Source organism: Pelophylax lessonae (genome assembly GCF_965119305.1).
Source record: "Pelophylax lessonae genome assembly, chromosome: 1".
Classification (NCBI taxonomy): Eukaryota; Metazoa; Chordata; class Amphibia; order Anura; family Ranidae; genus Pelophylax; species Pelophylax lessonae.
The window spans coordinates 29,683,910-29,750,456 of NC_138768.1; the positions used below are offsets into that span (position 1 = coordinate 29,683,910).

General features: G+C 42.2%; 1 protein-coding gene across 1 annotated transcript; it reads right to left on the reverse strand.

Moving 5' to 3' along the window:
- Positions 1–31,270: 31,270 nt before the first annotated feature.
- On the reverse strand, positions 31,271–60,713 carry LOC309567069 (vomeronasal type-2 receptor 26-like; the record flags this gene model as incomplete). Its single annotated transcript, XM_082272391.1, has 3 exons — positions 31,271–32,181; positions 50,148–50,271; positions 60,531–60,713. 3 exons carry the CDS (start codon positions 60,711–60,713, stop codon positions 31,271–31,273), a joined length of 1,218 nt encoding a protein of 405 aa, XP_082128517.1.
- Positions 60,714–66,547: the final 5,834 nt, after the last annotated feature.

Sequence of the window (66,547 nt, forward strand, 5' to 3'; positions counted from 1 at the left end):
GTGAAGACTCTCCTTTTTCACAGATCTTTGCTTATTAACCATAAATAAATACACTGCTATATTCAGAGCAGTATAAATATTCTGACATAAGTACGAGCGCGAGATATTTATTATTAAATATTCTTACAAGTCCATAGGTCCAAAATAGTGCTTGAATCCCACCACCTTCCAAGCTATTCCCTTACGAGACGGATGTAGTAAGAGTGCAAACCAAACTCTTCCCAAATCTCCCCTCTGCAGTGCAAATTAGTGCTAAAATAAGCTGTGTGAACACCCAGCAAACTTGGCCTCTTACCAGATAGCACACAGTAGTGGGCTTGGGTTCATTCCCTGAATGGTATCTCTCTCACAGCATGAATCGATAGACCCGGGATGACTTGATGGAAAATCCTGCTGCCTCATACACTCCCTTATGATGGCAGTCTCAAGATGATACCCATAAAAAATAGATGACGAGCAATAGTGCATTACCTCAATTAAAACTTTAATGAATAAAGAAGTGCACTTACATGATCCAAATATTCTAGAGCAGTCTGCAATAACTTGATGAGAGCCGCGGCCACCTGCAGTGCGGACCGGGGATTTAGTGTGTGACGGCGCGGCGCCTCCTCTATGACGCGTTTCCTTCAAAAGAGCTTCCACTGAAACAGGAGGGTGCCGGCGCCCTCACTTCCGTCAATTATATGCACAATGAAAGCCTACCACCTCCGGTGTCCGCAATCAAAAACCGGATAGGAAAAAGGATTTCAATTACATTAAAATTCAATATAGCGATAAAAAGTACATTCAGAAGGGGTCACCAACCAAATGACTCAATGAAATTCACTAATATATAGTGATATGTTTATTCAAAAAATATATGAAAATATATATACTTTATATGGACTGCTAACTGACAGGAAATTAAACTTTTAATAAGATATTCCTTTCCCGTAACTGTTGAAGTAAACTTCTTAGTCCTGACAGTTTGCGCTGTCTTGCAGACCTTACAGTTTCTGCATGGGAAGCAGCTAGCAGTCTATATAAAGTATATATATTTTCATATATTTTTTGAATAAACATATCACTATATATTAGTGAATTTCATTGAGTCATTTGGTTGGTGACCCCTTCTGAATGTACTTTTTTCGCTATATTGAATTTTAATGTCATTGAAATCCTTTTTCATATCCGGTTTTTGATTGCGGACACCGGAGGTGGTAGGCTTTCATTGTGCATATAATTTACGGAAGTGACGGCGCCGGCACCCTCCTGTTTCATTCAAAGCTCTTTTGAAGGAAACGCATCATAGAGGAGGCGCCGCACCATCATACACTACATCCGCGGTCCGCACTGCAGGGGGCCTCGGCTCTCATCAAGTTATTGCAGACTGCTCTAGAATATTTGGATCATGTAAGTGCACTTCTTTATTCATTAAAGTTTTAATTGAGGTAATGCACTGTTGCTCGTCATCTATTTTTTATGGGTATCATCTTAAAACTGCCATCATAAGGGAGTGTATGAGGCAGCAGGATTTTCCATCAAGTCATCCCGGGTCTATCGATTCATGCTGTGAGAGAGATACCATTCAGGGAATGAAGACAAGTCCAATACTGTGTGATATCTGGTAAGAGGCCAAGTTTGCTGGGTGTTCACACAGCTTATTTCAGTACTTATTTGCACTGCACAGGGGAGATTTGGGTAGAGTTTGGTTTGCACTCTTACTACATCCGTCTGGTAAGGGAATAGCTTGGAAGGTGATGGGATTCAAGCACTATTTTGGACCTATGGACCTTCACATTTTTGCTTTGAAACACAATGATTCACTGTTGATTTGAAGAATTGTTTCTTATGGACTTTGGGAGTTTTATGAGTTTTTTCTGTCACTATTTGTCATTGATGTCAAATAGTTTGAATCACTCCATCACTATTATTGTGTTTGTTTTGTAAACACCTATAATTACCATTTACTTTAGCGCACCTTAAACCATTTTACACATTCATTTTTTCCAATTGAATAATTGGATCTTTGGTAGCAGCTTTAATCACCATTAGCGCACCTCTACTTCATTTATCCCCTTAGGATCGCCTGCTGGCTTAACTTTTTCCAGCTTTTCCACCTAAGCCTTATTTTATGAGCAGACTGAAATTTCTCGTTTCATCCACAAGGTGTCGCTGTTGTCTTTGCTATATCTTGCTTGTATGTTCCCTGACATTTTTTACCTTACAGGACTTCTGGTAATAAACTGCATTCCATGCCTATCTTGCTGCCTACACCTGTTGATCTTTTGCTTTTGAACTCTGCACGATTGGACTTCACTTTCAGGCTCAAGTTACCATTTGTTCTCAGGAGCCGTGAATTACCTCATACACTATTAGTGCTGTTATGCATTGTTTGTGGAGCCGCTTGCCACCACTTATGATTGATACACTAATTTACTGTTTCTGGGTTATTCCTTTGGAATAGTTTAGATACATTGGGTGTGACCGTTGCTGTTTGTGCCCCTCCTACCGACCCCTACAGGGTGCCCTCTTCCGTTCTTTTTTAGGGTGAATGACGGCCCCCATATACTTCTTCCATCCCAGTACGCTAGGGTGGTTGGTTTATCTTATAGTGTTCTCCTCTAACTTGCAGGGATAATCTTTCTCCCGTCTCTGCTTTTTCGATTCTTTCCTCTCCCTTTTCCTTTCCTCACCTGGTTTTCTGATTTCTCTTCTTCTCCTTTTTCTCCTTCATCTGCCTTGGGACCTTATCTGTTCTTGTACTCCGCACATGACTCATAACATCTAGTGATCACAAGGGCACAGTGTTCTGGTTTTAACACACCTTAGCCAAGGCTTATAAACCAGCTGGATCTAATGTAACTGTACTCTCTCATAATAACCAGGGACTGAATATTCCCGAAAAAAGAGCATCGTTACTCAGGGAATTGAAGAAAGCTAGACCACATTTTGTGTTTTTACAGGAAACACATTTTAAGAATAATCAGATTCCTAAATGATGCTCCTCATATTTCACAGAAGTTTTCCATTCCACAACCCCATTGCTAAAGCCAAGGGGGTCTCTATTTTGATCAGCAAATCTACCAAGACCCACTTGGCTGACCCGGATGGGCGGTACATCTTCGTCAGGGGCACATATGCGGGAGTCCCCACCACCCTGGGGAACGTGTACTTTCCAAATCGCTCACATGCCTCTTTTTGACAGAAAATGATACACCTCCTATCTGGTTTTGCCAAAGGCAGGATTATCCTAGGGGGTGACTTTAATATTCCACTTCAACTCTTACAGGACACCTCTAATGGCAGATCTTGTATAAAATTTGGACAATCAAACGTATTAAGCTGATGTTACAATCTCTCACGTTAGTTGATACCTGGCGAGCATTGTACCCAGACGGTAGGGATTTTACCCACTTCTCTGCACTTCATAACAGCTATGCTCGCATAGATTACCTATTCATTTTCCAAAGAGACTTGACAAACATTACATCCGCGTCCATAGGGACACAAGTATTGTCTGATCATGCCCCAGTATCCCTTAACCTGCAGGCCCGTCGAACCCCGTCGGTCTTTAATTGGAGACTGAATGCCACCTTACTCGCTGATCCCACTTCTCGCGCGTGTATTGCAACACACATACAGACTTACTTCCTCTGCAACAACATCCCTGATGTGACCGCAATGACACTGTGGGAAGCCCACAAAAGTGTCATCCGTGGCGAGCTTATAAAACTTGGGGTCCAGCGTAATAAAGAGAGGGAGTTGATCATTCAAAACCTTGTGTCAGCCATTGCTGATTTGGAAAATCTACATAAGGAATCCCTTTCCCAACATTCTGCTGCTTTACTATTAGACGAGCGTAAGGAATTGCAACAACTCTTAGAGGCCAAAGCTAAATGCGTCTTGTTCCTCCGCAGAGGGGTGTAGTATGAATATGGAGACAAGAGCAGTAGATTCTTGGACAGGGCGCTGAAATCCTTCCAATCCTCCTCTCATATTGCAGGTATTATGTCTAAATCGGGTAAGCTAGAGGCCGCAGCGGACAAAATCACAGAGCAATTCCATAGTTATTACTCAGCTCTATACAATATACCCCCTCAGCATAGGCCTCGAGGCTCACACGATGATAGAGCCTCCATCATTACCTCATACCTTAAACGGAGCCAACTGCCTGAACTTCCTATCTCGGATATTCAGCAACTAGACCAACTCATTTCTGAACCTGAGGTTTCCTCGGGCCATGAAACCCAACAAAAGTCCAGGCCCAGACGGTTATACCTCACATCATTATAAACTCTATCAAGACCTACTTCTGACCCCATTAACCAAGGCTTTCTAACTGACCCGGCTAACTCATCCCAGAACTTTTTACAGGCTCATATCACTGTTATACCTAAGCCAGGCAAACCTACTACAGAGTGTGACAATTACAGGTCAATATCTCTTTTAAATCTGGACTGAAAACTCCTTGCAAAAATAATAGCCAACAGACTTAGGCCCTTGCTTTGTAAACTTATCTCACCAGACCAAGCAGGCTTTAAGCCGGGCCGAGAGGCGAAGGACAATGTGATCAAGACCCTAAACCTGGTACATCATACCCATCAGCGAAAGATCAAGGTCCTTCTTTTCACTGATGCGGAGAAGGCCTTCGATCGAGTAGCTTGGGACTTTCTAATGGCCACTTGTACTCATGTTGGTTTCCCACCTAAACTAATGGGGTGGATTGCCTCTCTCTATAGGTGCCCCTCTGCTACTTATAAGGTCAACCATCTCTTTTCGGAGTCAGTTTCAATATCTAACAGGATGCGGCAAGGATGCCCGCTGTACCCATTGTTATTTATATTGATTCTTGAACAGTTCCTGCGGACAATCCGAGCCGACGACTCTATTTTGGGCATGGCGGTGGATGGTTCGGCATCACTTCCGAGATTGCTACATCTTTTCCATACTTTGCCGATACAAATCCCTAATAGCTTCTTAAAAAAACTCAGATCTATCCAGTTACGTTTTGTGTGGGCTCACAAGCAACCGAGAATACAACATAGTCTAATAACCAGACATAAAAGTTCGGGGGGGGGGGGGGGTATGCCTGATTTTCAACAATATTATTTTGCGTCCCATTTGAATAGGATCATTGACTGGCATTGCCATGCCCCTAACAAGGCCTGGGTAGACCTAGAGTCTAATCTAGGAGGTTTCCCTCTTTGGTTCCTTCCATGGATCCCCTGGTCCTCCTGTTCCCCAGGGATAAAAACACACCCTTTAATTAGCGCCACACTGAAAATCTTTCATAACCTGCATACAACCCATCACATCTCTAGTACTCCGGGCCCCCTCACTCCTGTGATGCACAACCCGGACCTCCCCCCTGGTATGACAGCTTCCAGGATTACTGCCACGGACAGTAAACACACTTTGGCGACTTTTTCCATAATGGCTCCTTTATCTCCTATGATGCCATTACTCCTAACAAGAAAGGGGTCCCCCTTCCCTTTTGGACATACAAAAAGCTCCACCATTACCTCACAGACGGCTCATGGAAAACTGCTTGTTCTAGACAATTAACTGACTTTGAACACATATGTCTTGCTCAACTGCCCCATCAGAAAGCTACCTCCTCCTCTTATGCATTATTGTCGACTGACGCACAGACATCACTAGACACTCATAAGATGAAATGGGAAACTGCATTGAATATCTCTATTTCTGATCATCAATGGACGAACGCCTGCAATCAGCACACGTTTACAGGAAACTGCTTACAAGCTTCTCATACACCGGTACCTCACACCTGATAGGCTCCACAGTTGGTTTCCCCAAGTTCCCAATACATGCTGGAGATGTGGCCAGTCTCCAGGCACATTATTCCACATCTGGTGGCAATGCCCCCTGATTGCTGGCTTTTGGACCCAAATCTGTACCCTGATCTGTGAGATTACCGGCACCTCCTTATCGCTTACTCCTGAGTGCTGCCTACTGCATATTACTGATCTCCAACCACACTCTTATAGGAAATCATTAGTACGCTTTTTCCTCAATGCAGCCAGATCTCTGATTCCCAGACATTGGAAGTCGACATGTCCCCCGACAATTAAGGATTGGTTGCTAGCAGTGAACAAAATATACAATATGGAAGAACTGATTGCGGTAGCTACTGATAGGCTCACAAACCTACACAAACTGTGGTCTCCCTGGCATGTCTTCCGTTACTCTTCTTGATATGATAATTTAACTGACTCTTTCTGTGCCCTTGATTGTGATTGTGATTGTAATTGTGATCATGATCGTACTCGAGCCTCATAAGATAGGAGTCTTTTGTGTATGATGGTCTTACCTCAAGGTACCTGCATATTTTTATTTCCTTTTTTGATCTCTAGGGTTTTGCCCTTAACTACCTCTACCCTGACTCTAGAATTTAAGTTCAGTATTATACTCTCTACCTAACTACTATTGCTTTTCCCATTGCTCTCTAACTTTCATTGGTTTGATACCAACCTTTGAATGTTACCTCTACAATGTTTCTTTAATATGCCTATATTTTACCAAATATAGCCTTTCTTCGGATACCAAATTGCTCTTTGCTTTATATATAAGCTTGCATTTGATGTTCTGTTTATTGCATATGTCACTACTTCCTACTACTATGCCTTATACACAGTGAAGTTCTATGATTAGCCTTGTTTACCAGCTGACATTCAGGGCATTTGGTCATCTGCAATAACTATATTGAGATTGTAAGTGTATTTGTATATTTGGTCATGCATTTTGATGTTAAACTGCTGTTCCTGTTCCTATTTTCTTTCTTTTTTCAATAAACTTTGATTGCAAAAAAAAAAAGAAATCTCTTCCTGCCTAAAACATGTTCCGTGCCCTCCCTACACTGCATCTGCGCGAGCAGCCTTTATGTAGTGTGGGGCGTGTACTTGGCCCCTGAGCAATGATTGGCTACAGGCAGCCTGTCTTTAGTCCAATCATGGCAGAGATCATTTGATTGGCCAAAGAATGAGGTCAGGGCGCATGCTTGGTCAATCACATAACGTGCTGCACGCACTGCGCACGTGCAGTGCATTATGGGAATCTCAAATTTCCCGCGAAGAAGCACATTTGTTTGTCATTCGACTAACGATCGAACGACCGATGTTCGAGTCGAAGTTAGCTTTGACTCGAACTCGAAGCTCATCCCTACTCAATAGAACACAAAAATGAAAGCCCGTGTAGTGTAAAAGCTCAGTATAATTTTATTAAACAAATAATATCTACCTACATGGTCTTTAAAACTGGTGCTCCTATAGTCCAAAGATAAGCAGGAAGTCAGGGATAGACTGCTTTCAACTGACTCTCAGAAGTTTTGCAATGATGCTAAGTCCCGCCCTATGCATTTTGTCACTCTGACGTCATCTGGAGCTGCAATATCGCCAGAGCTTAGGAGAAGTAGAAGAGTGAGGGAGGTAATATGAGAGTACAATTTATATATGGGGACATGCCTCAACATCCTGGGGGTTTTATTAGTATGTGGGATTAGAATTAAAAGGAGGTTATGAGTGCAGTAGGGAGAGAGCCTGCAAATGTGAAAAGGAGAGGTAAAGAGCTCATGTTTGAGAGAGGAAGGAGACCTGAATTCAAATTTAGGTCACTTACAGTCTGGTGAAAAGAGGTCTACACCTATCTTATTCTGATGAAAATGTGCTCAATACCTTCTATGTCAGTTGCTAAAGAAAAGATTGTAAATAGATATCAGTGCGTTGGTCTGGAATACCGTGTTTCATATAATTGCAAGCATGGTGGATTTTCCGAAAGTTGATCATTTGCACATAGATTCTAATGGCTAAAAATAAATGGCCAAATATTAGCATATACAATTTAATTTCACAATACTCTGATTTCTGTACAAATGATGAATGGCATTGGAGCACAATTACATTGCTTACCTCAATAACCATGTCTGCACTGTACAAGAATACATTTTATTGACTACTCTGTAGATGACTCCTAAACATTGATATCTAAGTAAAATATTAATATAAAAATAGACGTATGATACTGTATGTGTGAATACATAAGCAGATCCTTCTTTAAATGTACCTCAGAAGTTCTTATAAAAAAGTAGAACTCTCATGTATTTTGCTGATGATTAAATTACATTATAGTGCTCATTAGTGATGAGCCGAACACCCCCCGGTCTGGTTCCCACCAGAACACCACAAACAGATGATAAGTTTGTTCGAACAAACTAACCCCATTGAAGTCTATGGGACTCGAACCTTGAAAATCAAACGACATAATTTTAAAGGCTTAAATGCAAGTTATTGCCCCAAAAAAAGTGTATGGGGGTCCCGGTCCTGACCTGGGGAACATGTAGCAATAAAAAAAAGGTTTTTAAAAACAATCATTTTTAAAGGAGCACTAAGGCTTAAAGTGAAACTATAAAAATGAAAAATTTGTGCCTGGGGGGTCCCCTGAATGTGCCTGTAAAGTAGTGCATCTCTATAATGTATTTAGTCTGCTGCAGCAATACTGACATTTCTAAAGGAAAAAATGTCATATACAAATATATATACAAATTTCAAATCGCATGTACTTGTCATACGGGTACAAAAAAATTGGGCCTTGTTTGCTGGTGGTGCCTGAACACCGTAACCCCTCGCAGTTACTCTTGCTGGGCGCAGGAACGGGCCCTGCTGCTAAAAAATCCATACAAATTTAAAATCGTATGTACTTGTCATACAGGTGCCAAAAATTGAGCCTTTGCTATTGGTGGTGCCTGAACACCATAACCAAGCCCTCACAGTTTCTCTTGCTGGGTGCAGGAACGGGACCTGCTGGTAAGAAATCCATACAAATTTGAAATTGCATGTTCTATACAAGTGCCAAAAATTGGGCCTTTGCCGTAGGTGGTTCCTGAACACTGTAACCAAGGCCTTGCAGTTACTCTTGCTGGAAGCAGGAATGGGACCTGCTGGTAAGAATTCCATACAAATTTGAAATTGCATGTGCTATATAAGTGCCAAGAATTTGGCCTTTGCCGTAGGTCGTGCCTGAACACTGTAGCCAAGGCCTCGCAGTTACTCTTGCTGGGAGCAGGAACGGGACCTGCTGGTAAGAATTCCATAAAATGTTGAAATTGCATTTGCTATACAAGTGCCAAAAATTGGGCCTTTGCCGTAGGTGGTGCCTGAACACGGTAACCAAAGCCTCGCAGTTACTCTTGCTGGGAGCAGGAACTGGACCTGCTGGTAAGAATTTCATACAAATTTGAAATTGCATGTGCTATACAGGTGCCAAAAATTAGGCCTTTGATGTTGTTGGTGCCTGAACACCGTAAACCCTCACAGTTAGCAGGGCAAAGGGACAGGGCCTGCTGTTAAAAATGACATACGATATTTAAATTGTATGCACCTGTCATACAAGTGCAGAAAAATTAGGCCTTGGGGGTTGGTAGTGACCTAAACCAAAAGCATTGTTGGAAGCTAGCAGAATCAAGGTAGAGGAATAGGATAAGCAGCATATGCAGTCTTCAAGGGATGGCAGTCCCCTAGCAAATTCAATCAGTTACATCAGCATCAGGGGCCTGATAGCTCTTGTTGATCCAGGACTGGTTCATTTTGATAAAAGTCAGCTGGTCAACAAAGTGTGTGGACAGATGCACTCTTTTGTCCGTCACAAAACCTGCAGCAGCACTGAACGTCTGTTCGGAAAGCACGCTGGAAGCAGGACAGGCCAGTAGCTCCATTGCATATTGAGCAAGTTCTGACCCAGTAAGCCAGTGGATGCGCAGCTGAAAAGGTCTCCAAGTCTCGCATAGATAATCATGCACCATATGACGGAGACGCTGCCAATGGTTGCTTAAACCCAACAGCCCTGGGTGCTGCTGAGGACAAAAGAACTATTTAAAGGCATCAGTCAGCTGGCCGCCTTCTCCACCGCTCCTCCTTTGGCTGAACGATGCCTCAGAAACACATCCGGAGAATGTTGACCTCCCAGTGTCCTGAAAGGCGGTACACAAATTTTTTTTCAAGGCCTCCTCAAGATGTTTCATCCTCTGCTTCCACTGCAAAGGCAAAATGAGCTCTGCAGCTTTACCCTTGTAAAGTGGCTCAAGAAGGGTTGCCAACCAGTAAGTATCCCTCTCCTCGGGTCCTTTCGCAGGCTTTGCAGAATCAGGGAGCCCAGGCAACGTAAGTTGGAGGAGACAAACAATTTAGCCAAGCGCTCACTCCGAAGGGGAAGACTGGCGTGCTGTTCTCCTCAGGCAGGGAACTCCAACATGGGTACATAAAAGAAAAGAGAAAGGAGGCGCAAACACCTAGTGCATTACCGGTGGTCACTGTTTATAAAAAAAATTAATAAAATGCCAAATGCATACTCACAGACATGAAGATAATAAAACCGTGTTTCAAGAATCCACCATACATGAACTGGAACATGTCCTTGAAGATAGGACTTCTGAGTCAAGATCCCTTCCTCAGAGCTTGACTCCCGTAACGCGTCAGAGGTCCTATCTACAAGGACATGTTCCAGTTCATGTATGGTGGATTCTTGTAACACGATTTTATTATCTTCATGTCTGTGAGTATGCATTTGGCATTTTATTAAAAAATTTATAAACAGTGACCACGGGTAATGCACTAGGTGTTTGCAACTCCTTTCTCTTTTATTTTACGTAAATTGGAAGAGGCCTAAGATTCTGAGTCCTCTGGGTCACTAAGGATGACATTGTCAGCAGGAGCAACCTCTCCCCAACCACGTACAACTCCTGTGGTTTCTGAGGAATAAAGCCATCCCTTGAAGACTGCTGTATGCTATCCTCTTCCTCTACATCCATGCTGCTGAAATCCTCATCCTCCTCCTCCTGTGTGTTTTGTGGCCCTGCAGAAATGATATCTGCATAAAGAGTGCCTTGTGTGGAAAGGAAGTCCTCCTCTTCCTGCCTCTGTTCTGCCTCAAGTGCCCTGTCTATGATTCCACGCAGCGTGTGCTCCAGCAGGTAGACTAGCAGGATAGTGTCACTGATGCATGCATCGTCCCGGCTCACCATCCTTGTGGCCTCCTCAAATGGTAACAGGATGATGCATACATCCTTAATCAAAAGCCACTGGTGTGTCGAAAAATAAAACAAGCTCCCCTGACCCTGTCCTTGTGCTATACTGACACAGGTATTAATTAATGGACCTCTCCTGCATGTGCAGCCGCTGCAGCATTGTCAACGTTAAGTTCCACCTGGTGGGCATGTCACAAATGAGGCGGTTGGTGGGCAGGTTAAATTCCCGTTGAATGTCACATAAGCGAGCACTGGCATAGACCGAATGGTGGAACTGGCCACAGACTTTCCTGGCCTGCCTCAGGAGATCTTGGAAGGCCGGGTATCTGCTCAAGAAACGCTGCACCACCAGATTCATAACATGTGCCAAGCATGGAACATGTGTCAAGTGTCCCTGTCGGAGGGCGGAGAGAAGGTTGGTGCCATTATCGCATACAACCATTCCTGGCTCAAGCTGTCATGACGTCAACAATCTCTGAGCCTGCCCCGGCAGAGCTGACAGAATCTCTGCACCGGTGTGATTCCTATCCTCTAGACAGACTAATTGAAGCACAGCATGGCATCTTTTAGCCTGACTGCTTCTGTAGCCCCTTGAACGCTTAGGGAGCACAGCTGCTGCAGAGGAGAATTGAGCAGAAGAGGACATGGAGGAGGAGGAGGAGGTGGTGGAGTAGCCAGATGTGGCAGAACCAGCACCAGCTTTTTGGAGGAGCGGTGGCAAAACAAGCTGCAACACCAAACCCTATCCTTCATCCTTCTTAGCTGCCAGCAGAGTTATCCAGTACACCATGAAATAAATGTAACGTCCCTGTCCATGCCTGATGGACCAAGAGTCAGCAGTAATGTGCACCTTCCTGCTGACCGCCGAGTCTACCAGATGAAAAGGCAGCAACTGTAATGTTAGCAATTTAGCCAAGCTAGCATTAAGACACCGAGCATGTGGATGGCTGGGACAGTATTTCTTTCTTCGGTTCAAATACTGGGGTAATGAAATTTGCCTGCTGCTCAAATCAAGCGGTGGTGTACTGCTAGTAGATTGAGTGCAAGTCTCTGTGCCACTCATTTCTATACCATCATCCCTCTCAATGCTGATATTTGAAAAGGCATGAGGTATAGGTGGGCTTGAGATTGCAGATGAGGAGCAAGGTGATGTATGCTTGTTTTCATCTGGTGCCTCTTTCAGGTGCTGTTGCCAACAGACTGCATGGCAGTTCGTCATATGCTTTGTCAAGCATGTGGCGCCCAAGCGGCTGGTGTCCTAGCCACGCTTCATCTGCTTTAGACAGATGTTGCAAACAGCAACGCTGCGGTCTACTGCACAGATGCTGAAAAAAGCCCACACTAGTGAACTTTATGGAGTCCGCGGGGATTTTGCAGCACCCTGCACTTATTGAGCTCTGTGCTGCGATGCAATAGTTTAGCTACTGCTATGGCGGCCCCTGGAGCACATCCTGCCTAGTTGGAGTTGTGCTTCCTCATCCTCCCCCCTCCTCCTCCTCCATCCTGTCAGGCACCCAAGTACAGTCAGTGACCTCATCATCTCCTCCCTCCTCGTCACTGAAGCAAACTTGGCAATATGCTTTAGCTGTGGCAATATGACTGCTGGTTTCTTGTCCATCATTGTCACCCCCTCTCTCTAGGCTCACATTATTCCCTTCATCAACCTGGGAACCAACATCACAGCTTTCAAATTGCTGCGCATCCTCCAGGAGCATGTTACTGACACTATGATCGAATAGTTCAGGTGACTCCTCCGTGCATGATGGTGGGGCGACTGAAGGAGTAGCTGTGGAGAAGGAGCCTGTGGAACGGGCCGCTTTTGCAGCTGCGGTGGAAGGCAACTACTGGAGCGTGGGTGTCAGAAGAAGAGGAGGATGAGGACGACTTATTGATCCACTCCACCAACTCTTCCACAGGTTGTGGATGAATAGCACAGGCAGCACCGTAAATAAAGGATGGGCGTGCCCCGCCTGCATAGGATGCACTATGTCGACTGTGACCACCACTTTTCACAATGGACACAGAGGCTGCTTGCCCTCTTTTGGTGGCCTGTGAGTATCGGCCCTGCTTGTCGGCCTTTCGGACATGATGTTGATACAGATCAATATAGGGTATACGCAACTGACCGATAGATACTCAATGACCTGATATGATGTAGTTGATAGCCCTATAGATGAGCTGTGGTGGTTATAGATGTACGCAAGTGACTGATTAACAATACTCTCACTGATATCTTATGTAATCTATAATCCTACAGATTGATGATCTGTGATGCTTATAGAATGTTCCACAACTGACCAATAAATACTCTGGCTGATATCTGAAGTGATCTTTAATCAAATAGGTCTGTGAATATTATGAAATGTTCCACAACTGAACAATGAATACTCTGACTGATAGCTGAAGTGATCTATAATCCTATAGGCCTGTGAATATTATGAAATGTTCCACAAGTGACCAATGAATACTCTGACTGATATCTGACGTGATCTATAACCCTATAGATCTGTGAATATTGTAAAATGTTCCACAACTGACCAATGAATACTCTGAATGATATCTGAAGTGATCTATAATCAAATAGGTCTGTGAATATTATAGAATGTTCCACCACTGACAGATGAACAATACTCTGGCTGATATCGGATGTAAAGAAAAAAATCTCTCCCTACCTCACACACTTACCTCACACACGTCATTCGACGAATGATTGAACAAGCTCATCCCAAGTGCTCATAAGGAAATGTTATGTTGTTTATATAATAACTAATTTACTTTGCTAGATTGATTTTGAAGAAATATCCTATTTCAACACTTGGTTCTTCTCTGGATTCCAGAAAAACCTTTTATGTGGAACATGAAGAGAGTTAATCTTCTTGTTCTGTAATGAGGAATTTGGAAACTAGAGGTGTAGCAAGCTGATAAGTTGTTCCAGGAAACCAGGAATGAATGTCTCTTAACCACTTCAGCCCCAGAAGGTTTCACCTCCTTAATGACCAGGCCATTTTTTGCGATTCGGCACTGCGTTAGTTTAATGGAAAATTGTGCGGTCGTGGGACACTGTACCCAAGTGTCCTTTTTTCCCCCTCAAATAGAGCTTTCTTTTGTTGGTATTTGATTACCTCTGCGTTTTTTAGATTTTGCGCTATAAACAAAAAAAGAGCGACAATTTTGAAAAAAACAACATATTTTTTACTATACTCTGCTATAAAACATTCCCAATAATTTTTTTTTTTTTAAAAAACTATTTTTTTTTTCAGTTTAGGCAAATTTGTATTCTGCTACATATTTTTGGTAAAAAAAATCCCAAAAAGTGAATTTTAATTGGTTTGGGCAAAAGTTATAGCGTTTACAAACTACAGGATAGATTTTTGGACTTTTTATTTATTTTTTTTTTTTACTATTAATGGCCACGATCTGCGATTTTTGTGACATTGCAGTGGACAAATCGGACCCCTAACTGACATTTTTGACACTTTTTGGGGACCAGTGACACTAATACAGTAATCAGTGCTAAATAATATGCACCATTACTGTGTAAATGACACTGGCAGGGAAGGGGTTAATACTGGGGGTGATAAAAGGGGTTAAAGGTATGCCTAATATGCTTACTGACTGTGTGGGGGTGGGAGTTTTGTGAGAGGCACAGAGAGATCGCTGTTTCAGCTTAGCGCCACAGCACAGAGCTCCACAGGAGAAGGGTGCTTCAAACTCCCCCTCGGACTCCCAAAAATTCATTAGTGTGGGCATTTTCCAGCACATGTGCAGTAAACCACAGCGTTGCTATTTGCAACATCTGTCTGAAGCGGATCAAGTATGGCCAGAACACCATCCACTTGGGGATAGAGATTTTGCAAACCTAAAATTTGCCATTCGCGAACGGCGAACGCGAACCTCCGCAAATGTTCGCGAACGGGCGAACCGGGCAAACCGCCATAGACTTCAATAGGCAGGCGAATTTTAAAACCCACAGGGACTCTTTCTGGCCACAATAGTGATGGAAAAGTTGTTTCAAGGGGACTAACACCTGGACTGTGGCATGCCGGAGGGGGATCCATGGCCAAATTCCCATGGAAAATTACTTAGTTGACGCAGAGTCGGGTTTTAATCCATAAAGGGGATAAATCACCTAACATTCCTAAATTGTTTGGAATAACGTGCTTTAAAACATCCAGTGTGTGTATATGATCAGGTATGATGTTGTATCAATCAGTTAGTGTAAGGGTTACGCCCGCTTCACAGTTACAGACCAAACTCTGACAGACCAAACTCCCCGTTTAACACTCAGTCAGTCCATTTGCACAACCGCAAACTCACCATTTGCAGAAGGTTGGATACCAAGCTAGCCATGTCCCGTTCCTTGTCCTCACTGATGCCATTGAAGGTCTCTTCCTCCACCCAGCCATGTACAACACCAAGGGTCCCCGAAAGGTGACAACAAGCCCCCTGGGACGCCTGCTGTGGTTGGTCTTCCACCTCCTCAAATTTAAAGAGGTAGATATATTGCGCTCAACATGTGCCGTACATCAAAGTGCTTGTGCAAATATAAATAGTAAATATTATTTGTGGATATATGGGGTTAAAAAGTCTCTATAATAGCTTAATATCAAATAAAAAAGTCCATAAAGCAGCAACAATGAATCAATAAAAGTCCATGAAGCAGCGACAATAAATATGATAAAAGCAAAGACTTGATAGCAGTGTTAAAAGCCTCCACCTCCACACTTCCACCCAGTGTTCAAGCAAGGTACTTCTTACCAGAAGTATATGACCCCTTGATTATAGGGGGTCACATAGACATTTAGATCCAATCTATATACGATCCTCAGCTCCAAATTCCCATAGTCCTATGGTAAGCTCTCAGACCAAAAGCAGGATCTTGTTAGTGCATTTAGCAACCTATGATTTGGGACTGCGCCTGGAAGAGGCTGAACCCAGACGGATACCAATACAGTCGGCAGATATGGACTTCATCGCAACATCGCAGTCTTGTGGGTGTATATCTTGAGGACAAAATGGTTTCACCATTTTTTATATTCCACCTCCTCAAAGCCACCTTCCTCCTCTGACTTCTCTTCTTCAGACTCCTCTCTCTGCATTTCCACAGGTCCAGCAATCGACAACGACAAGGCTGCTTCTGGTGGTGATGGGGACCACAACTCTTCCTCTTCATGCTCATCTACGGCCTGATCCAGCACTCTTCGCAGGGCACGCTCCAGAAAAAACGCATATGGGATGAGGTCGATGATGTTGCCTTGAGTTTGACTGACCAGGTTTGTCACCTCTGCAAAAGGATGCATGAGCCTACAGCCATTGTGCATGAGCATTCAGTAACGCGGCCAAAAAATACCCAGCTCCGCAGAGGCTGTCCTCTTTTTTTTAAAATTAAAAAACTCTGTTCTTATCAGTTTAATCCCTGTTATGTTACGTCCCCTATCAGGGGCCAGTGTATGGAATAGATTTTAGGAACCGGGAGATGGAAAAAGATGGTTGGTCTGTCCTCTTACTTCCAATTTTGGGCACTGCGCGTTCGCCGTGCAATGTACTGTGCCATCCTAAATGAGTGGTGTGTTAAGTAGTACTATTCTTATCAGTTTAATCCCTGTTACGTCCCCTATCCCCGGAGAAGTCACGTAAGTCATCCGGTATGCAGAGATTAAATACAGCAGCGTGTGGACCATTTTTAGCCCAAGGCATCTCATCAGGCCTTTTTTAGTAAAATGCATCCCCCACTGTCAGTCGGGATCCATGCCTCATTCATCTTAATAAAGGTGAGGTAATCTAGACTTTTTTGACCTAGGCGACTTCTCTTCTCAGTGACAATACCTCCTGCTGCGCTGAAGGTCCTTTCTGACAGGACACTTGAAGCGGGGCAGGCCAGAAGTTCTATCACAAATTGGGATAGCTCAGGCCACAGGTCAAGCCTGCACACCCAGTAGTCAAGGGGTTCATCGCTCCTCAGAGTGTCAATATCTGCAGTTAAGGCAAGGTAGTCTGCTACCTGTCGGTCCAGTCGTTCTCTGAGGGTGGACCCCGAAGGGCTGTGGCGATGGTTAGGACTTAAAAGCTCTGCATGTCCTCCATCAACAACACGTCTGTAAAGCGTCCTGTCCTTGCCGGCGTGGTCGTGGTAGGAGGAGGATTACTTTCACCTCTTCCCCTGTTAGATTCCCGTTGTGCTGTGACATCACCCTTATACGCTGTGTAAAGCATACTTTTTAACTTGTTTTGTAACTGCTGCATCCTTTGCGACTGCCGGTAATTGGGTAACATATCAGACACTTTCTGCTTATACCGGGGGTCTAGTAGCGTGGCCACCGAGTACAGGTCGTTCTCCTTCAGCCTTTTTATACGAGGGTCCCTCAACAGGCATGACAGCATGAAAGACCCCATTTGCACAAGGTTGGATGCAGAGCTACTCATGTCCAATTCCTCGTCCTCACTGATCTCATTGAAGGTCTGTTCTTCCCCCCAGGCACGTACAACACCACGGGTACCAGATAGGTGACAACGAGCACCCTGGGATACCTGCTGTGGTTGGTGTTCCTCCTCCTCAAAGCCACATTCCTCCTCTGACTCCTCTTCCTCAGACTCCTCTTCCAGCGTTGCTGCAGGTCCAGAAAGCGATGATAAGGCTGTTTCTGGTGGTGATGGTGACCACAACTCTTCCTCTTCCTCTTCACGCTCATCTACGGCCTGATCCAGCACTCTTCGCAGGGCACGCTCCAGGACGAAAACATATGGGATGATGTCGCTGATTGTGCCTTCGGTGCGACTGACTAGGTTTGTCACCTCCTCAAAAGGACACATGAGCCTACAGGCATTGCGCATGAGCATCCAGTAACATGGCAAAAAAATACCCAGCTCCGCAGAGGCTGTCCTAGCACTCCGGTCATACAAATACTCGTTGACGGCTTTTTCTTGTTGGAGCAGGCGGTCGAACATTTGGAGTGTTGAATTCCAACGTTTTGGGCTGTCGCAAATCAAGCGTCTCACTGGCATGTTGTTTCGCCGCTGAATATCTGAACAGTGCGCCATGGTCGTGTAGGAATGCCTGAAATGGCCACACACCTTCCTGGCCTGCTTGAGGACATCCTGTAAGCCTGGGTACTTATGCACAAAGCATTGTACAATCAGATTCAACACATGTGCCATGCACGGCACATGTGTCAACTTGCCCAACAAATTGCTTCCGTTGTCACACACCACTTTGCCGATCTCCAGTTGGTGCGGGGTCAGCCACTGATCCACCGGTGCGTTCGGGGCGGACATTAGTGCTGGTCCGGTGTGACTCTCTGCTTTCAGGCAAGTCAACCCCAAGATGGCGTGACACTGTCGTATCCGGCATGTGGAATAGCCCCTGGGGAGCTAGGGGGTGCAGTTGGTGTGGAGCAAGACGCAACAGCAGAAGAGGACTAAGCCGAGGAGGTTAGCAAAGAGGATGGAGTAGGAGGAGTAGAGGAGGTGGCAGCAGGCCTGCCTGCAAGTCGTGGCGGTGTCACCAACTCCTCTGCAGAGCCACGCATTCCATGCTTGGCAGCCGCCAGCAGGTTTACCCAATGCGCAGTGTAAGTGATATACCTGCCCTGACCGTGCTTTGCAGACCAGCTATCAGTGGTCAGATGGACCCTTGCCCCAACACTGTGTGCCAGACATGACATGACTTCCTTTTCCACAATAGAGTACAGGTTGGGGATTGCCTTTTGTGAAAAAAATTTCGGCCGGGTACCTTCCACTGCGGTGTCCCAATAGCGACACATTTTTTGAAGGCCTCAGACTCCACCAGCTTGTATGGTAAAAGCTGCCGGGCTAAGAGTTCCGACAAGCCAGCTGTCAGACGCCGGGCAAGGGGGTGACTCTGTGACATTGGCTTCTTACGCTCAAACATTTCCTTTCACCTGACTGTGGGCAGATGAGCAGGAACTGCTGAAGGTGAGAGGCAGAGTGGCGGGTTGTTGATAGGGGGCAAGGAGGACAGCAGTGGTTGACGTGGCTGAAGATGCTGGACCAGGAGGAGGATGATGGCTTTGAGTTTGTGTGTTGCTTGTACTCATGTGTTGATCCCATAGGCGTTTGTGATGTGAGATCATGTGCCTTCGCAAAGCAGTTGTACCTAGGTGGGTGTTGGACTTCCCACGACTCAGTTTCTTTTGGCACAGGTTGCAAATTGCATCACTGTTATCAGAGGCAGACACACAAAAAAATGCCACACTGCTGAGCTTTGCAATGACGACATTCTGGTGGTGGCAACAGCTTGTGTTGATTGGCGTGCTGTCTGGCTGACCCAGGGTGCCGATACATGCTGTCTGACTGTGCCACTAGCTCCTTGCGATGACCTCCCCCTGCTTCCAACTCGTCTCCTCCTCCTCTCTGTCTCCCCATCTGAACTTTCCCCCTCTTCTTCTTCTCTTCGAGCAGGCACCCAGGTGACATCCACGGACACATCGTCATCATCAGCCGCTTCACTTGACAACTCAGCAAAGGCAGCAGCAGCAGGTACAACATCATCATCATCATCACAATGTACGTCCATGTGTATAATGCTGCCTGACTGAGACATATCCCCGTTATCTACATCCTTTGGCACTAATGGTTGCGCATCACTTATTTCTTCCAACTGATGTGTAAATAACTCCTCTGACAGATCAAGTGAAATGGCTGTGGTGCTAGTGTTGGTGGTGGTGCCGGCAGGCAGGTGAGTGGTAAATTGAGAGGTGCCCAAAGCTGAGCTGGAGGAGGATGGTGCATCAAGGTTCCGAGCAGAAGCTGTAGAAGATTGGGTGTCCTGTGTAAGCCAGTCAACTATGTCCTCAGAATCTTTTTAGTTCAGGGTACGTGGCTTCTGAACACTGGGCATTATTCTAGGGCCAAAGGAAATCACAGCACCATGCCCACGACGGCCCCTGCGGGGTGGCCTGCCTCTGCCTGTCATTTTTTTTTAGATTTGTGGTACTATGCGTGCAAGGTGCTGTGCCACCCTATATGAGTGTTGGGCAATGGGTACAGTACAGTCTGTGGACCTGACACTCACTGGCAGGCCAGGCAACTGCAATTATAAAAAATATATATTTTTTTTTAATTTGCAAGGTGCTGTGCCACCATATATATGAGTGGTGGGCACTGCAGTGGGGACAGTACACTCTGTGGACCTAACACTCACTGGCAGGCCAGGCAACTGCAATTATAAAAAATATATTTTTTTTAATTTGCAAGGTGCTGTGCCACCGTATATATGAGTGGTGGGCACTGCAGTGGGCACAGTACACTCTGTGGACCTGACACTCACTGGCAGGCCAGGCAACTGCAATTCAACTGCAATTATAAAAAATATATATTTTTTTAATCTTTAAGGTGCTGTGCCACCGTATATATGAGTGGTGGGCACTGCAGTGGGCACAGTACACTCTGTGGACCTGACACTCACTGGCAGGCCAGGCAACTGCAATTCAACTGCAATTATAAAAAATATATATTTTTTTAATCTTTAAGGTGCTGTGCCACCGTATATATGAGTGGTGGGCACTGCAGTGGGCACAGTACACTCTGTGGACCTGACACTCACTGGCAGGCCAGGCAACTGCAATTATAAAAAATATATATTTTTTAATTTGCAAGGTACTGTGCCACCGTGTATATATGAGTGGTGGGTACTGCAGCGGGCACAGTACACTCTGTGGACCTGACACTCACTGACAGGCCAGGCAACTGCAATTATAAAAAATATATATTTTTTAAATTTGCAAGGTGCTGTGCCACCGTATATATCAGTGGTGGGCACTGCAGTGGGCACAGTACACTCTGTGGACCTGACACTCACTGGCAGCCGGCAGGCAACTGCAATTATGACAGAGAAAAAAAAATTTAAACTGCAAGGTACTGTGCCACCCGATATGAGTGTGGTGTGCACACAGTACAGTCTGTGGTGGGTCTGTGGCCTCTCACACACGGTGGGCAGGCAACTGCACAATATATATATATATACAGTGGGTACGGAAAATATTCAGACCCCCTTAAATTTTTCACTCTTTGTTATATTGCAGCCATTTTCTAAAATCATTTAAGTTCATTCTTCTTCCTCATGAATGTACACATAGCAGCCCATACTGACAGAAAAACACAGAATTGTTGACATTGTTGCAGATTTATTAAAAAAGAAAAACTGAAATATCACATGGTCCTAAGTATTCAGACCCTTTGCTCAGTATTCAGTAGAAGCCCCCTTTTGATCTAATACAGCCAGGAGTCTTTTTGGGAAAGATGCAACAAGTCTTTCACACCTGGATTTGGGGATCCTCTGCCATTCCTCCTTGCAGATCCTCTCCAGTTCTGTCAGGTTGGATGGTAAACGTTGGTGGACAGCCATTTTTAGGTCTCTCCAGAGATGCTCAATTGGGTTTAAGTCAGGGCTCTGGCTGGGCCATTCAAGAACAGTCACGGAGTTGTTGTGAAGCCACTCCTTCGTTATTTTAGCTGTGTGCTTAGGGTCATTGTCTTGTTGGAAGGTAAACCTTCGGCCAAGTCTGAGGTCCAGAGCACTCTGGAGAAGGTTTTTGTCCAGGATATCCCTGTACTTGGCCGCATTCATCTTTCCCTCGATTGCAACCAGTCGTCCTGTCCCTGCAGCTGAAAAACACCCCCACAGCATGATGCTGCCACCACCATGCTTCACTGTTGGGACTGTATTGGACAGGTGATGAGCAGTGCCTGGTTTTCTCCACACATACCGCTTAGAATTAAGGCCAAAAAGTTCTATTTTGGTCTCATCAGACCAGAGAATCTTATTTCTCACCATCTTGGAGTCCTTCAGGTGTTTTTTAGCAAACTCCATGCGGGCTTTCATGTGTCTTACACTAAGGAGAGGCTTCCGTCGGGCCACTCTGCCATAAAGCCCCGACTGGTGGAGGGCTGCAGTGATGGTTGACTTTCTACAACTTTCTCCCATCTCCTGACTGCATCTCTGGAGCTCAGCCACAGTGATCTTTGGGTTCTTCTTTACCTCTCCCACCAAGGCTCTTCTCCCCCGATAGCTCAGTTTGGCCGGATGGCCAGCTCTAGGAAGGGTTCTGGTCGTCCCAAACGTCTTCCATTTGAGGATTATGGAGGCGACTGTGCTCTTAGGAACCTTAAGTGCAGCAGAAATCTTTTTGTAACCTTGGCCAGATCTGTGCCTTGCCACAATTCTGTCTCTGAGCTCTTCAGGCAGTTCCTTTGACCTCATGATTCTCATTTGCTCTGACATGCATTGTGATCTGGAAGGTCTTATATAGACAGGTGTGTGGCTTTCCTAATCAAGTCCAATCAGTATAATCAAACACAGCTGGACTCAAATGAAGGTGTAGAACCATCTCAAGGATGATCAGAAGAAATGGAAAGCACCTGAGTTAAATATATGAGTGTCACAGCAAAGGGTCTGAATACTTAGGACCATGTGATATTTCAGTTTTTCTTTTTTAATAAATCTGCAACAATGTCAACAATTCTGTGTTTTTCTGTCAGTATGGGGTGCTATGTGTACATTCATGAGGAAGAAGAATGAACTTAAATGATTTAAGCAAATGGCTGCAATATAACAAAGAGTGAACAATTTAAGGGGGTCTGAATACTTTCCGTACCCACTGTATATATATATATATATATATATATATATATATATATATATATATATATATATATATATATATAAAAATTGACTGAAATACCAGCCCTAAAAAGGGCTTTTTGGGGTGCTGTCAGGATGCTGTCCTTACAGCAGGAGTGGACCGAGAACACTATCTAACAACTGTCCCTATTAACAGCAGCAGCAGCAGCAGCACTCTCCCTGCTCTCACTAACACACTGCTTCAGAATGATCTAAGATGGATTCTGCCCTTGCTTTTTTATAGGAGGTGGGAGGGTGTGGGAGGGAGGGTATGCTGATTGGCTGGAATGTGTCTGCTGACTGTGAGGTACAGGGTCAAAGTTTGCCTCAATGATGAAGTATAGGGGGCGGACCGAACATCGCATATGTTCGTCCACAGTGGCGGACGCGAACAAGCGATGTTCGCCGGGAACTGTTCGCCGGCGAATAGTTCGGGACATCTCTACTTGGGGATCACATGATTGACAAGCCATATATTGACCTGCCGTTCAGTCAATTGGCAACAGCACCTGCAAGAGCCACAATATCAAAACAAACATACTGCACCTTGCTCCTCATCTGGGATCTTTAACCCTATACCTCATGTCTTCTCAAATACCTGCATTGAGAGGGTATATTGTTGGTATAGCAATGAGCGCTACAGAGGCTTGCACCCAATCTGCTAGCAGTACACCACTCACTGCTTGATTTGAGCAGCAGGCAAATTTCACTACCCAAGTTGCTGAACCGCAGACAGATATACTGTCCCAGCCATCCAAATGCTCAGCGTCTTATTGCTAGCTTGGCCAAATTGCTAGCATTACAATTTCTGCCTTTTCATCTGTTAGACTTTGCTCCCTTTCACAAATTTGTGGAATGTGCTGCACCACAGTGGCAGGTACCAAAAAGGCATTTCTTTTCGAGTAAGGCCATTCCGGCTCTCTACCGTCATGTGGAAGATAGTGTTTTGGCCCCGTTGGACAGAGCGGTCAGCAGGAAAGTGCACATTACTGCTGACTCTTGGCCCATCAGGCATGGACAGGCAAGGATGCAGGACAGGGTTCGGTGTTGCAGCCTATTTTGCCACCACGCCTCCAAAAATCTGGTGCTGGTTCTGCAACATCTGGCCACTCCACCACCTCCTCCTCCTATTCCTCCTCCATGTCATCTTCTGCTCAATTGTCCTCCAAAGCAGCTGTGCTCCCTAAGAGTTCAAGGGGCTATGCAAGCAGTCAGGCTAAAAGATGCCATGCTGTGCATCAATTGGTCTGTCTAGGGGATAGGAGTCACGCTGGTGCATAGATTCTCTCAGCTCTGCAAGGCAGGCTCAGAGATGGTTGACGCCACGACAGCTTGAACCAGGATTGGTTGTATGCGACAATGGCACCAACCTTCTCTCCGCCCTCTGACAGGGACACTTGACACATGTTCCATGCTTGGCACATGTTCTGAATCTGGTGGTGCAGCGTTTCTTGAGCATATATCCAGGCTTCCAAGATCTCCTGAGGCAGGCCAGAAAAGTCTGTGGCCATTTCTGCCGTTCGTTCAATGCCAGTGCTCGCTTATCTGACATTCAAGGGGAATTCAACCTGCCCACCAACCACCTCATTTGTGACATGCCCACCAAGTGGAACTTAACATTGGAAATGCTGCAGCGGCTACACATGCAGCAGTGGGCCATTAATGGCTTTTGATAAAGGATGCATGCATCGTCCTGTCACCATTTGAGTAGGCCACAAGGATGGTGAGCAGGGACGATGCATGCATCAGTGACACTATTCCTCTAGTCTACCTGCTGGAGCACACGATGCATGGAATCATGGACAGGGCACTTGAGGCAGAACAGCGGGAGGAAGAGGAGGACTTCATTTCATCACAAGGTCCCCTTTATGCAGATATCATTCCTGCAGGACCACAAAACACACAGGAGGAAGAGGAGGAGGAGGATTCCAGCAGCATGGATCTAGAGGATAGCATACAGAAGTCTTCAAGGGATGGTTTTATTCCCCAGAAACCCCTAAGAGTTGTACGTGGTTGGGGAGAGGTTGCTCCTGCTGACAATGTCATCCTTAGTGACCCAGGGGACTCAGAAGCTCATGACTCCTCCAACTTACGTTGCCTGGGCTCCCTGATTCTGCAAAGCCTGTGAAAGGACCCGAGGATTCGTGCTATCAAGGAGAGGGATAATTACTGGTTGGCAACCCTTCTTGATCCACGTTACCAGGGTAAAGTTGCAGAGCTCATCCTGCGTTCACAGAGGGAGCAGAGGATGAAACATCTTGAGGAGGCCTTGAAAAAAAAATGTGTGTACCACCTTTCCAGACACTTGGATGTCAACATTCTCTGGATGTATTTCTGAGGCATTGTTCAGCCAACGGAGGATCGGTGGAAAAGGTGGCTGGCTGACCGATGCCTTTAAACAGTTCTTTAGTCCTCAGCAGCACCCAGGGCAGTTAGGTTTAAGTAGCCATCGGCAGTGTCTCCATCATATGGTGCATGATTATCTAGGCACAAGAGCAGACTTGGAGACCTTTTCAGCTGAGCATCCACTGGGTTACTGTGTCTTCAGGATGGACCACTGGCCAGAACTTGCTCAATATGCAATGGAGCTACTGTTCTGTCCTGCTTCCAGCATGGTTTCTGAACGGACGTTCAATGCTGCTGGAGGTTTTGTGACGGACAATAGGGATGATCGAACTTTTGAAAAGTTTGGTTCGACCAGAACAAACGAATTTCCCGATAGTTCGGTTCGGATTCCCGGACCCCATTGAAATCAATGGGACCCGAACTTCGGGAATCAAAAAACACAATTTTTAAGCTCTAAAACCTAATAAATGCCCCTAAAAAGTGCCTAGGGTTCTGGGTCATGCCCCAGGGACTATGAGTCAGACAAACAAAAGTTCTTAAAAATGTTCGATATTGATAGAGAGCCAATTATTGAAAAAATTATTGAAAAAAAATTAGATTTCTTTGAATTTGGGGGGTCTAAAAAGTGTACCTGTGAAGTTTCAGCTCTGTAGCATGTCCAGAACCGGAATTATAGCATGCCAAACCTTCAAAAATGACTTTTTTGCTTAACCGCGCCTTTTTTTTTGCTCCTAATCAACTGCACAGCCAATGTGTATGATGGGGACATAATGCAGTGCACTGGGAACAAGATTAGAGTTTTTTTTGGAAAAAGGTGCTAGTCAGCTATTGTGCAAAATACATTTCAGCGATACACACATCTGCTTTATTTAGCGACAACTTTGGGTTGCATAGCAGTGTGCGTCTTGCAGGTGAATTTCACATCGCACAGTTGATAAAGCCTCAGTGACAAGTTAACGCCTGTTCTTGTTGTAAGCGTTAAGTCCACTGCAAAAGGCTTTGCTACTCTGCGTCACACACATCTGCTTTATTTAGCGTCAACTTTGGGTCGCATAGCAGTGTGCGTCTTGCAGGTGATGTTCACATCGCACAGTTGATAAAGCCTCAGTGACAAGTTAACGCCTGTTCTTGTTGTAAGCGTTAAGTCCACTGCAAAAGGCTTTGCTACTCTGCGTCACACACATCTGCTGTATTTAGCGACAACTTTGGGTTGCATCGCGGACCTGGTTAGCTCTACTAAGTCTCTGGGCTCCAGGACTCAGAACAGGACTTCTAAAAAAAACAAAAATGTTGCTTGTGTGTCTCACCTACCACATGTAAGTAGGAAACCTGGTTGCACATACTGCATACACCATCCACAACTTGACAGTCAGTGCTGCTGATCTCTTGCTGCGTCTTTGAAGCCACATCCTGTCTACAGCAACAGAGCATTGCCACCCCATAACATCTCTCACATACTGTGAATGAGAGGAGGAGGTGTGCAGCAGCTGCAGATACCAGGAGGAGGTTTTGAGGTGTGCATGCTGTACAGTATATGCCTATTCCATGAGAGTGGTTAGGCATAGTTTTCTGGTGAGTCTGCATTTTGGCTATCTCTCCCAGCACTGGTGGTGGTGACATTGTACGGTGGTTCCTATAACTGACACCAATGACCCTGCATTAAAGGCACTGTGTATTGCTCTGGCACTACATAAACAAAGACTTTTGAAGGACTCTGTTCTTGCTTAGTTGGATGTTTTGGATTATTTATGCAATTTATGCACTTTATTTATTTGCACTTTATGAAAGGAGGGTAACACCATCCCCGCGCTACTGAAATTCTAAGAAAAATAATCAGTTTTTTTTGTGATGAATTTTAATTTATGTATAGTTGTCACTGAGGCTTTATCAACTGTGCGATGTGAAAATCACCTGCAAGACGCACACTGCTATGCGACCCAAAGTTGTCGCTAAATACAGCAGATGTGTGTGACGCAGAGTAGCAAAGCCTTTTGCAGTGGACTTAACGCTTACAACAAGAACAGGCGTTAACTTGTCACTGAGGCTTTATCAATTGTGCGATGTGAAAATCACCTGCAAGACACACACTGCTATGCGACCCAAAGTTGTCGCTAAATAAAGCAGATGTGTCTGATTCAGAGTAGCAAAGCCTTTTGCAGTGGACTTAACGCTTACAACAAGAACAGCCGTTAAGTTGTCACTGAGGCTTTGGCAACTCTGCGTGGTGAAATTCACCTGCAAAACGCACACTGCTATGCGACCCAAAGTTGTCGCTAAATACAGCAGATGTGTGTATCGCTGAAATGTATTTTGCACAATAGCTGACTAGCAAGCACGTATACCTGCTGTAGATATATCAGCAGTGCAACGTGCTCACTAGACGGAACCCTGACACTTAAAACTATCCCTACAAAAACTAGATTATTGAATCTAACTATAGTGGTATATAGTACCCTAACTACACTGCATATCCCACACTAAAAGAACAGCTCCATACAGCAGAAGATAATTTCTAACTGACACTGTCCCTTTAATTTTTTTTTTCTAACTCAAACAGCATAATCGCTGTATTTCTAACTACACTGACAATCTTTCTGTAAGCTGACTGCTCTTCTGCTGATCTGGAGCTTTACAAGCAATCGGCTATGCAGCAAACGTTGTTTAACACAGCAGGAGAAACACAAATGCTTTCAGTCTCTTCCTAAGCCTCTGTATTACAGTGCTAGAGGTTAGGCGGGGCAATGTTATATACTGGGGGGGGGTATTCACTCCTGCTTGGCCTCTGGTCCCCGTAGTCACTCCAATCACATTCCTAGCAGACTCCTGCCCCCTCATTGGCTTTTACTGACATTTCTGGGCCAATCACGGGCTTTTAAAGCCCACTTCCTGTCCCATTGCATTTTGGGCGGTTCTGGTGACCCGAATTCCGAACTTTTACCGCAAAAAGTTCGGAATTCGGCCAAATTTCGAACACCCAATGTTCGGGTCGAACCAATGGTTGACCCGAACCATTCGATCATCCCTAACGGACAAAAGAGTGTGTCTGTCCACAGACTCTGTTGACCAGCTAACTTTAATCAAGATGAACCAATCCTGGATCAACAGGATGTAACTTATTGAATTTGCTAGGGGTCTGTCATCCCTTGAAGACTGCATACGCTGCCTATCCTATTCCTCTACCTTGATTCTGCTAGCTTCCAACAATGTTTTCTGGTTTAGGTCACTACCAACCCCCAAGGCCTCATTTTTCTACATTTGTATGACAGGTGCACACAATTTAAATGTCGTATGTCATTTTTAACAGCAGGCTCTGTCCCTGTACCCTGCCAACTGTGAGGGTTTACGGTGTTCAGGCACCACCAACACCAAAGGCCCAATATTATTGCATCTGTGTGACAAGTACATGTAATTTCAAATTTGTATGGAATTCTTACCAGCAGGTCCAGTTCCTGCACCCAGCAAGAGTAACTGCGATGGCTTGGTTACGGTGTTCAGGCACGAACAACAGCAAAGGCCCAATTTTTGGCACCTGCATAGTACATGCAATTTCAAATGTGTATGGTATTCTTACCAGCAGGTTCCGTTCCTGCACCTAGCAAGAGTAACTGCAAGGGCTTGGGTACGGTGTTCAGGCACCACCAACAGCAAAGGCCCAATTTTTGGCACCTGTATGGTACATGCAATTTCAAATTTGTATGAAATTCTTATCAGCAGGTCCCATTCCTGTGCCCAGCAGGAGTAACTGCGAGGGGTTGCGGTGTTCAGGCACCATCAACAACCAAGGCCCAATTTTTGTGCACCTGTACGACGAATTGATTTGAAATTTGTATGTATATTTGTATATGACATTTTTTGCTTTAAAAATGTTAGTTTTGCTGGCGCAGGCTACATACATTGTAGAGATGCACTACTTTATAGGCACATTCAGGGGACCCCCAGGCACAATATTTGAAGGAATTTTTCCTTTTTATAGTTTCACTTTAAGCCTAATTAAAATCAGTAAATCACTGCTCCTTCAAAAATGATCATTTTTAAAAACTTTTTTTTCATTGCTACAATAGGGAATACAGTAAGACACGAGGCCACTCACTAAAACTTGAGGAAAAACGGTTTAAGCTTAAAATACGTAGGGGCTTCTTTACTGTCAGAGCAGTGGGGATATGGAATTCTCTTCCACAAGCAGTCGTATCAGCAGGGAGCATTGATAGTTTCAAAAAACTATTAGATGGGCACATTAAAGACCACAACATACAGGGGTATACAATGTATGGTTAACAGCGAACACACATCATAGGTTGAACTGGATGGACTGATGTCTTTTTTCAACCTCACAAACTATGTAACTATGTAACATGTTCCCGAGGTCAGTACCCGGACCCCCATACACTTTTTTTTGGCTATAACTTGCATTTAAGCCTTCAAAATGAGGCCATTGGATTTTCTAGGCTCGAGTTCCATAGGCTTCAATGGGGTTTGTTTGTTCAAACAAACTTTTCCTCTGTTGACGGTGTTCTGGTGTGAACTGAACTGGGGGGTGTTCGACTCACTAATACCAATGTTCATATAAAAATCTACTGGTGTCACTTCCCCTGACAAATTTCAACATTCGACTTCCTCAGTATCTTGAGGAAGTCGAATGATGAAACTAGTCAAGCAAAAGTGAGATCATCAGAAGGCACACCCAAAAGCGTTGTACTGAGATGTGAATTGCATGTTTATTTTTTGGGAGTTGAGTTTTATGAATACAGTACTTTCTGTTCTAAATTCTAATCATTTTATACACTCATAATTCTAAAAATAACAATAAAAATATGAAATATGCATTCTTTATTTTAATATTAAATGTTTTTTCTTAAAGCAAAACTGAGCCATCAGCATAAATCAGCTAAAGAAACATAAAATAAAAGTTTGTTGAAACAGCGGTCTCTCCACAGAGGCCCAACATGCTCCCTACATGAGCAAACTTAAGCTGGCTATACAAAAGATTTTGATACGAACATTTGTATGAAAAATCTTGTCAGTACATTGATTTTCCCAACAGAAACCTAACAAATCTCACTCAAAACTACAATCACTGTTAGAATTTCATTTGTATGAGAAAATATGTCTATCCCGCTCCTTTGATTTTTTTCTGTTTTTCGCTAAAGAGAATATTTAATAAACATTCTGAAACATAATTTTTTTGAACAAAAAAATAGGCCTTTTTCAAACGAGAGGCCTGTTCAGGTCCGCCTGTCTGTTTTTCAGGTGGACCTGATTGGACCCCCCATTCTCCTCTAGGAAGCAGTGAATCTAAAATGACATCTGGTGGTTTAGACTCACCTATCTCCAATCTGATCAGATCAGGCAAAAACAAACCAAAGGGGATCAGCTCCCTTCTGTCTGGCCAGATCGGATCAGATGGCAGCTGGTTTTAAGTAAGCAGCCAGTTTGTTTACATTCGACTGCCCATAGAACAGAATGAGCTGTGTCTGTGTCTGCTCTGCATAAACTGAGTGAACACAGACCTGTCAAATGCCTGTTCTGATCTTATCATCAGGATCTAAGCAGACCAGATCCCCTGTTGAGCAAGCCTTTTAGCAGAGTCCAGCCCATGTAAAATAGGTGTTAGGGCTCAGTTTTGGGCAATAGCAGAGCCAGCTGTTGTAAGGAGAGGCCGCCATTAGGAGAACTTTGACTGATGGACATTGGAGGGTTTGTTAAAAAATCTTTAAAAAAAAAAAAAAAAACGTTATCTGCATGTTGAAGTGCAACACTAAATGGGTTTATTTTAAAAATTAAAGGGATAAATAAGATAGCACATTTCAGGGATCCAACATCAGCTCCTTTACCGAGTCTAAACAAAATATAGGGTTGATAATCTGGGGAATCAGGCATAACTAATGAATTAAGATGGGTTGCAGCGTGAACACACACAAATATTAATTCATCAGTACCCAATTACATTTGGGAATACATTAAATTTTGGACTCAATTTGGTATGACTCTCCAATTTCTAAATCTGAGTTTTAATACACAACCCAGAGTGATTGTAGTAACCCCTTGGATTGATGAACACAAAATCATCATCCACTTCCAGCCCAAGGTTTTATTACCATCTAACTACCTGAGTATTAATAAAAAAGAAAAAATCACACCAGGTTCATAAAACTTTTACCTAGGATTAACATTTTTCACTTGAATCTCTTTAGACTTGGACTATGTAACTATATGACTCTGTGTGTCTCTTTGTGTGAAAACATTTATAAACAGATACTTTAGAGTAGTTACTCATGTCTATTTTTTCTATTGCGTAAACATGATTGTGTATTCAATTCTGGTTTAAATAAGATAATGAAACATTTTGGAAAAAATATACAGCTTAGAAGTCCAGCACTTGAGGCCAATATGGCAAATACCTCCACAGCCACCATGTTTTTCCCTTTAGTGCTGAGATAGGCTGGGATCATGGCAATCCAGACACTGCAGAACACCAGCATGCTGAAGGTGATGTATTTGGCTTCATTAAAACTGTCCGGTAATGTCCTCACCATGAAAGCCAGAACAAAGCTTAGAGCTGCCAGAAACCCCATAAAACCCAACACAGAGTAGAACCCGATAACTGACCCTTCATTACACTGAATGATGATCCTGTCCTGATAAGAGTGAGTGTCCATTTCCTTAAAAGGGTGAGAAGAGGACATCCAAATAAGACATATTACTATTTGAATGGATGAACACACTGATACTATGGAAGTGGCCAGTTTGCTTCCAAGCCAATTCCTCCAGTAGCTGCCAGGTTTGGTGGATTTGAAAGCGATGTAAACCATGATTGTTTTAGCAAGAAGAGAGGAGATGGCTATGGAGAAGAGGACTCCAAATGTCATGACACGGAGTATACAGGTTATATCCAGTGGCTGACCAATGAACAAAAACACACAGAGGAAGCTCAACAAGATGGAGACAAGGAGAACAAAACTCAGATTTCTGTTATTAGCTTTGACGATGGGGGTGTTCATATAAGAAGTAAAAATTCCCTTTATTAAAACAGTCACAATGCAGAGTAATGCAGAAAGTGTTAGGAATATTTTAGAAATGCCATCAGTGTAGGAAAGGAATTCAATGGATTTTGGAATACACCGATCTTTCTTCTCATTGGGCCATTCTTCTCCTGGACAATTCATACAGTTCTCACTATCTGCAATAGATACAACACAGATTCATTTTTAATTTTGTATTAATTAAATGCTTCAGGACCGCCCGCCCCAGATATACTGCGGCAGGCAGACCCTCCTGCGTGAATCGATGTAGGGCTACGTCGGTCGCACGCCTGAAGGTGATCAAATACCACCAAAAGAAAGCTCTATTTGTGGGGAAAAAAAGGACATAAATTTTATTTAGGTACAGCATTGCACGACCGCACAATTGTCCGTTAAAATAATGCAGTGCCGAATCGCAAAAAATGGCCTGGTCATTAAGGGGGCAAATCCTTCCGGTCCAGAAGTGGTTAAACAGTCATTGGTAGAGGAGAATTGGTGATGTAATTTATACATACATTTTGTAAGGGGGGATGGGTGCGCTGATAGTGTGTTGAAGCTGCTCCCGGTATTCAGTGCTTTTGAATATAGATAAATGTATATGTGGTGTGGGGTGCGCTAAACAACAAAAAAAATAATGAATATATAACATATATCTATATGTGAACCAAATCAACAAAAGTAAATATATATAACATATATCAATCTGTGAAGCCAATTAATAATGCAAATCAATTGGTGCATAAACATAAAAGTTCATAAGTGTCCATAAATATTGTGCAGGTGAGTAGAATTGTATTCTATCCAAATAATACGTGTATCCACCACCGAATGAAATTCATCCTTACCAAACGGAAATAAATAAGGTGCAACTATAGTTTCTTGTGCTGAAAAATTATCCAATCTCCTTGTGAACAAACACCACGTGTAAATCACCAAGAATTAGCCTCTTACCAGATGGTAATAGGTATGCACTTGTTCAGTGAAACCACCGCCTTGCTTCCTCTTTAAAATCCTGAAGTGGGATGTAGAACAGGATGTAGACAGGAGTCCTGTCTCGGTGGAGGTCCTGTGGGAGGAAGCCGGTCGGATTGGGAGGCGCACACGTCACACACAACTTGCGGTCCGTGCTGCAGCCGGCCGCAAGCCTTTGCAGGAATTCGTGTGCCTATGTTTGTGCTGAGTACGGGACATCTAGTTGTAAGTGCATTGTCAACTGTTTTTTGAGTAAATCTTAAGTGTGGTACACTATTAGTCCTTCTTTTTCCTTTAATACACGGTGGTTTTGTGAGCTTGTAAAGAAGGATGAGGCTGTGTTTCTTGCTGGTACTCGTTGCCATCTAGTGGAGAAAGAAAGGTAGAGCGGTTCTACGTCCCACTTCAGGATTTTAAAGAGGAAGCAAGGCGGTGGTTTCACTGAACAAGTGCATACCTATTACCATCTGGTAAGAGGCTAATTCTTGGTGATTTACACGTGGTGTTTGTTCACAAGGAGATTGGATAATTTTTCAGCACAAGAAACTATAGTTGCACCTTATTTATTTCCGTTTGGTAAGGATGAATTTCATTCGGTGGTGGATACACGTATTATTTGGATAGAATACAATTCTACTCACCTGCACAATATTTATGGACACTTATGAACTTTTATGTTTATGCACCAATTGATTTGCATTATTAATTGGCTTCACAGATTGATATATGTTATATATATTTACTTTTGTTGATTTGGTTCACATATAGATATATGTTATATATTCATTACTTTTTTTGTTGTTTAGCGCACCCCACACCACATATATACATACATTTACTTGTTTTTTTCAGTACTAGGAATTTGAGAGTAAACCAAGTATTCTCATTGCACCATAGCAACCAATAATTCTCTAGGGCAATAGGTGTATTGTACATTGTTGCTATCATGTTGGTGGCTCGCTTGCTGGTAAAAATGGAAACTCGTGATGCTAATCCATGGCAGGCAGCATGCATGTCCACCCCAGAATTCAGGAGAGGATGGAAGTCTGGCTTTTCTAGACTTGCTCCACTTACCGGCCCCTACCACACTGCTGGAAGGCTTTGATGTGAAGAGAGGACTATGTGAATGGGGGACACATGGCGCTTGGTTCATAGCTACACCGGCTTTAGATATACATGTTCAGGGTGTGCTCCCCCAATTTTTCACTTGTTTATTATGTATTCGGTCTGACCAGACTTCCGAGGTTGAGCACCCCACCCCCCACACACACCTGTACTCTATCATTGTCCACCATCAAGTGGATATAGGAGGAGTCCCTTGTAGTGCATTAGCACATCTCTCCCAGCAAGGAGTGTTATCTGTAAGAATATTTAATAATAAATATCTTGCGCTCGTACTTATGTCAGAATATTTATACTGCTCTGAACATAGCAGTGTATTTATTTATGGTTAATAAGCAAAGATCTGTGAAAAAGGAGAGTCTTCACCTATTGCCATAAATCAATGTCGTGAATTCTTTTTAATTGATTAATTTCTTTTTAAAAGCATATACCAATCTTAGTGAGTTCAGTCTACAGTGTGGAATATATATAAAAATATTTATTCTCAAGACATGCAAACACAATATATGATCAAACAAGAAGTGACACAAAAAGATAACTCTACAAAAAAAATACTAACTTCAAATAATCAATGCAATGTGATGTTTAGCTCAATAATGAAAGTGAAACTGAAACAAAATGAAAGTAAAACAAAGTGAAAGTAAAACCAAAACAAAAGCAAGATTACCATTTCTTCCCAGGTATAGTATAAGCCATAAATTAATGTTCTATATAAACAGACTACAATGGTCTGCGAATCACACGGCCCAAAGTCATTCCACTGCAGAAGGAATGAGAATAAGCCATGCAAAACGGAAGACTTAAAATTGCAAATAATGCACTGAATCTGATATTAATAAAAATGTATAAAAACAAAAATCAGCTTTTTAGAGAAAAATATACCATGGCTTATACGGCTGGGATTGTAATCTCATTACCCTTAAATATGCAATATAAAACATATAAGGAAAGAATAAACAATTGTTGAATAAAATCAAATAATACAGCAAGGCATAATTACCACACTTAAGATGGTGTTACCAGAGTCCTAAGATGGATGCCAGTGAGGGAGGAGTTTCCTCCAAGTTTCAGATGAATGATGTGGATCAGGGAGTATGTCTGCATGAGTCTGTTGAAAAATGTAATAGCGTGTGTGGTGTAAGTGTGAGGTGTGTTGTCAGTAGTGTAAAGTCTGTGTGTCCTCTCATCTGGGTTGGTCTTTTATATGGTAAGAACAAAGAGCTATAAAAATTACCATAAGTTAAACCCAGAGGGATGAAACATTATCCCTATTGGTCGGGATATTCTATACCTAAACTAGTGAGGTCAGAGACACACCCCTTTTGATAATTAACCCCATACTTGGTCTAATAAAATTAAGGATGATTCCTCTATATGTAAGATTAATCATAAAACACAACATAAAACTTTCTCCAGACTCCCAGTACATACATAAATGTCCACCTGTATTTCCACCATTCATCTTGGCAAGTAATGCCATTTCAATAATCATATTATTTAACACAATATAATATTTTTATATTGGAATATCTCAAATTATCTCAAGACTGCACCTGGTATTTCGCCTCCAGAGGGCAGTATCGTAACATTCATTAGATTTTGTATTTAACATAATTAAAACAATTTGTTATCTGATGACCTATTGACCTGTCGGCTAGTGAGAAGCCATTACTTATTTGGATTCTGACATAACTGTCAGGCATCCAGACTAGGATAGGAAGATCTATAGTGTCATAAAAACTTACACCAGACCTACACACAAACTTCTCTGAAATGAGGTAATTAGTAACGAGATACACATGTCTTTACACTTATTAGAAAAAGAATTCTAAGTAAGATTATTACTATGAAAATATAAACCCAAAATGTGATATAATGTTCCTAAATATATATGTATATGCCTTACATAATATAATGACATAATTATAGCTAATATCTTCTCACATATAATAATGTATCTATGAAAACTTATATGGTTCATCTTTAAATGTATGCTGAAAAACACTGAGCCATTGTCTATTGTTAAATACTTATAGACAGACTGACACTACCATCCCCTTAACATCTGTTATCTGATAGAGATGTCAATGTATAAGCTTATTTATGACAAAAGAAAATATAAATGTCTGCTGAAAGTATAGGACCCTATTGTAAGCCTGTAAGAGACATTTTGTTTAACAAGTACATATGAACTTTGTTTGACCTTAAAAACAAGATGGAAGCCATTCAGAATCTCTTATGCATTATATGAATACATGGCTTTTAAAATAACTTTTCTTTTTACCTATTATTATTTTAATCAACCCCCAATAACCCTGACATATCTCCAAGGGTTAGAGAGGCTGGATTCATCCTTTTTTATGGATAGTGTAGGACCCACTGATAATGGGGTACTTTGACGTAGTGGTGGGCTTGAGCACGATATGGCCATATGGTGGGACTAAATCCCCATTTTTATTTATGGATTGTCTCCATATTTGATAGTCATTTCTTTTGCATGTGTGCGCTATTCTTTTTTACTATACATGTCGCTTGGGCCGTAGCTGCACCGGCTTTAGATATACATGTTCAGGGTGTGCTCCCCCAATTTTTTGCTTGTTTATTATGTGAATGGGGGGACTGTGGGATTTAGGGTTATGTGTATTGGGGAGCTCTGTGATTTGGAGAGATTCTGTGAGGGTGGACTCTAATGTGATGAGAAGGCTTGGTGGGATGTTGGGAATCTGATGGGAGGATTCCGACATATAATGGGGACTTTGACATATAGGGAAGACTTTGTTGCATAGGGGGGACTCTGGCGTGATAGGGGACCTCTGATATGAAGAGGGGCTTTTGATGTGTAGTTATTTGTTCAAAGTGGTTGAGTGCATCATCACAGCCTCAGGTTTCTCCTTGATAAGTAACATTTGCATTTTGCTATATTTTAGACTGGGGTCCCTCAAGATTTTGCACAATTTGAACTACCTGCTGACTGCCCCACATATATATACTGTGCTGCGGCGGCTCTCCTGCACAAAATCATGTACAGGTACATGATTTCACTCTTCTCAGTATGTGGCACGCAAGTGCCACTGGCAATCAGCTCCTGCTGTGATTGTACACAGAGGGAGCCTATCAGTGGGTCCGCTGGACCCAATGTCCGCCAGGACCCACTGATAGTTCCCGAGAGAGGCAGAACAGCGGCCAGTGTCATTAGCACAGTGATCACTGTATTGGTTTCACTGGTCTCCAAAAAGTATCACTTAAGGCCCGTACACACGTACCGATTGTCGGCTGTAAATGTTCGGCCAACGTCTGATCGGCCGATTGTCGGCTTGTTAGTATGATGCTTCCGACAACCGACTGTGACTTTTCGGCCAAACAAAATCTGGTGTGCATGCTATAAAATTTTTGTTGGCCAACAACAGAACGGCCGATTGTTCGTCAGTCAGTACAGATTTCGGCTGACAAACATCAGATGAGCAAGACTGGGCATGCTCAGAGAAGAAAAAACACACGAAAAGTAGACCAGAACATGACATCACTTCTGCAGTTGGTTGTTGTTGGCCGACAAAATTTGTGTGCAGTCTAGAGCACATTTCAACCAACACAACAACACTGGACAAAAGACCATCGGTGCGTGTGTACGGGGCTTTAGTGTCAGATTTGACCACCACAATGTGGCAGTCCTGCTAAAAATCACTGATCGCCATTACAAGTAAAAAAAAAATCAAAAAGAAAAACTCCATTTAAAACATCCCAAAGTTTGTAGACGCTATAACTTTTGCACAAACCAATCAATATACGCTTATGTATAGCAGAATACATATTGGCCTAAACTGATTAAGAAATTTGATTTTTTTTTTTTTTTTACATTTCTTTTATTGGAAAGTAAAACATTTTTTTTTAATTTTTTCAAAATTTTTAGACTTTTTTGTTTATTGCGTAAAAAAATAAAAACTACAGAGGTGATCAAATACCACCAATAGAAAGCTCTATTTGTGGGGAAAAAAAAGGACATACATTTTATTTGTGTAGAGAGTCGCATGACAGCACAATTGTCAGTTAAAATTACGCAATGCCATACCGCAAAAAATGGCCTGGTCATGAAGGGGGTAAACCTTCTGGGGCTCAAGTGGTTGAAGGGTGCAGCAAATGTTGAGAAACACTGGGATAAATATATCCTCCTGAGGCTCCCCAGTTGTCCACTAACAAGTGGAGACTCTGCATAGGCCTCCTAACTGTATATCTCTCCCCTTTCTTTAATTTGTATTTAAATTGTATGTTTGGGAAGGTCGCTAAACCTTTAGGTTTATAGATTATCTTGATATTAGCAGATTCCATTGATTATCATTATAATACTCACAGATTTAATGGGGAGTGGGCGAAAAAAATATTTCATCTAGCTCCCATGGACCCAATCCAGATAGTTTATATTTTGCATATATGAGTGGTGGTAATGATTTTATTATATTGGCTTTAGCCTAATACAAGCCCATACATGTAAAATTTTGCATCATACTATATGATTGGTTTTCAACTTGATGTTTATAATAATAATGTATTTGAATGAATGTACAAATACTGAGCTCTCATGAAGAAGCGAATCCTTGTTTCATGAAACACATTGAGAATTTATTGAATTTCCTTCATTGATCCATGTAGTGATATTATGTATTGAGTTACAAATGTAAGTATTGTACTGATTACAGCAATGGTCATTGTTTGTGAATGATAGGTTATACATGGAGGTATCAAAGAATATAGAACTCTAACATACATCAGTCTTTTTTCATGGTTTTGTTATGATCTAATAATAAAAGTGACACTTGTTTGTACCCATAATGTCCTATATGTTTTTATCTTTGGTGTTTTAATTATTCAATATATCAGCAATGTTAGTACACTACATGAGGAAAAATCTATAAAATACATGCATAATTATTTTTTGTAATCTCGAAAAATACACTGTAACGTTTATTTTAAGATAAAGCCTGCCTCGCCTCTTCTTCTACATTGCAGCCTTACTAAGCTGCTTACATATTGTCCAGCCGCTGTAAAATATTTTAGGCTATTGTCTCTAAAATAGAAACCAGCACTTTATTTCCCTGAAAAAAACTGCCATGTCTCTCCCTTTTATATTGAAGCTTAACCAAACTGTGTAAATATAGTCCAGTAACTGTACAATGTTTTTGGATATTGTCTTTCAAATAATACTCTATAATGTTTATTTCAAGATAAAAAAGCTAATCTCCCCCTCTTATATTACAACCTTACCATGCTGCTTTATACTGTCCAGCCACTAAACAATATATGTGGCTATTGTCTCTCAAATAATACACTCTAATATTTCTTTCAAAATAAAATCTGCCTCATCTCTCCCTTTTACATTGCAACCTTACCAAGGCACTGTACAAGTTTCATAGCTATTTGCTATCAGAAACTAAACTCTAATGATTAATTCAAGATACAATCTTTTTTTTTTTCTCCCATTAACATTGCAACTTTGCCAAACTTCTTACATATTGTCCAGCCATACTTCCCAGCCACTGAACAATTCAGTGGCTATTCTCTCTCAAAGAAATATACTGTGTTAAACATGCAGTAGTGCACTGAAATATGATGCATAAAACGTACAGTAATGCACTGAAAAATGCTGCATTAAATGGCACATAACACATTGAAATATACTGCATTAAATGTGCAGTAATGCACTGAAATATACTGTGTTAAACATGCAGTAGCACACTGAAACATACTGTGTAAAACATTCAGTAACCCACAGAAATTTACTGCATCAAACTTGCACTAATGCACTGAAATATACTGCAATAAACGGCACGTAACACACTGAAATATACTGTGTTAAACGTGCACCAACGCACTAAAATATACTGGGTTAAACGGCATTTAACACACTGAAATATACTGCGTTAAACATGCACTAACGCACAGAAATATACTGCATAAAACGTGCAGTATTGAACAGAAATATACTGCATTAAATATGCACTAATGTGCTGAAATATACTGCATTAATCGGCCTGTAACAAACTGAAACATACTGTGTTAAATGTCGGTAACACACAAAAATATACTGTGTTAAAAGCACAGCAACGTACAGAAATATACTGCATTACACGGCCGCTAATGTGCTGAAATATACTGCATTAAACGACATGTAACACACTGAAATATACTGCATTTAACTGCAGTAACACACTGAAATATACTGCATAAAATGTGCAGCAACACACAAAAATATACTGTGTTAAAGGTGCACTGAAATATACTATGTTAAACGTGCAGTAATGTTTAGAAATGTACTACATTAAATGTGCAGTAACATACAGAAATATACTGCATTAAACGTCACATAGGGCACTAAAATATACTACATTAAACTTGCACTAACACACTGAAATATACTGTGTTAAACGTGCAGTAGCGTATTGAAGTGTACTGCATTAGACCTGCAGTAACACACCAAAATATACTGCATTAAACAATCAGTAACGCACAAAAATATACTGTTTTGAACATGCAGTAATGCACACAAAAATATACTGCATTAAAACTGCACTAACACACTGAAATAGTTTGCATTAAATGACACAAGATGCACTGGAATATACTGCATTCAATTTGCAGTAGCGTATTGAAGTATACCGCATTAAACCTGCAGTAACACACTGAAATATACTGCATTAAACGTTCAGTAACGCACAGAAATACACTGTTTTCAACATGCAGTAACGCACAAAAAAATATACTGCGTTAAACGTGCGCTAACACACATAAAATATTGCATTAAATTACACATAATGCATTGAAATATACTACGTTAAATGTGCAGTAACGCACATAAAAATATACTGCGTACAACAAGCAGTAACCTACAGAAATGTATTGCATTAAACATGCACTAACCCACTGAAATGTATCACTTAACGCACTGAAATATACTGCGGTAAATATGCAGTAACCCACTGAAATCTAGTATGTAAAATGTGCAGCAACACACAGAAATATACCGTGTAAATGTGCACTGAAATATACTGTGTTAAACGTGCAATAACGCACTGAAATATACTGCATTAAATTACATGCAACACACTGAAATATACTGCATTAAACATGCAATAACGCACTGAAATATACTGCATAAAACGTCCGGTACCGCACAGAAATATACAAAGTTAAACGTGCACTAACACACTGAAATTTACTGCATTAAACGGCACATAATGCACTAAAATATACTGTGTTAAACGTGCAGTAATGCATTGAAATATACTGCGTTAAACGTGCATTATGTACAGAAATCTACTGCATTAAACGTGCAGTAATGCACTAAATATACTGTTTTAAATGTGCAGTAACACACAGAAATATACTGCGTTAAACACAAAAATATATTGCGATAAACGTGCACTAATGCACTTAAACATACTGCATTCAATGGCATGTCATTCACTAAAATATACTGTGGTAAATGTGCAGTAACTCACAGAAATATACTGCATAAAAGGTGCATTAATGCACAGAAATATACAGCATTAAATGTGCACTATAATAATATACTGCGTTAAATGGCACATAACACACTGAATTGCTGTATACTATGTTAAGCATACACTAAAGCACTGAAGTATACTGCGTTAAATATGCAGGAATGCACTGAAATATACAGCGTTAAATGTGCAGTAACACACAGAAATGTACTGCAATAAATGTGCACTAACACACTGAAATATTCTGTGTTAAATGGAAAATAACACACTGAAATATACTGCATTAAACGTGCAGTAGCGCACAGAAATATTCTGCGCTTATCGTGTAGTAACGCACTAAGCTATACTGCAGCCAATCAGGGCTTCCTATGTACTGTGCGGTGGCTCAGTGCATTGTGGTCATTACTTGGGCCAAACGTTTGAATGCCCATATAATTCAGGTGTTTGTTGAATGAACGAACAGCCAATATTTGGCCCGAACGCATGCTCCGGGCGAACCGTGTGCCTATCCCTAGTTATATGCATGATATTGCCAAAAGTATTGGAACACCCCTCCAAATCTTTGGATTCAGGTGTTTCAATCACCTCGATGGCCACAGGTGTATAAAATCAAACACCTAGGCATACAGACTGCTTCTACAAACATTTGTGAAAGAATGGGTCACTCTCAATAGCTCAGTGAATTCAAGTGTGTTTCAGTGATAGGTTGCCACCTGTGAAATAAGTCCATCGATGACGTTTAATTGCTACTAAATATTCCACAGTCAACTGTTTGTGATATTATATCAAAATGGAAGCAAATGAGAACAACAGCAACTCAGCCGTGAAGTGGTACGCCACGTAAAATGATAGAACAGGTTCAGCGCATGTGTAACGCTCCTGCGTTTTTATATGGTGTGGATTTTCAGCTGCAGAAATAGTTCCACGTCAGCAGTCATGTAAGAGATATGCTGAGATACCATTCCCAACCTCAATGACTCATCATGTGTGGAAGGTCTTATTTCAGCCAGTAAATACACACAATTAGCAAGCTGGTTCTTAGAGTGACTTTATGCATGTGGTAACACAATGATGAAGGTTGAGGGATAGGTTGAGTGGAGGTGGTAGGTGATAGACACTTGAAGGTGAGACAGTAGCAGATGGATGCAGGAAGGTTTAGCAATGTTGTATGATAGCAGATGATAGAATAGCAGGTGGACATACAAAAGAGATCAACCCAGTGCAGAAAAGTAGCAGTAGTCTCAAGAGCTAGCAATCTAGTTTATGCAGATGTGATAAACAGTCTCTACTATGCAGAGCTAGATAGTGTAAGCTTAGTATAAGTTTATAGAGAATTCCCCTGCGGGGTACTTAGCACTATTAGCGATACAGCCGAAGGGTGGTTCAGGAGAGGCGGATGATCCAGTAGCGGGATACAGGGATCAGCGCAGCGAGGTTCCGTCAGCGAAGTAAGCTTGCAAGCATGGAAGCTTCAAGCAAGGTTAGCATCCAGATAAGGGTGTTTGAACGAACACATGTGAGTGAGAACCGACGCCTTAAATAGCCATCTAGTCCGGCGCTGAGTGATGACAGCTCCAGTCTTAAAGGTGTATGCGCACCTTTCCAAAAGTAAATGGTGGGGCGCATACACTTGTGGAAAGTGTAATTTAGGGTACCAAAGGTACCGGAACATTACAATACCCCCCCCTTAAGGCCTGCTCCTGAAGGCCTCTGGAGCTGGTTTGTCTGGGTATCTCGCATGAAAATTGCAGATTAATCTAGGGGCATGTATGTCAGAGGTGTTTAGCCAGGTGTCGTCTTGGGGCCCATAGTTCTTCCATCTAACCAAGTACTGAAGTCTTCTTCTGTAGATACGAGAATCCAGAATCTCTTTTATCTCGTATTCTTCTCCACCTTCAACTTGTACAGGAGGGGGAGGTGGAATATTAGGCCTTATTCCTTGGTCCGGAACATGGGGTTTCAGTAGCGACACATGGAAAATGGGATGGATTTTTAGGTCCATTGGCAATGTAAGCTGCACTGCAGCTTTTCCAATAAGTTTCTTGATTGGAAAAGGTCCCAAGAACAGAGGTCCAAGCTTTTTGCTAGGGATCTTCAGTCTCAAGTTTTTTGTTGAGAGCCAAACGAGGTCCCCGATAGTATACTGTGGAGAAGGTCTTCTACGAAGATCATAGTACTTCTTTTGTTGACTGTGAGCGTGTGCAATGGTAGTATTTAGTAAACCCAGAGAATCCTTTATTTGGGTAAGATAGTCTGAGGCTACTGGGTTATTTGAAGGAAGGATGCGTGGAGGGAGAATAGAGGGATGGAACCCATAGTTCAAGTAGAACGGACTCTGCTTGGTTGTACTGTGAGTTGCGTTGTTGTAGGCAAATTCTGCCAGGGGGAGAAGATCCAACCAATCATCCTGTTGGTAAGAAGTGTAACAACGTAAATACTGCTCGATGCATTGGTTGACTCTTTCAGTCTGTCCGTTGGTCTGCGGATGGTAAGGAGAAGTGAGCTTCCGCTCAATCTGTAGTATGTGACATAGTTCTTGCCAGAATTTAGAAATAAATTGGGATCCACGGTCAGACAGAAGAGTTTTTGGGATACCATGTAATCTGAAGACATGTTTCATCAGGAGTTCTGCCGTTTGTTTGGACGAAGATAGTCTGCGAATAGCAATGAAATGTGCCATCTTTGTCAGATGGTCCACTGACACCAAGATGGTATTAAATCCTTTGGAAGGAGGCAATTCTACGATGAAGTCCAATGACAAAACCTCCCATGGAGTTTGGGGTATTGGTAGACTGCATAGTAGACCGGATGGTCTCGTAGTGTCAATTTTGGACCTGGCACAGACATTGCATGAAGAGACTAATTTTTGTATAGTTGTTTTCATGTCAGGCCACCAGAATTGTCGAGAAATTAAATTGAAAGTCTTTGTCATACCCATATGTCCTGCCATAGGCACATCATGCGATAATTCCAAGATCTTGGTGCGTAGGGTAGGTGGTATGTAAAGTTTGTCGTTGTAGTAGAGGAAGCCTTCTGCATCAGTATTTAGTTGTGGTGGGGGTGAATCCAAACTTATACCATGCAGAACCTCTTCCTTTAAGGAACGGACAACTCCAATAATGCGTTTGTGAGGTATTATAGGAACGGAAGGGATTTCAAAGTAGTTTTCTTCAGTTAGTCGTGATAGTGCATCCGCCTTTTTGTTCTTATCTGCAGGTGTGTAGGTCACTAGGAAGTTAAACCTTAGAAAGAATAGTGACCATCGTACCTGTCGATGCGAGAGAGTTTTGCTAGTCTGAAGATATTGGAGGTTTTTATGGTCCGTGTATATAATTATTGGTAGTTGGGTGCCTTCGAGTAAATGTCGCCAATTCTCCAGAGCCAATTTTATAGCAAGCAGTTCCTTTTCACCCACGGGGTAATTTATCTCGGGACTGCTCAGGGATTTAGAAAAAAAAGCGACTGGATGAAGTGGTGAAGTGTGGGTAGGTCGTTGGTAGAGTATTGCTCCTACAGCCAGGTTTGACGCATCTACCTCCAGAATGTATTGGAGGGATGGGTCTGGATGGCGTAATATGGGAGCGGAAGTAAACCTTGTCTTTAACAAGTGGAAAGCCTTATTTGCTTCTTCTGACCATTTAAATGGTATTTTTATGCTAGTGAGCTGTGTGAGGGGTCTCACAATAGCAGAAAAGTTTTTTATGAACTTCCTGTAGAAATTTGAAAATCCCAGGAATCGCTGTAGCGCCTTGCGTGTAGTTGGTGTAGGCCAATCCTGAATGCAGGATATTTTACTCATGTCCATCTCGATTCCTGTTTTGGATATGATGTAGCCTAGAAAGAGTACCTCATCTTTATGGAACAAGCATTTCTTCAGCTTCACATAAAGATTATGTGCAAGCAATCTCGATAATACAAGTCTTACATGTCTTATGTGTTCAGACAGGGTCCGTGAATATATAAGTATATCGTCCAGATATACCACAACACAGACATCTAGTAAGTCTTTAAAAATATCGTTTATAAATCATTGGAAAACTGCAGGGGCATTGCATAGGCCGAATGGCATCACAAGATATTCGAACAATCCGTATCTAGTTCTGAACGCAGTCTTCCACTCGTGTCCATCACGGATTCGAATGAGATTGTATGCTCCTTTCAGGTCTAATTTTGAAAAATAGGTAGCTCCACGCACCTGCTCAATGAGCTCAGGGATAAGCGGTAGAGGATAGCGATCTTTTATTGTGATAGCATTCAATTTCCTGTAGTCGATGATAGGTCTGAGACTTGAATCTTTATTGCGAACAAAAAAGAGTCCTGCTGCTGTGGAAGAAGTGGAAGGTCTAATAAAACCTTTTTCCAAGTTCTCATCCAAATAGGTTTTGAGATGGGCAAGTTCATCCTGTGAAAGAGGATAAACATGACCGAACGGCAATTTGCTATTTGGGAGTAGATCAATGCTACAATCATAGTCTCGATGAGGAGGTAATGCTTGAGCATTTTTCTCAAGAAAAACCTCAGAAAGATCCTGATAACATAGTGGTGCAATCTCATCTGTCACCACAGACAGAATCTTCCCGGAAAACGGGAGGTTACACGTTTCCTCGCAATAACAAGAAGGGAAGGTCAAGGACCGTTTCTTCCAATCTATGGTTGGTTGGTGTGTGTGCAACCAGGGAAGTCCCAACACAATGGGAAAGTGGGGTGATGGTATTAAATCGAAGGTAAAAGTCTCCCTATGAGACTCGTTAATAGTGACTAGAAGTGCTTGTGTCTGATCTGTGATCGGACCAGAGGATAACGGAACACTGGTAATGAGACTTACTGAGACAGGTTTGAGTTTAGAAATAATAGGAATTTTATTTAAAGCAGCAAAACATATATCCATATAATTTCCACAAGATCCTGTGTCAATCATGGCTTTAGTAGTAATCCTGTTCTGGTCCCACTGTAATGTCAAAAAAACAGAAATGTAGGGGTTAGTGAATGAAGTTGTCAATCCTCCTAGAGAGACATGTGAACACTCACCCTTCTTTTTGTTGACTAGGGGACAGACGTTTATCTTGTGATCCGGGGATGCACAGTACAAGCAGAGATTTTCATTTCGTCTTTTGGCTTTTTCCATAGTTGATAGCGGTGGGCGTATGGTTCCTACCTCCATAGGAACGGCCAGACTCTGAGAGGAAACGGATAATGGCATTCCCATCTTTTCAGCCTTTCTTTCTCGTAGTCTTCTATCTATGGTAATACGGAGTTGTATTAATGCATCCAGGGTTTTTGGCAGATCCGCTCGGGCGAGCTCGTCCTTAACGGCTTCTGATAGGCCAAGCCTAAATTGGGTTTTCAGAGATGCATCATTCCATTCTGAATCAAGGGTCCATCTCTTGAACTCTGCGACAAAGTCTTCCACAGGCCTCCTTCCTTGTTTCAAGGATCTTAACTGAAGATCAGCAGTACTCTGCCTATTGGGGTCATCATATAGGCTAGTGAGCTCTGCCAGGAACAAGGCATAGGAGTTGAGAAGCTGGTCGTTTTTCTCAAAAAGAGAATCTGCCCAGGCTCGAGGATCGTTTGATAGGTAAGAAATAATAGTACAAACCTTAATGTGATCAGTAAGGTAGGTACGAGGTTTTAGCAAAAAAAGTAACTCACATGCGTTTTTAAATTCGCAAAATTTTTTGCGATCGCCTGTAAATACCAAAGGGGGATTTATCTTGGGTTCAGGGGACTGAGCAGAGGTAAGTTGTGTCAGTCTAATTACCTGCTGCGACAGAGCCTGATTGTCTTCTTTTAATTCAGCAAGTGCGTGTATTAACGCAGATACTTGCTGTTTTAATTGTGTCACCTGAGTGGTTATTTCTGGAACTATTTCTGCTGAATCCATTTTTTAGGTTCGTTCAATCTGTAACGCTCCTGCGTTCTTATATGGTGTGGATTTTCAGCTGCAGAAATAGTTCCACGTCAGCAGTCATGTAAGAGATATGCTGAGATACCATTCCCAACCTCAATGACTCATCATGTGTGGAAGGTCTTATTTCAGCCAGTAAATACACACAATTAGCAAGCTGGTTCTTAGAGTGACTTTATGCATGTGGTAACACAATGATGAAGGTTGAGGGATAGGTTGAGTGGAGGTGGTAGGTGATAGACACTTGAAGGTGAGACAGTAGCAGATGGATGCAGGAAGGTTTAGCAATGTTGTATGATAGCAGATGATAGAATAGCAGGTGGACATACAAAAGAGATCAACCCAGTGCAGAAAAGTAGCAGTAGTCTCAAGAGCTAGCAATCTAGTTTATGCAGATGTGATAAACAGTCTCTACTATGCAGAGCTAGATAGTGTAAGCTTAGTATAAGTTTATAGAGAATTCCCCTGCGGGGTACTTAGCACTATTAGCGATACAGCCGAAGGGTGGTTCAGGAGAGGCGGATGATCCAGTAGCGGGATACAGGGATCAGCGCAGCGAGGTTCCGTCAGCGAAGTAAGCTTGCAAGCATGGAAGCTTCAAGCAAGGTTAGCATCCAGATAAGGGTGTTTGAACGAACACATGTGAGTGAGAACCGACGCCTTAAATAGCCATCTAGTCCGGCGCTGAGTGATGACAGCTCCAGTCTTAAAGGTGTATGCGCACCTTTCCAAAAGTAAATGGTGGGGCGCATACACTTGTGGAAAGTGTAATTTAGGGTACCAAAGGTACCAGAACATTACAGCATGCTGAAGAGCACAGTGCGAAGAAGTCATCAGAGTCAATAGCTACAGACCTCCAATCTTCATGTGGCCTTCATATTAGCCCATTAGCAGTGCATAGAGAGCTTCATGAAATGGATTTCCATGGCCGAGCAGCTGCATCCAAGCCTTAAAGCACCAAGTGCAATGCAAAGTGTCGTATGCAGTGATATAAAGCCACTGGACTCTAGAGCAGTGTTCTCTTGAGTGAAAAATCATGCTTCTCTGTCTGGCAATCTGATGAATGTGTCTGGGTTTTGCGGTTGCCAAAAGAACGGTACTTGTCTGACTGCCATATGCCAAGTGTAAAGTTTGTTGGAGGGGGATTATGGTGTGGGGTGTTTTTCAGGGGTTGGATTTGGCCCCTTAGTTCCAGTGAAAGGAACTCTTAAGGCGTCAGCATACCAAGATATTTTGGACAATTTCATGCTCCCAATTTTGTGAACAGCCTTCCCAGAAGAGTTGAAGCTGTTATAGCTGCAAAAGGTGGACTAACCTAATAATGAAACCTATGGACTAAGACAGGGATCCTCAAACTATGGCCCTCCAGCTGTTGCAGAAGTACACATCCCATGAGGCATTGTAAAATTCTGACATTCACAGACATGACTGGGGAAGATGTAATTGTAGTTCCCGAACAACCGGAGGGCCATAGTTTGAAGACTCCTGGCCTAGGACATTGAAGTTTATGTGTGGGTATTCATCGTCACTGGAGCTGAGGAGCAGATACTTAATAGTAAGAAAACCTTAAGAAAACTGAACACAGTGAGACATGATGTGTAACATACTGAAAAAAATTTAGTTTATGTGCACTCTAACCACCTGACCTCTGGAAGATTTACCGTCCTTCATGACCAGGCCATTTTTTGCAAAACGGCGCTGTGGTATTTTAACTCACAATTGCGCCGTCATGCAACACTGTACCCAAATATAATTTATGTCCCCCCCCCCCCACACACACACACACACAAATTGAGCTGTCTTTTAGTGGTATTTGATTACCACTGTGATTTTTTTTGTTTGCTTTATAAACAAAAAAAAGTCTGCCAATTTTGAAAAAAAAAAAACTTAAAATATTTAAAAAATAAAATGTCTTCATAAATTTAGGCCAATATGTTTTCTGCAACGTATTTTTGGTAAAAATAATCTCAATAAGCATATATTGATTGGTGTGCACAAGATGTATAGTGTCTGCAAACTGTGGAATATTTGCATTTATTTATTCATTTTTTATTTTTTTTTCACAAGTAATGGTGGCGATCAGCGACTTATAGTGGGGCGGTGATATATATATAGATAGATAGATAGATAGACAGATAGACAGATAGACAGACAGACAGACAGACAGACAGACAGACAGACAGACAGACAGATAGATAGACAGACAGACAGACAGACAGACAGACAGACAGATAGACAGACAGATAGATAGATAGATAGATAGATAGACAGATAGATAGATAGATAGATAGATAGATAGATAGATAGATAGATAGATAGATAGATAGATAGATAGATAGATAGATAGATAGATAGATAGATAGATAGATAGATAGATAGATAGATAGATAGATAGATAGATAGATAGATAGATAGATAGATAGATAGATAGATAGATAGATAGATAGATAGATAGATAGATAGATAGATAGATAGATAGATAGATAGATAGATAGATAGATAGATAGATAGATAGATAGATAGATAGATAGATAGATAGATAGATAGATAGATAGATAGATAGATAGATAGATAGATATAGATAGATATTAGAAAACATTGTTAGATAAAAACTGTATATAAAATATACCTGTCTGGTTGGATATCTGCCCTTCTGAACATGGGACACAGTCATAGCAGCAAGAGTGGGCTGAAGATCCAGGCTTTTTTCTGTATCCGGGCAAACATGCGTCCACACAGAGAGACTCCAGCTTCTAAAAGGAAATGAAAAAAAAAAAAGTTTACTTGTGTAAAATAACATTGGGGATTCAATAGAAGTGTGTTGCAAAATGTTACTGTATCTCCTTATCCATTGCTTCCATTTCCCTTTAAAGTGCATGTGTGACGGTACTCACCAACACTGGAGGTGAGGAGCAGATACTTAATGGTTTGAATTGCTTCAGATGGGACAGTAATATTTGTCAACCATATCTTCATATAGAAATATGAAGATTTAATACCACCTTACACAGCGTATTCCATGTGCTTGTCTGTAAGAGAGACACACACAGACTGCCATTGGCAGACTTCCTTATTGTTTGTGTATTAAGAGGAAATGTGGATTGTGCCTGTCTCATTGTTAAATGTTAATGACCTCACATTGTTCTGTCTGCCTTAAGATAAGCTTATTATGGGATGTACTGTATATGTGTATGTGGATTGGCTGCTAAGGGGGAGAGGGGATTGTCCCACAGTGTATATCTTTGTCTACACTGCATGTCTAACATATTGAAAGAAATTGAGTTTATGTGCACTTTAACCACTTGACCTCTGGAAGATTTGCCGTCCTTCATGACCAGGCCATTTTTTGCAAAACTGAGCTGTGTTATTTTAACTGACAATTGCGCGGTCATGCAACACTGTACCCAAATATAATTTATGTCCCCCCCCCACAAATTGAGCTGTCTTTTGGTGGTATTTGATCACCACTGAATTTTTTATTTATAAACAAAAAAAGACTGCCAATTTTGAAAAAAAAAAAAAACAATATCTTACAATATTTAAAAAATAAAATGTCTTCATAAATTTAGGCCAATATGTATTCTTCTACGTATTTTTGGTAAAAAGAATCCCAATAAGCATATGTTGATTGGTTTGCACAAAATGTATAGTGTCTGCAAACTGTGGGATATTTGCATTTATTTATTCAGTTTTTTATTATTTTTTTTTTCACTAGTAATGGTGGCGATCAGCGACTTATAGTGGGGCGGTGTTATTCTGGTGGACATTCTGACACTGACACTTTTGACACTTTTTGCGGACCAGTGACACTAATACAGTGATCAGTGCTAAAAGTATGCACTGTCACTGTACTTATGAAACTGGCTGGGAAGGGCTTAAACATCTTGGGAAAAACAACATGTGCCTAACCAGTGTTAATGTGTACTGTGTGAGATGTTTTAACTAGGGGAAGAGATAGAATTTATTCCCCGCTTTGTAGGAACATAAACTTCATTCCTTCCCCCCATCATAACGGCAATCTGCCTTGTTTACAGATCACCATTCTGTGTCTCTGCCTTATGATCGGCGGGTGTTCGCGGACATTGAGTACTTAGTACCCACTGATCGGCTTCCCCTACCCAGAAGTGCAGAATCATATATATATATATATATATATATATATATATATATATATGTGATCCTGCCCACAGCTGCTGCCCTGTAGCAGTAAAACTTCTGTAGGGTGGTTGGCAAGTAGTTAAAGTGTAATAAAAAATGTTTTTGTAGATGATATCAGCCTTCAATTTTATATTTAACAGAGCAAACAGGAGGAAATATGATGATTTCACTCCTGGGTTTACATAGACTTTAAATCATTTTAACCTTGGGGAGGGGGGGGGGGGGGCAGAAGTCATTCCCTATGGAGAAACCCATTGTCCATGAGTATGAACAAGAAATAATTCCTTATAAATAATAATATGCTGTGCCTGGCTTAAACTACCATGTAAACCACCATGTAAAGCGAAAAGAAGCCAGCACAAGATGTTGAATATAGTAAGAGATTGTTCAAACAATAAACATAGGTGTAGAGCTAATAAAAAAAAACAGGATAAAATCAGTGTCCACATCCAAAAGGAGAAACCAGAAGAGTGTCCACTTGAGTGATAAAAGGACTGTCACCAGCACCCAATCACACAGCCAGGCAGAAAATCCTATATGAAGCATATATGGCCGTAAGATCCTCCTAGCGTTCACCCTGTGGTTCCTTTATTTCGCTCCCAGTTGTGTCATCGAATAATGTGGGGACAAGAAGGATACCTCTCATAGTGCAGTATTGTCAAATGCATTTATTGTAAAAAATATAGCGACTTACAATTAGAAATAATTTCAACAGCACATGCTCCACTTCCGAACAATTGTATTGAAACCACGAGTTCTGGTTTCCAACCAACAAGATGGCGGCCACGTCCCCCATCTGTGTATACGTCACACGCCGTTGACTCCTCCCTATGCAATTTGTCACTAGATGACATCATCAGGAGTGTGGCCAAACGTCGGTGACAACCACTATATATACACTAGAGGATGGGCGGAACATAAAATTTGCGTTCCAGAAGCAGGAAATGGTTCCCTATGCACTCCAACTACCAGATATAATCTTTGCAACGGATACAGCGACGTGCATAAAGGCACAAATGGCCATAAATAACATAAATATTTCAATCAACATGGATATATCTATCCAAACACCTTTTTAAAACAAAAAATATTAATAGATAACAATAACAAAAGACCACCAATTTTTAGATCAATCTTAACACTTGGTGATACATGAAATTGCAGTATAGATTAGCAGATCAAGGACCGGTGCCATCTTATGGTCAAAAACCATACCGCTTTATAAATATAAATAGAGGGAAGTATAACACATAAAAATTAGATTGATAAATGGTCAACATTAATAATATTCATATAAAAGAGATAGTCAAAAATACTAATACTAACTCTAAAAGATATACCAAGAATACACCAAAAATAGGCTAATACATGATCTAAAAATGGAATAAATGATATATACATAGAAGAGGCTAGAAAGAATAAATACAGAGCAGAGCTAATATAGATTCAAAAAAAATTCCTTAAGCATTATTGATAAAGGCATTTACATCCCATTCGATATGCATACCGAATGGGGTATAAGTTTTGGCATTATAGATCCAATTGGTCTCAATCTTAGAGACACTCCTGGTCATGTTTCTATTGATACTCCTCCAACTATCAGAAAACTTTTAGATCCCTAGAAATGTGGTACCTGCTGGATTCCTCCCGTGACACAAGTCATAGTGTCTGGAAACACTGTGCTTGGCATGCATGGAACAGAGGTGGGGTCTTATTTTTTAGAAAAATATACTTTACTGGGTCTTCAGAGGGACTTTATATTGCCCCTTTTAGATTTTGCAATGGGGCATACTTACTTCTGGTTTGGTGTACTTTTTACTTACAAAATAGAGGTGTGGCCATGGGCGCAAAATTTGCGCCTAGTATGGCCAACCTTTTTATGGCCAAATGGGATGCGGGTGTTTTGGAGGAGGTATATTGATCCTATGGGATGGTAATTCTGACTCTCTGAACGAGTTTATGGTCATGCTTAATGACAACGATAAGGGTTTAGTTTTGCAACAGGAATCCAGTAAGACCGAGATACATTTTCTGGATTTGAGGATTAAGGTGGTAGATGGAAAAATTGTGACATCTACCTTTTGTAAGGAGACAGACAGGAACAGATTTCTCATCACTAACAGTTGTCATCATTCGGCCTGGTTGAGGTTGGTTCCTGTTAGTCAATTTTTTGAGATTGAAGAGAAATTGTACTAATAGGGTCCATTTTGTACGGGAAGCCTCTTCCTTGAGAGATAAGTTTATTGAAAAGGGTTATGGAAAAGAGGCCCTGGATGAAAGAATGCCCTTATTTGTGCGGATCAGCGAGATAGGGAAGAATTGTTGAGGCCTAGACTGCGGAAAAAAAAAGATTTGTTTAAATATGCTTTCTTCTCCACCTATTCTCCAACATTATTCGGTCAAAAAGATCTTGGGCTCCCATCTACCAGATACCCCTCCAGTTGTTTTTAGGGGTGTACCACCATTTAGGCTACATATTGCTCCAAACATGCTGAATCCCCCCAATACTGTGTTGTTTTTTCACAGCATGGGAGAGTTATTTCCATGTAGGAAGTGTGCAATTTGCAGAATTAATGTTGTGAAAGATAGGAGACTAGGATTTTTTCAATCTAATTCTACCTATCAAAAGTTTGATATTAGGGGGGCGTGGCTTGCCGGGAACCACGATGGATGCCTGACTGCACAGCTCCTGACCCACGGAGGATAACAGCGGCCCACACAGCTTTCCCAGGCACGGAACTAGCTCATAAATAGAGCGATCTGGACCCCTTTACAACCCTGGTCATGACCAGAAAGAGGAAGGAAGAGACCTGACCGCAGAAGCTCACTGCCTTCTTCATTCAGAGGCCGCATGGAGACAAGCAAGATGGCGCCAGCTCCTCTCCACCTGCACCCGCTCGCTTCCCGCCTAGCCCCTTGATGAGACAGCCGCCTAGCAGGTATGCCGATTGTATCATCAACTCCCCGCAAGCATTTAATTCCACTCCCTTGTCAGGGAGTCCAGAAAAGGCCAGATTCAAGCTGGATGGCGGGCGGAGGGGGGAGCCCTGGCAAGGAAGCAGAAGAGGACACTAGAGAACTGCCTGACTCCATTGAAGTGTTCCCCACGAATAACAAACATGTCATGGACACTGTCCTAAAGGACATGTTGGCCTTGCTGCAGAGTTCCTTACAATCGGACATGGCATCTTATATGAACAGAATTGGCAGAGACCTCCATTCCATTACTGAACGGGTAGAACATGTGGAAGACAAAATAGGGGAGTATGCTACCACTATTAATGATTTAGTGGATGCACATGACCGAAAGGAGAATGAAATGGAGTGGGTCAGATCCAAACTTGCTGACTAGAAGACAGGTCGAGGAGGAATAATCTCAAAATCAGAGGAATCCCTGAAAATATTCCTCAGGACAAGCTGCATGGGTATGCCTCTACCCTATTCAAAGCACTTCTCCCTGATCTGTCAGACCTAGATGTTACAATTGATCGCATCCATTGTTTACCTAAGCCATCCTACCTCCCTGACACTGTTCACCACTCATCTTCGATTTCATGATGGAGCCATTGGCCATTTATATATGATCTCATCCTAACGTTTTCGGTCTTTGTGTGCAAGACTTATCACATACTATTAGCCTTTTCACTTATGATATTATCTTGAACCTGACAAAAGTTGACGAATCCCTGCCCTCAGTACACAAAGCTCTACAGTTATTCATTGAAATATCCTATTACAAGGTCAATGACTCAAAATCCCATATATTGCCGTTAGGAATCCCTCCACCCATTAGAAGTAAATTGTAAACTTCCTTCCCATATCAATGGTCACAACAAGGGATTTAATACTTGGGTATTACCCTTACCCTGTCTTCACGAGATCTGATACAAGCTAACTACACCCCCTTCTTAGATGCCCTTCAATCGAAACTCTAGAGTTTGGCAGCGGTGGAATTGACATGGTCGGGTAGACTGGCATAATTTAAAATGATGCTGCTTCCCCAGTTACTGTACTTGTTTCGCTCGTTACCAATCCCCGTCCCTGGCTCCTTTTTTCGAAAAGCCAAAGCCTTACTAAATCCTTATCTTTGGAAGGGAAAAAGGGCACAATGTGCTTTTAGAAAATTACTCCCTAACAAGGGAGGAGGCGGGGTTGGGCATGTTTCGATTCAAGAATATTATTATGCAGCAATTCTTGCACATACCAGGGAATGGTTTCATCCCACCACTGAAAAACTATGGATTTAGCTTGAATCTTCACAAATTTCTGGAAACAATTTCCTACACTACCATTAGCGAGTCAACATATTCCACGCCCACCTCCTGTATTTTTGCCAACGATTGGGGCTACGATCGCCACTTGGCGAATACTTACATCACATCTACTTACACGCGGTCTGACCAGCTCCCTTCCTTTAACTATCCACAGCTTACCAATAATTATCCCTCATCTTAATATTACCTCCTGGTCCCTTAAGGGTATCTCGGATGTAGAGGACCTTATGGCAGGTCCTGCAGTTAAGTCGTTCCGCTCCCTACAGCTTGAATTTAACCTCCCGGCTCAGGACCATTACAAATATATGCAGATCCACCACTTCCTCCAAAAGACATCCAACACCACTCTAACCCTCCCATGGCATATTGCTCAATACTTCACAGCACGGGTAGCTAAAACTCAAGACATCTCTTTATTTTACAATGCTTTTCAGGATAAAACCACTTTTGTTAAAACCATGGGAAAGAGACCTTGGTGCACAATTCCACGCCTTGAAATGGCAAAGAGCATTGACTACGACATACGCGACCACCAAATGTGCCGATTTGTGGGAGCTGACCCACAAGCTTAACCTGCGGTGGTATCTCACTCCTCAGCGCATAGCAAAGTTTTTACTTCGTTCTTCTCCACTATGCTGAAGGGGATGCGGCAAACCTGGCTCCCTCTTCCATATGTTATGGAGGTGTCCACGATTGTCGAAATACTGGAGGGATGTTTCAAGCCTCATGACCAATGTCTTGGGATCCCCATTCCAAATGACCCCTCCACTGGCACTTTGCTCTCTAGGCATAGAAAAGATACCCAGACACCTTAGAATAGTGTTCACCCACATTTTGCTAGCATCACGCTTGGTTCTCCTTAGGCATTGGAAATGACCAGACCCACCTGACATTGCTGAAACCATTCAAACTATCCAAACGCACACGAGGTACAAACTAATGTTTGCTTCATCTGTTATTAAATATCAGAATGCCTCCCTGCTTTGGGAACCCTGGACCACTAAGTACCCTTCTGGAACTACCTGTTATACTCCATGACAGACCTGTGATGTTTACACCCTTCCCCTCCTCGTTACTTGTCTTCAACAGTTTAAAGTCGGTATTTCTTAAGTAATCTCTATTGGTTGTAAGACAGACACGATTGTTTACCCTAAATATATCCAGGCCTTTTCCGGCGGGTGCCTCCCTGACCATAGATGAGAGATTGGGGAGGACGTCGGACGGGCCCCTTGGTACTGTTTCATTATGTGTTTTTCATTAAGTATGATGTCACTTTCTACCTTTGTGTAGTCACACTGGTGTTTGTGCTTTCAATCGCTGTATTTATGTGACTTGACATTTCCCTATTGTTTGTTCTTTTGTTATTTCTGTTTTTAAAACCCAATAAAAATTTATTGAAAGAAAAAAGTTTGATATTAAACCTTTTCTAACCTGTTTGACTAAACATGTGGTATACCTTATTAGGTGTCCGTGCGGCTTGGAATATGTGGGCCATACAATCTGCATGTTGCATGTCAGATTAAAAGAACATGTAGCAAACATTATTAAGGGATACCCCAAGCACAGTGTTTCCAGACACTATAACCTATGACACGGGAGCGAGTACCACATTTTTAGGAATTGACAAGTTTTCTGGTAGTTGGATGGGTAGGAGCATGACCAGGGGGGTCTCTAAGCTTGAGACCAATTGAATCTATAATGCCAAAACTTACACCCCATTCGGTATGAATACAGAATGGGATGTAAATGCCTTTATCAATAATGCTTAAGGAAAAGTGTTTTCATCTATATTAGCTCTGCTCTGTATTTATTCTTTCTAGCCTCTTCTATGTATATGTAATTTATTCCATTTTTAGATCATGTTTTAGCCTATTTTTGGTGTATACTTGGTATATCTGAATATTATTAATGTTGACCATTTATCGATTCAATTTGTATGTGTTACACTTCCCTCTATTTATATTTATAAAGCAGTATGGTTTTTGACCACAAGATGGCGACGATCCTTGATCTGTTACTCTATACTGCAATTTCATGTATCACCAAGTGTTAAGATTGATCTAATATTTGGCAGCCTTTTGTTATTGTTATCTATTAATATTTGTTGTTTTAAAAAAGGTGTTTGGATAGATATGTCCATGTTGTTTGAAATATTTATGTTAGTTATGGCTGTTTGTGCCTTTGCAGAGATTATATCCAGTAGTTGGAGCGCATGGGGAACCATTTCCTGCTTCCTTTAGTGTATATATAGTGGTTGTCACTGACGTTTGGCCACACCCCTGATGACGTAATCTAGTGACGAAACGTGTAGAGGGGAGCCAACAGCGTGTGACGTATACACAGACGGGGGCACGGTGGACATCTTGTTGGTTGAAAACCAGCACTCGTGGTTTCAATACGATTGTTCGGAAGTGGAGGATGTGCTGTTGAAATTATTTCTAATTGTAAGTTGCTATATTTTTTACAATAAATGTATTTGACAATACTGCACTGTGACAGTATTCACCGTCACTGGAATTTAAAGACAGGTAAGTAATGGTTTGGATTGCTTCATATTTGCCAGCAATATCTCCATATAGAAATATTAAGATTTATTCCCATTTGCCATGAAATCTGTAATTCCTAAATGTTGTGTATATTACATATCTTTCAATGTCAGAAAGGTTTTCCTTTTGTTTGTGTATTGGGAGGGAATGTGGATTGCCCTGTCTCGTTGTTAAGTGCTAATGACCTCCCATTGTTCTGTCTGTCTGCCTTAAGAGAACGTATTATGGGATGTATAAAGATATGTGGATTGGATGCTAAGGGGGAGGGGGGATTGTCCCACATTGTATATTTTGTACACTGTATGAGAGTGTAAAACTCTGTTCCTATTGGATGGTGGATATCACGTCAAGTCTTGCTTGCTATGGTCTTCCATACTCCCTTGGATAATCACTAAGCTCTTGTAAGAGCTTGTATAAGAGCTTGTTCTACTGCACTCTCTGGGGAAAGAGAGGTTCACCCACAGGAACCTGGAGCCTTGTCGGAGGTCCAGGGTGGGTAGGAGACTGCAAGACTCTAACCAAGCTGCGGTGGTTCGTGGGGCCTGAAGTGGTTGCGGTGTCTGGTGGAGTGCTTGGAGCCCCTCAGGAAGCACTAAGAGCATCTGTCAACGGAGGTACCCGGTCAGGGGTGCCCTGTTCAGTTAAATGCACTATGAGAGGTGTCCTACTTGTCCCCACATGATTTGATGACACCACTGGGAGTGAGATAGAGGAACCACAGGGTGAACGCTAGGAGGATCTTACGGCCATATATGCTTCACATAAGATTTGCTGCCTGGCTGTGTGATTGGGTGCTGGTGACAATCTTTTTATCACTCATAGAGGATTTCCTCAACAAGTGGACACTCTTCTGGTTTCTCCAAGAAATAATTCCTACAAAATATTTTATTTTATTGCTTAACCTCCCTGGCGGTATGATTATGTCAGGAATTATGTACCAAAAGCGGTACAATTTTTTTCATGGAAATTTGGAATTATGTATTATAGGCCTACAATTCTTAATAATTACTGACTTAAACCTGACCAAAACAAGACTCTAGTAGACATCCCAGATGTGATAAATTTGAAACACAATCGCATGAATTATAATCTAATCAATAATATAATTTTATTATATATATAATAAAATTATATATATATATATATATATATATATATATATATATATATATATATATATATATATACATACTTACATACATACACATATATATATATATATATATATATATATATATATAAATATATAATATAAATGTGTAATGTGTTTGTGTTTTGTGCAACGTTTCAATTTCCCTCCTAGTTCCGCTCCCATGCAGCATTGCTGCTGCAGGGAACGGAACTAGGAAGTCCTCATACCGACGGACGAGCGGCGGGGATTTCGGCTGGCGATCACAGCAATGGGAGATCATCGCTGGATTGCCAGGAGAAGGTAAGAGACACCGCTGCGCACTCTGCACATCCCACCCCGAGCGTGACTCGGGGATACCGATCCTAGTCTAAAAAATCCACCCCGAGTCACGCTTGGGGATACCGCCAGGGAGGTTAATTTCTGTTTTTTTTTTTTTTTACTGAAATGTGAGAGGCAGATAAGGCTGATATAATATTTGAAGCAATACAATTCATTGGTAAAGCCTGGTACACAAGTTTTTTTTTTTTGTACAACCCAGCGGGTTGTTCTAATGATCCGACATTAGTGCAACAATCTCCCCAGCTGAGCTGTTGTGCTCTGACAGAGGGACTCCCCCCCCCCCCCAGAACATTCTGATCAGCGCTCTCTGCCATTGGCTGATTGAGAGTCGGTCGGCTGCTGGTTTTCCAGTATGCTCATCGGACAGACCGACATACACACGGGGCCAATGTTGGCTGGTTTTTTGGAACCAGCAAATGTCTCCCGACATTCGGCCCATGTGTACCCGGCTTACCACTATGGAAAGTCATTGCTCGACTGTATTTGTTACAAATCTTTTGTGAAAACTGTCCAATGGGTGGCCAATGTCATGAAAAGTGAGTGCCACATGTGCTCCTCCTCACCGTATTATTGCCTTCATCCCATGTTATGTTGTTGGGGTTGATGTGAAGTTGGTCTTCCTCTGTAGCCCATGGTGTGTATAAACCAACATCAGTAGAGCTTGTTATAATGTAGCGCATAGACTTCACCCAATTTACTATTTTGTAGTGGAAAGGAAATTCACCATTTTCATCAAAGAAGGTCATTCTGTCTGCCGTCTCATATGGATTTTTTATTTGTTTCACATATTTATGCAACTGAAGGACAGAAAAACCTCAAACAAGTTAAACCTGAAATTTTCAGCTGTTTACATGTTACTTTCTTTTGTTTCTCCATCCCCCTATATAAACACATTCATTTTTTTTTCATACCTTATTTTCGACTAATTGGTGTCATCACTGGATATCTGTGCCTCCCTATGCAGTTCAGACAGATCATGGCTAGTGGGAGGGATGGAGAGGGTGTTGTATATAGCTTCATAAAAATATCTCAGCATCTTTCCACCACAGGTCCCTTCTCAGAGCCCTCAGCCCCCGATGCAAGCAGTGGTCTGGATCTTGGGAGGAGATATGCAAATATCACAATGCCCTGATGAGTGGATGTCAGCCTGGAGGAGTCGGCATTCCTTGGCAGGCTGTATCTGCATGTAGACCATCCTAGGTAACACCCATATGTGATGCTGAGCCTCCATTATTTATATATGTTATAGGGGCTATATTGCAGCTTACCAATTCTTAGATGTGATGGCTGCATTTGTTTTCTTTTTAGACTATTTTTCTTCTGGTTTCTTCTGGTGATCCAGCCAGTAAAGTTGTTTTTCAAACGTTCTCTTGCAGATGTGTCAGTTACAGAAATTACATAAACCATTTACCACTGACGGGGTGCTTACAATGATCAACTTTTGTTTATTTCTGTAAAACCTTTATCCAAAAATGATCCAAAAAGGTGTTAGTGTATCTAAATCTGCTAGAACATCCTACCCCCCCCCCAGACTGATAATGCTGCTGTCCAAAGGTGCCCCCTGTGCTCCTTCATCCGGGGGGGGGGGCACACACTAATTCAGGAGGTGTGTTACTAGCAAGATCACCAGGTGAAAACAGAGGGTTAAAAAAAAAAACTTAATAAAAGAAAACAATTGCAGCCACCACATCTAATGATTAGTAAGCTGAAATTTATTACATTTCTGGTTTTGGGCTAAACATCTCTTTAATGTAGATATTTAGTACATATATAGGGATTTTCTGCTTTCTGCTGTTCACTGCTAAAATCACAGTGTTATGTGTAATTATGGATTAGCACTTCCGGTATTTGGGAGATTGGCTTTGAAAAATCCCAGAAGGAGGAAATGATGAGAGAGAGAGAGAGAAATTCTCAGCCACATGTCCTGTCCATGCATCCAGACCAGAAGGGGTAATAGGCAAGTGCTCCTATGTTTAACCACTTAAGCCCCAGGCCTGTTTTTGACACTTTTTGTTTACAAGTTAAAATCACTATTTTTTGCTAGAAAACTACTTAGAACCCCCAAACATTATATATATATATATATATATATATATATATATATATATATATTTTTTTTTAGCAAAGACTCTGGAGAATAAAATGGTGGTCATTGCAATATTTTTTGTCACGCGGTATTTGCGCAGCAGTCTTTCAAACGCCATTTTTTTTAAAAAAGATGTGAAAGATGATTTCATGCCGAGTAAATAGATACCCAACATGTTACGGTTTAAAATTGCGCACACCCGTGGGATGGCGACAAACTACGGTCAATAGAAATCTCCATAGGCGACGCTTTAAAAAATTTTTAACGGTTACCAGTTTAGAGTTAGAGTGTAGCTCTTTTTTTTTTTAATTATTGCTCACGCTCTGGCAATTGCGGCGATACCTCACATGTGTGGTTTGAACAGTGATTTCATTCGTGGCTCGACTTCCATATACGTTTTCTTTTGTGCGTGAGCTAACGGCGACTGGGGCGGCTACATTTTTTTTCCTATTTATTTTATTTATTTTTTATTTTAACACAGGTTTAAAAAAAAAATAATCTGATCACTTTTATTGCAGTCACAAGCAATGCAAACATCCCTTGTGACAGCAATATGCAGTGGCAGGTACTCTTTATGGAGGGGCCGAGGGTCTAAAAGACCCCAAACCCCTCCACTACACTTCCATGTATTCAAAACGCCAAAAACTGCATTTTTGAATACACTCACTTTTTGAATCTGCCGCCTTTAGCAGCCGAGTAACCCGGATGTGACATCATGGACGCCACCTCCGGGTTACATCATCGGAGACCCAATCAAAGCCGCATCCAGCTTAGATCGGGACTCCATCCGGTGGGACGGGAGACAAGAGCAGAGCCACGGAAGGTGGCGAGAGGGGGGGACATCCCCTCCCGCTCGCCGGGGTAACCATCGAGCGGCTCCCAAGCCGCATCAGTCATTACCGCTGGAAAGCCCTCCGCCAGCTCTAAACAACGGAACCAGAATGATACCTCTAGCTAGAGGCATCATCCCTGTACAACCACCTGAAATGAGCCAACGTAGGGGTACGTCGGTTTGCGGTAAGTGGTTAAAAGTTTACCATCAAAGACCATAACTTCTGGGTATGTTTCTGTAGAGCTATTTGTGTAAAGTCCTGTGTGAGCAGGAGTGTGATCATACCTTCTTCCTACTCAGCCAGGTATGTCCGATCCCATCCTGCGCTGGGGTATGCTGATTGGTTAAGGATGTGGTAGGAGGTGGGGCAACATCAGCAGTCACTCCCTCCCTTTCAGATGAGCAGCGCTATTGGCTGTTCCACTGGTCTGTGCAGCAGTAAGCCGGTGGAAGGGAGAGAGAGCGAGAAACAAACTTTTAGCTACAGAGAGCCGCACAGGGCAGAGCTCTGCAATTGCTACCGCCCACCTGCAACACTGATCTCCCTGCTTTCTGAATCGCCTACAGGAGGAAAAGTGATACCTTCTTATCCGCGGCCCTGACCCTTCTGTGATGCAGTTTCACACTCGCCTTGACTGAAATACTGCTCGCCAAATGCGAGCAGACGAGTGGGAATTTTGAGGGCTGCACTAACTTACACTGCAGAAATAGTGAATCCTAAAGATGCTACAGTCTCGCCTGGAAGATTTTGAAAATGGAGCATGGCGCTCTTACTTATGCATTCAGGGCATACCTGAAATTGTGAATGATTGACATGCCACCATTCTTGCACTTTTGCAAGAGCTGCAACCAGCTATCCCAGTTGAGCGATTAGAAACTGACAGGGTCAATCATGCACTATCGGTTAGAAATCCTGACGGTCCACCTGACAATATTATCGCTAAATTCCAATTGTATCACACAAAAGAGCAACTCCTATCTGCAGCTAGAGAGAAAGATATTTTGAACTTTCAGGGTCATACCTATCAAATCTTTGCCGATCTTTCTCCTCTCATCATCAACAAACATAGAGCTTTGAAACCTCTACTCCAAGTTTTATAGCAACACCAAATCTCCTACCAATGGCGTTTCCCCTTCTCCATCCACTTTACCTTCCAAGGCACCAAGTACATTTGTCGCTCAGCAGAGGACCTACAGTCCGCCCTTCAGGACCTACATTTGACGGACCCTCCACAAGTTAACAAAACTCCTCATCAGAAATCTACCTCAGGCTTTCCACAGAAACATCCACAAATCAACGGAAGGAAAGACAGACAAAGCCTGCATAAATGTGGTTGCTTCATCTCTTCAGCTCCTGACCCGGCGGACTCTATGGACTGATACCACCAGCGGTATATATTGTAGTCCCACTTTGCTGTGGTTTCTCCCTTCTCTTTGGGTTTACTACTCTATTGTCCCTGTTTGACCTCACCAACTACATGGACCCAGCTTATATTCAACTCACTATGCTGTTTTGCCATTATGACAGACTTCTGCTTCCTGTCAAAATGCTTTGGGAACTTCAGTTTTTCTTTTTTGAATACTAATCAACCTATTTTTTTCCTCTCATGACTATTTCCTTTGCTTACTTAATTTATGCCTTCAGACCCCCCGCTGGCCAGTTGGGTCCCCCTTGGGGTTCTCGTCAGGTGTATCGGGGGTCTGCGTGAATAGTCCAGGCTCTGCTGCCCTCCTGGTTTATTATATGATATCACTATATAGTTTGGTTATCTGCTCCTTCATGGGTTGTTCCATGCACTCCCACCGGTTGCCCTCGAGAGTTCCATTTATATGGGTCTCTTGACCCATATAAGCTGATCTTTCTTTTCTTGATAGGGAACCCTTGTTTACCCACCAATGGGAACCATTTATGTATGATTTTACGTATGTCTTTGCCTTATAGCTTATTTTTATTTTGTGCCTTACCTCTTCTCCTGCTTTCCCTTTCTCTCTCTACTTTGCCTTTTTCTCTTCTTTGGATCTCGGGAATGGGGCTTGCCTCCACAGGGTATTACCCTTTACTTTATAGCATGTCTCCAGACACCTAATCATGGCCCTATTGACAATTCTTTCATTAAACGTCCAGGGTCTTAATATACCCCATAAACGCGCTTTCCGTACATTTACTTCCTTGAAGGCCAAAATTCTATGTCTACATGAAACCCACTTTTGATTAACTCCATCCCCCCCCCCCATTTTTCAGCCCAAAATTCCCACAGGTTTATATGGCCTCAGTCGATACCAAACACCGTGGGGAACTAACAGCCTTCCACCGCAACACTCCCTTTTCATTCCTGAAGGAGATAAAAGATCCTGATGGATGATACCTGATCCTCACTGGACATCTCATGGGCATGCCGGTCACCATTGTATGTTATTGTGCCCCCAATAAAAATCCTGCACCCTTTCGATCTCATCTTTTACAGGTGGTTAACTCCCATAAAATTAGTACATTAATATAAGCTGGTGATTCAAACCAAGTTATCTCACCTTTTTTTGACAAATCCCGGCAGCTCCTTCGTTGAACTCCAAAAGACTCTCTTTAGCGCAATTACTCATACAATACAACCTTGTTGACTCATGGAGGGAACTTAACCCAACCAAAAGGAGACATATTCATTTTTCACATCCACATAATTCCTTTACTCGTATATATCATATCCTCCTTTCTACTGGCATGGCTCCTGAAATCCTTCCTTCTATGATTATTCCTATCACTTGGTCAGATCATAGCGCAGTTTGTACCACTCTAACTTCAACCAAAGCCCGCGATCCCACCTGGTATATGAGCGATACTTTACTTAAAAATCCAACTCATTGCTCTGAATTAGCGAACGCCCTCTCTGATTATTTAACTCTTAACGCCACACCTGAAATTTCACCGGTAACCCTTTGGGAAACGCACAAACCGGTTCTCAGGGGAATATGTATGCGTCAAATGGTCCGTTTTAAAAGGGAACGTAGAACCCTTAGGCTGGCCATACATGATACAATTTTCTTTCAGTTTTCTGTCAGATTCTCTTGAAATTTACCTTCAAGTATGTAGTACGAAGGCCTGCCTAATTGGATACAAGTGAATGTGTTGTTTAGCTTTGACCTCACATTATGTGGTTTGTGGTAGATCTGACAGAAAATTGTACAACAAAAGTTGAACATGTATGGCCAGCCTTAGTAATAAGCTAGAATCAACTTTTAATGATGGTTATACAGCATTCCAACACGATCCCTCAACTGCCCAAAAACTTGAATTAGAAAAAGCTAGACTAGAATTTGACTTATTTCTTACCGAGCCGGCAGACATAACTCTTCGCAGATCCTGACATTTATCACAAATCTAATAAACCAGACACCCCTATGGGTCAGATGCTTAACCACTTAGCGGCCGCCCACCGCAGTTTTACTGCGGAAGGCAGCAGTTCCTGGGCAAAGCAACGTAGTTCTTACGTCGTTCGCTCAGGAGACTCTAGGGGCGAGCGCGCGCCGCCGGTGGCACGCTCCCACCCCCGCTCATCAGCCGGGGAGCCAGTGCGTGTGACCGGTGGCTCAGATGGCTGCCGACCACTCGTGATCTCCCACAGCTGGGAAAGAAAGACAGATGGCTGATGTAAACACAGCCATCTGAT